The following is a 72,089-nucleotide window of genomic DNA, read 5'->3' on the forward strand; positions in this document are numbered from 1 at the left end:
TATCAATGTTCTTTCTTGCATTATCCTACTCATACTCTGAACAATGCTGATCTTACATTAACAATGCATGTCCTTTTTGATATGATGCAGTGTCCCTACAGTTACTGCCCTTTGTAATCACACCACCTTTGCCAAAAACAGGGAAGCACAACTGGTTCCTCGCTCGATCAGACGACGGCAGAAGACTGATGATCATTCAGACACATGAGTCGGAAAAGTTATTTTACAAAAACCCCACTGTATACAAGCACCATGTAATACGTGAGTATCCGGACAGTGGCTGTTACGTCTATGAGCAGGATACCAGCTTGTTGGGGCCTTTAGGATTTTTTAGTTGGAGGCGGGTAAACAGCCTTGGTTCACACTCTCTGTTTCTCGGACTCAATTATCCGATTAACCAGTAGATCACCGTTTGCAAGGACCTTGATGGTAGAGAGGCTCTGTTTGCTATGGAAAATGGTGTCTACACGGCGAGCCCTAGGAGTTTGGGAGCAAACTCCCCTGATTGTCAATGATACAGCCTGCAGCCAAAAGAAGGTGAGAATGATAAAGGCATCCAGATTAACTTTGATCCTTGGATGTCTCAATTACGATAGGCAGTGATGTGGTTCAAGCCTTCAGGTTGATAGGTAATTGGGCTGTTGCATCGAAAGGGTGGAGTACTAGTGTCTCTGGATCACTGGTCGCTGAAGCGGAACTGCAAATTATGATGGTGTTGGATCATCTCTTCGAATGACTTTGTTGTCTTTGCTGCCGGTTCTGGATGGGTAGTTCTTTCTTTTGTTATGCATATTCCTTGTCATTTGGTCATCCTCATCTATGTCACTCTTACTATGTAATAGTTGCTTCTGTTTAGAATGTCATTCTCGTCTGGATCACGAGAGTCTGAGCGTTGCAGATGGGTGCATTTTGGTGGTGTAGCAAGACTTCTTACGAACTATCATGTCTTGTTGTTTATGTCAGTAGTAGTCACTAGTCAGTATTTGAATGTTGTATATATCGTTGTTTCGAACTATTTATTGTCTCGAACTACTGGTGGGCTAAATGAGGGCATCACCATTCTCCAGTGTTCAGAGTATATCTCCTTTTTTCAAGTTATATAATTTGAGCTCAGTGTCTTTTCGATGAAGTACACTTGTTTGGGCCAGTGAGGTGTCGTTGAATATGGGCCGAGTAGTAACGCAATGCCAAACGGGTCAATTATGACTCTCAGTCCGGGCTCTCAAAAGATCTTGAAAAAAAGGTCGAGCTCTCCAAAAAAGAAAGAATAAGGACTCTTAGGCCGACATGTGGGCGCCACCGGTGTTTTCGTGCGCTTGCGCGCCGAGAGCATATTGGCGCGTGCTCGAAATTCATGCTACCTTTTCATCCCCAGTCTCCCGCCCCTCCCCCACCTCTGGAATCTCGATTCCTACTCCAGTTCCCCCAAATCCCCCTCCTGTACTCCCTGTACTCAAGCGCACTATCATGTCGCCGGTCAACGCGGATCTCCGAGCCAGAGATCCTGAGGTCCGTCCTGCCTTCGGTCGCTGCGTGTTGTCGCTCAATAGTGGCATGGCGGCGCTTGACGACCAGTTTGTCGGCAAAGTGCTGATGGTAACCATCAACGGCGACCGGCCTCCCATCTCGCCGGACGACCTTGTCAAAGCTCTTGGCATTGCGCATGGCATCCAAATAAGTGACTTGCTCGTCGAAGTCTGTCCGCCACCGGCTGATTTCTTCGTCAGGTTCCAGACAACTTTCGATTGAAGTCGTGTGTTCGAATATTCCCGGTGTTTGTTCTGTGATGGCGCGCTGGTGAGCTTTGATCGGTGGCACCCAAGATGGGGCTCGGTGCCCTCTGAGCTTGAGTTTTTAACAAAGCTTACCTTCCACGACATGCCTTGACGTGCTTGGAACAACGAGTCCATGAACGAGCTTATCAACGACCTTGGAGGTGACCTCGTAAGTATGTTTGTTCCTCCAGACAGCTGGGCTCTAACGGTTATGGCATGGATGAAGAAGCCGTCCACCATACCGAAGGTGATTGGTGTTGAGATACTGGTGCAGGAACCGGGGTTGTACTATTCGTCGCCACCAAGGCCGCCGCGGACCACGTTCGGGATGTACCTGTATCGAGTGTTTGTGCATGTCGAAGAAGTGGTCAATCCATCAATCGAAGTCCTGCCGCCGCCGCTGGTGCCAGGGTCCATCGACGACGTCCATTACAGGAGTCAACATCAGACTTTCCCCGTGTTGCTTGGAATGATGGATGGCACAGGGCCTACTCCATCGCGCGGCGGAGGCCACTGCTTCTTTGGGAGAAGAGGCAGGGCTGGCTGCCTGGATGTGCTCTAATTTAAGGTAAGAACTGAATCTTGTCAGATACTAGTTAAATCCGAGCTATGGGTTTGAAGCACTGATATGCCAGTACATTTGATTGTGACATGTTCTAATTTTGTACCTGAACTTTTTTTAGAAAGGGTTGTATGTCAACTTAATGTGCTAGCAGAACTTATTGTGTTGTCTGTCTGTTTTCTTTGCACAATATTCAAGATATTTCCCCGTCATTGATAAAGACGATGAACCGTTATGTACGACTTCGTTGGTTTCAACATAGCCCTTCCTGTAGCGATCCACTGCTTCCATCCTGATTGTGCCGCCTGTGTGAAATTTTTGTATGCAAGTTCAGTGTGCTATGATGTTCTATATGATTGTGTCAACTATATGGCTGAAAGATGTATTTACGAGCATCGACCGATGGGTCTCTCTCTCTATCTCTATCTCTCTCTCTCTCACACACACACACACACACTCACACGCACACACACACGCGCGCACACGCACAAGTTGGACCCGTTGAATTATTTATTTGCTCATGACAGCTTTTAATTAGGTTCCACTGTAATCTAACTTTTTTGTTAAGTTATTAATTGAGCTTAGTGACTTCAAAAAGTTGTACAGAAGCCTTGTTTGGGCCTTTCCGGCGTCGCTGAATGTGGGCTGAGTAACCATGTTAGGTTGTACTGTACTACGCAGGCCTTTTTTTCAACATCAGCAATGCAACTGGCCCGACAGTTGTACACAATATCCGGGTCAACTTGTTATTCTCCGCCCCGCTGGGCTGCAAACTTTCCTAGGAGGTATGCATTAGGCTTAATAAGAAAATGGACTTTAAGAAGTAATAAATGGGATGTAAATATAATAACTGGACAGTTACTATGCACCAAACACGTAATTAGTTTGAAAAATATATTATTTTTGAAATTTGAAATTTTAATTCCATTACTTGTTGCGCGCGCAATATTTCGCTGGATTTTAACGTAATACAACTTTATTTTGAAATTATATTTAACCTGATTAGAAATTTCGGATAAAAATATTTCGGATCCCATCAAAATGTGGGAATTCTTTTTTGAATTCTGTTTTGAGCGGTTGTTTGAAATTATTAATCGTTGTCCTAGCTAGAAGTTGGGCTGTACTTTTAACAAACTATAAATGGGTTGTAGTAAATTCCATTAGAATTAAAAAATGGGCTGTACATTCTTACAAATCGCAAATGGGCTATATGTTCTCTGCCAAATCCGAGTTGTGGGCCTACTAAGTTGACGCGTACCAAGGGCTTTGTCAACTTAGTCAATATAAACGATTCTAGCTGCAGTGATCGTATGATGTTCATCCAACGGCTGTAGTGCTTCTTCAACCTCTGGTCTTCTTGCTCCAGCTGCCCAAAACAGCGTCGGTCGTGTCGCGTGCTCCTGCCTCCCGTGGCCGGTTGTGATGCCGCGGAGGCCTCACCACCCCGTACTACTCCCACCACTAGCCAGGCCATCTCTCTACTCACCCACACCCCCTGTTATTCTGCAGCGACGGCAGCCTCACACCGCAGCCGAACCAGTGAACCCCCGAACTCCTCTCCGCGTGGGCTTCCACTTCTGCGTCTTCCCCGGCTCCGTGTCATCCCCTTCCTAGGCCTCGCCGTCATCCAGACCACCGCCCTGGTGCTCTCGGCGCGGCATGGTCAACGTGGTCAATGACCGACTTCCATCGGAAGAGTACTGTACGTGGAGAGGCGGACAGCTGGGTCCAGGCGGCCGCAAGGAAGTGCCTCCTTATTGCGCGCAAAATAATTATTCCTCCACCTGACAGCAAGGACCCACCGGACGGGCCACCTTATTTCGCGAAAAAAACGTTCCCCCCTAACTGCTGGGACCCACCGGACGGGCCAGCGTATTTCGCCAAAAAACGTGTCCCCCGCTGTCAGCTCGGACCCACCGGAAGTGCCTCCTTATTACACCAAAAAATGAATACTCCCCCTGCTAGCTGGGACCCACCATGGTGGGAGGCTAACTTGTGGGCCTACTAAGTTGACTGGGATGGGGGCCTTTGTCAACTTTAGTCAATATGAACGATTCTAGCTCCAGTGACCGTACGGTGTCCATCCAACGGCCGTAGTGCTTCTTCAACCTCTGGTCTTCTTGCTCCAGCCGCCCAAAGCAGCGCCGGTCGTGCCACATGCTCCTGCCTCCCATGGCCAGCTGTGCTGCCGCGGAGGCCTCACCGCCCCCTACTATTCCCACCGCTGGCCCGACCCTGCAGCGACGGCAGCCTCACACCGCAGCCGAACCAGTGAACCCTCGTACTCCTCTCCGCGCGGGCTTCCACTGCCTCGTCTTCCCCGGCTCCCCATCGTCCTCTTCCTAGGCCTCGCCGTCGTTCACCGCCCTGGTGCTCTCGGCTCGGCGTGGTCAACGTGGTCAAGGAACGACTTCCATCGGACATGGACTATACGTGGAGAGGCTGACAGCTGGGTCCACGGCCACAACAAAGAAGTGCCTCCTTATTACGCGGAAAATAATGATTCCTCCACCTGACAGTTGGGACCCACCGGACGGGCCATTGTATTTCACGAAAAAACGTTTCCCCCTGACTGCTGGGACCCACCAACTACATCTTCGCACGCAAGGAAGTGCGTCCGGGCAAAAAAAATGATTCACCCCCCTGACTGCTGGGACCCACCAGCTACATCTACGCAGGCAAGGAAGTGCCTGACAGTCGGGACCCACCTGGTCGAAGCGTACGTAGCGTTGTCATTCTGGTCGCGAACGTGTACGTACATATATACTGGTGGATGTAGAGGCGCGCACGTGTCGTAGTAGAGGCGCATACGTGTCGTAGTAGAGGCGCGCACGTAGCATGTACACGTACGTACAGCGGCCAGGGTGCAAGAAAGAAAATACGGCCATGTATGTGTACATACGGGCGGGGTCTCGAACGCCTACTCGCGCATACGTACGGCCAGTGCTCGTGTACATGGCTGGGTCGACACGGAGAAACAGCGTCGTTGTCGTGTTCATGGGGAGGCAACGGAATGCGTCGTGTTCATGGGGAGGCAACGGAATGCGTCGTGTTCATGGGGAGGCAACGGAATGCGTCGTGTTCATCGAGAGGCAACGGAACGCATGGGAGCCAACCGGCTGGGTCGGAATGGAATGCGTGGTCGTGTTCATCGGGAGGGCTTGGACGGAACAGGCGATGTAAACGAGGCCTGGCGTACGGCACAACGGAGGAAACGGACCTCCTACGTTCGGAACGGGGTCCTGTTGATCGGGAGGAGTCTGGCATACCGCAAAACAGAGGAAATGGACCTCCTACGGTCAAAACAAGGGTCCTGTTGATCGGGAGGGGTGTGGTGTACCGCAAAACGGAGGAAACGGACCTCCTACGGTCGAAACGGGGGTCCTGTTGATCGGGAGGAGTGTGGCGTATCGCAAAACAGATGAAACAAACTTGTGTTGGAGCGCTACGGTCGAAATGGGGGTCCTGTTCATCGGGAGGGGTGTGGCGTACCGCAAAACGGGACTCCACGGGATATTGTTCATCTCCACTGTCGACCTCCTCCAGCCTCCACGGGCTACCGTCAACCTCCTCCCGCCTCCACGGGCTCCTGTTCATCCAGCCTCCACCGCGTGCTACTCCACCGGCTACTGTTCAACCACCCCTCCACGGGCACCCCTCCACCGTCTACTGTTCATCCAGCCCTCCACACCACGGGGTCCTGTTCAACCACCCCTCCACGGGCACCCCTCCACCGTCTACTGTTCATCCAGCCCTCCACCGGCTACTGTTCATCCAACCCCCCCCCCCGCAACACTCACTGTTCATCCCAGAGGCAGCATCAATCGGCTTCAGTTAGCAGCAGTAGCGAAGGAATCGCTCGATCGGGTTCAGTTAACAGCTATCAATCGATCGCTCGGGTTCAGTAACGCGTAGCCTGCAGTGCAATCGCTCGGGTTCAGTTAGAGCCCAACGCCTCGCTCGGGTTCAGTTAGAGCCAACGCCTCGCACACACGCGCGTACGTGTACGAGAGAAACGCGCATCGCTCGGCCCCCGACCTCCCACCGTAACCAGGAACTCCCCGAAGTTTTCCTCCCCCTCGCTTCTACCATGGTTTTTTCCGTCATGGACGGCCCAAAGAATGTCATGCAGCTGCGTCTTCGGCCCGCCCAGGACGGAAAGAGCATTTCCTGTCATGATTTTTTGTCATAGAAGTAGGAGCCCACCACATCTATGATGATACCGGGTTTTGTCACAATTATCGTCATAGAAGTGTCATATGTATGACAGAAAAAAAATTCGTTCGGCCCAAAATGTCACGGATGTGTCTTTTTTTTGTAGTGTCACAAGGAAGACAATCAATAAATAAATCATGCTCTCACTTCATCGCATAACGGTTCACCATACGTGCATGCTACGGGAATCACAAACTTCAACACAAGTATTTCTCAAATTCACAACTACTCAACTAGAATGACTCTAATATCACCTTCTCCATATCTCAAAACAATTATCAAGTATCAAACTTCTCTTAGTATTCAATGCACTCTATATGAAAGTGTTTATTATACCCCTCTTGGATGCCCATCATATTAGGACTAGTTTCATAACCAAAGCAAACTACCATGCCGTTATAAAGACTCTCAAAATGATATAAGTGAAGCATGAGAGTTCATTAATTTCTATAAAATAAAACCACCACCGTGCTCTAAAAAGATATAAGTGAAGCACTAGAGCAACAACAAACTACTCCGAAAGATATAAGTGAAGATCAATGAGTAGTCGAATAATTATACAACTATGTGAAGACTCTCTAACATTTAAGAATTTCAGATCTTGATACTTTATTCAAACAGCAAGCAAAACAAAATAAAATAAATTGTCGCTCCAAGCAAAACACATATCATGTGGTGAATAAAAATATAGCACCAAGTAAAGTTACCGATGAACGAAGACGAAAGCGGGGATGCCTTCCGGGGCATCCCCAAGCTTAGGCTTTTGGTTGTCCTTGAATATTACCTTTGGGTGCCTTGGTCATCCCCAAGCTTGGGCTCTTGCCACTCCTTATTCCATAGTCCATCGAATCTTTACCCAAAACTTGAAAACTTCACAACACAAAACTTAACAGAAAACTCGTAAGCTCCGTTAGCGAAAGAAAACAAAACACCACTTCAAGGTACTATAATGAATTCATTATTTATTTATGTTAGTGTTAAACCTACTGTATTCCAACTTCTCTATGGTTTATAAACTATTTTACTAGCCATAGATTCATCAAAATAAGCAAACAACACACGATAAACAGAATCTGTCAAAAACAGAACAGTCTGTAGTGATCTGGATCAAACGCAAACTTCTGGAATCTCAAAAATTCTAAAATAAATTTCTGGACGTGAGGAATTTATCTATTAATCATATTCAAAAATAATTAACTAAATATCACTCTCCAAAAAAATGGCAGCAATTCTCGTGAGCGCTAAAGTTTCTGTTTTTTACAGCATGATCGCAAAGACTTTGCCCAAGTCTTCCCAATGGTTCTACTTGCCAAAAACACAAATTAAAACATAATAACTCAATCATAAAAGAGGCAAAATAAATTATTTATTACTAAACATGAGCAAAAAGTAAGGAACAAAAATAAAATTGGGTTGCCTCCCAACAAGCGCTATCGTTTAACGCCCCTAGCTAGGCATGATGATTTCAATGATGCTCACATAAAGGATAAGAATTGAAACATAAAGAGAGCATCATGAAGAATATGACTAGCACATTTAAGTCTAACCCTCTTCCTATGCATAGAGATTTTGTGAGCAAACAAGTTGTGGGAACAATAATCAACTAGCATAGGAAGGCAAAACAAGCATAACTTCAAAACTTTAAGCACATAGAGAGGAAACTTGATATTATTGCAATTCCTACAAGCATGCATTCCTCCCTCATAATAATTTTCAGTAGCATCATGAATGAATTCAACAATATAACCAGCACCTAAAGCATTCTTTTCATGATCTACAAGCATAGAATTTTTATTACTCTCCACACAAGCAAAATTCTTCTCATTCGGAATAGTGGGAGTATCATAAGAGACTCGAATACTATAAATTGTTTCCACATTAAAAGAGTAATGTTCAGAAAAGGGGTAATCATAATCATGACAAGTTTTATAAATATAATCACTACTTTTTATAGCATAAGTATCATCACAATAATCATCATAGGTAGGAGGCATGCTATCATCATTATAAATTTGCATATCGGAACTTGGGAGACTAAATATATCATCTTCATTAAACATAGCATCCCCAAGCTTGGGACAAACATTAATTGCAGCAAATATATTCTCAAAAACATCATCTTCATCAAACATAGCATCCCCAAGCTTCGGCCTTTCCATATCATAAGCATAATCGCTCTCATCATTAATAGTATGGATAGCACCAATAGTATAGCAATTATCATATTCTTCCAAGAAAGTGCCAAAAAGATTTTCAAGATCATAAGAAGTATCATTATCTTCCACAATTATATTTTCATGAGGCACAGGAGCAACATTATTTGGGGGAGATATCTTTTTACCTCTCTTCCTTTTTCTTTTCTTCTTCTTCACCACATCATGTGTGGGTTCAACCCTCTTTTTGGAGCTCCTTATTAATGAGATTGGTTGAATAGGAGGCTCCTCCTCGTTACCTGATTCATCATAAGAAATAATAGGAGGGTATTGGGAAGTCTATTCCCTTTCATTAGTATTCTCTTCATCTTCTATTTGTTTTCTTTTCTTTATGTAGTTGGCAATATAAGGATTTTCAATACAATTCACCGCACAATACATATAAATTTCCTCTAGATCAAAGCCAAGAAGTTTATCACGAGCAAATACTGGAAGATAGTTAGTTATACGTTTCATTTCTTCGTAACCCGTAAGCAAACTAAGTTCATTATGATGTTCAAGAGATATCAAATCATCACAATTTTTGGAAACGATAAGATCATAAAACAATTTGCATCGGATGGTTAAATGACCACGTTCATTGCAAAGCTCACAAGTATGGCAAAGGAAATTTAAATTTTCAGCACAAACACCTAGCCTTTCTTGCAACAATTTAGTTTCTAAGTACTTATGCCTCTTGATAAATCTATCTTCCCTATTTGGTGTGTACTTGCAAACCCAATGCACTCCACAAAAATTGACATGTTTATAGGAGACATTTTCATCATAACTAGTGCAATCATCATTAGTATCATGGATATTCAAAGAATTCGTACTAAAAAACATTGGAATCATGCTCATCATTCACATATTTTATGCCAAGCATTCTATGTAATTCTTCATCTAGCATTTGAGCACAATTTTCCTTTCCATCATGCTCACGAAAGATATTGAAACGATGAAGCGTATGAGGCAAACTCAATTCCATTTTTTTTGTAGTTTTCTTTTCTAGACTAAACTAGTGATAAAACAAGAAACAACAAGATTCGATTGCAAGATCTAAAGATATACCTTCAAGCACTCACCTCCCCAGCAACGGTGCCAGAAAAGAGCTTGATGTCTACTACACAACCTTCTTCTTGTAGACGTTGTTGGGCCTCCAAGTGCAGAGGTTTGTAGGACAGTAGCAAATTTCCCTCAAGTGGATGACCTAAGGTTTATCAATCCGTAGGAGGCGTAGGATGAAGATGGTCTCTCTCAAGCAACCCTGCAACCAAATAACAAAGAGTCTCTTGTGTCCCCAACACACCCAATACAATGGTAAATTGTATAGGTGCACTAGTTTGGCGAAGAGGTGGTGATACAAGTGGTATATGGATGATAGATAATGGTTTTTGTAATCTGAAAATATAAAAACAGCAAGGTAACTAATGATAAAAGTGAGCAAAAACGGTATTGCAATGCGTTGAAACAAGGCCTAGGGTTCATACTTTCACTAGTGCAAGTCCTCTCAACAATAATAACATAATTGGATCACATAACTATCCCTCAACATGCAACAAAGAGTCACTCCAAAGCCACTAACAGCGGAGAACAAACGAAGAGATTATGGTAGGGTACGAAACCACCTCAAAGTTATTCTTTCCAATCAATCCGTTGGGCTATTCCTATAAGTGTCACAAATAGCCCTAGAGTTCGTACTAGAATAACAACTTAAGACACAAATCAACCAAAACCCTAATGTCACCTAGATACTCCAATGTCACCTCAAGTATCTGTGGGTATGATTATACGATATGCATCATACAATCTCAGATTCATCTATTCAACCAACACATAGAACTTCAAAGAGTGCCCCAAAGATTCTACCAGAGAGTCAAGACGAAAACGTGTGCCAACCCCTATGCATAGATTCCCAAGGTCACGGAACCCGCAAGTTGATCACCAAAACATACATCAAGTGGATCAATAGAATACCCCATTGTCACCACGGGTATCCCACGCAAGACATACATCAAGTGTTCTCAAATCCTTAAAGACTCAATCCGATAAGATAACTTCAAAGGGAAAACTCAATCCATTACAAGAGAGTAGAGGGGGAGAAACAACATAGGATCCAAATATAATATCAAAGCTCGCGATACATCAAGATCGTATCACCTCAAGAACACGAGAGAGAGAAAGAGAGAGAGATCAAACACATAGCTACTGGTACATACCCTCAGCCCCGAGGGAGAACTACTCCCTCCTCGTCATGGAGAGCGCCGGGATGATGAAGATGGCCACCGGAGAGGGATTTCCCCCTCCGGCATGGTGCCGGAACGGGTCTAGATTGGTTTTCGGTGGCTACGGAGGCTTCTGGCGGCGGAACTCCCGATCTATTGTTGTCCTCGATAGTTTTAGGGTATATGGATATATATAGGCGGAAGAAGTACGTCGGGGGAGCCACGAGGGGCCCACGAGGGTGGAGGGCATGCCTAGGGGGGTGGGCGCGCCCCTGCCTCGTGCCTTCCTCGTTGCTTCCCTTACGTAGACCCCAAGTCTTCTGGATTGCTTCTGTTCCAAAAATAAGTTCCGTGAAGTTTCAGGTCAATTGGACTCCATTTGATTTTCCTTTTCTGCGATACTCTAAAACAAGAAAAAAAACAGAAACTGGCACTGGGCTCTAGGTTAATAGGTTGGTCACAAAAATCATATAAAATAGCATATAAATGCATATAAAACATCCAAGGTTGATAATATAATAGCATGGAACAATCAAAAATTATAGATACGTTGGAGACGTATCACGGTCGACACGCATGTCAGCCATAGCGACCTCGTTCACGCGTGCGGCCGCATGCTACTCAGCTACATGTTATACTGCGTGTAAAATGGCTGTGGGCGGCGCTTAATTGGAGGAGGAGGGCAGTGATTTCAGTGGAAGGTGTCGCTCCGTCAGTCAGGGCATGTGGGACGGGAAAGGAGGAGGATGGTGTGGGTGGGGTGTGGATTACCTGACCATATTGACGAGGCCGCGCAGAAAGAAGAAGGGTCGGCAGCGAGGAGGCCACACAGCAAGAAGAAGGGTCGCCGGCGAGGAGGTAGTGCTGCAAGAAGAAGGGTCGCCGGCGAGGGGGAGGCGCTGCAAGAAGAAGGGTTGCCGGCGAGGAGGCGGCACTGCAAGAAGAAGGGTCGCCGGCGAGGAGGCTGAGCTGTCCGTAAGCAGCAGTGAAGGTTTGAACTTGGAAAGCAAGGAGGAACAGTGAAAATGTGGCTTTTGGTAGGAGGGAGGGGCGGGGAGATAGATACTTTTGCGGTGGCCAAAATTTTTTGCTCGATGCCACGAGAAACTGGCGCGCAAGTGTGGTTCAAGCGGGGGCGGTGGACTGTAGACGACGAAGCTTCCTGCGTAAGCCAGACAAGACGGTGCGCCAAGATATTTTATATTGCATCCCACACGATTCTTTCTAGTAAACTGTTTGTGGTATACCTGATTTTTTTCATTATATTTTGAAAGACAAAATGGTGTTACGGAGGGAAAGGATGGTGTTTGAATTGCTAGAACATTTACGTACAGTGAATATGCAACTAGTACATGAGTGTCGTGTTTAAATTTGGAATTATTCCGGGTTCGTTTGGTATTTTTATGCATTAATTGAGTTCTTGGGCATTTAATGTGCATAATTCAAATTTGAACTACAAGCGCATGCTCCAATGCACCAAAGTTTGCTGAAAAATCACATGTGTGTATTTGGATGAATTTATAGGTCCCAATGCAAGAAATGGGAATAAAATTCAAACATCTGGGTGTCGTGGCTCGACCGGAATGATTGAGAAACTTGGTTTTTTAATTCCTGTAAATCCAAAACACGGCTGAAAATCATGAAACTTGGCATGGTGTCATGACATGGCACCAACATGCTGCAGTAAATTTTTTGGCCAAATTAGAACAAGCTTTGGTATAAGCTTCTTGCAAACTGGAGCTTCCTTCAAGAAGGCTCCTGTTTCCGAGAGGGAACGTGCCACCTCTGTGTGCGAAACGACATACGTACACTGCCTTCTCCCACCTTAATTTTTTTACACGGGCATATTAGACCAAATAGAAGTATTGTGCTAAATTTTAGAATTATTCCATGTTCATTTGGCCTTTTTATACATTAATTGAGTTTTCGGGCATTTAATGTGCATAATTCAAATTTGAACTATAAGCACATGCTCCAATGCATCAAAATTTGCTGAAAAAATGCATGTGTGTCTTTGGGTGAATTTACAGGTCCCATGCAAGAAATGAGAATAAAATTCAAACATCTGGTGTCGTGGCTCGGTCAGAATGATTGAGAAACTTGATTTTTTTTAATTCCTGTAAATCCAAAACACGGGTGAAAATCATGACACTTGGCATGGTGTTATGATATGGCACCAACATGCTGCAGTAATTTTTTTGGCCGAATTGGAACAAGCTTTGGTGTAAGCTTCTTGCAAACCGGAGCTTCCGTCAAGAAGGCTCCTAGTTCCGAGAGAGAACGTGTCACCTCCATGTGCGAAACGACATACGTACACTGCCTTCTCCCGCCTTAATTTTTTTACACAGGAAGAGTAGACCAAATAGAAATATTGTGCTAAAATTTGGAATTATTCTGTGTTTGTTTGGCCTTTTTTATACATTAATTGAGTTTCTGGGCATTTAATGTGCATAATACAAATTTGAACTACAAGCACAGGCTCCAGTGCACCAAAGTTGTTTGAAAAATCACATGTGTGTCCTTGGGTGAATTTCTAGGTCCCATGCAAGAGATGGGAGTGAAATTCAAACATCTGGGCGTCGTGGCTCGGCCGAAAAGATTGAGAAACTTGATTTTTTTTAATTCTTGTAATTCCAAAATACGCCTGGAAATCATGAAACTTGGCATGGTGTCGTGACATGGCACCAACATGCTACGCTAATTTTTTGGCCGAATTGAGACAAGCTTTGGTATAGGCTTCTTGCAAACCGGAGCTTCCCTCAAGAAGGCTTGTGGTTCCGAGAGGGAACATATCACCTCCTGATACGTCTCCGTCGTATGTACTTTTCCAAACACTTTTGCCCTTGTCTTGGACTCTATCTTGTATGATTTGAATAGAACTAACCCGGACTGACGCTGTTTTCAGCAGAATTACCATGATGTTGTTTTATGTGCAGAAAACAAATATTCTCGGAATCACCTGAAACTCCACGGGAGGTCTTAGAAAAAACAATAAAAAATCCTCGCCAAATATGAAGACCAGGGGGCCCACACCCTTTCCACGAGGGTGGGGGGCGCCCCCCCCTAGGGCGCGCCCCCTACCTCGTGGGCCCCCTGTTGACCCTCCGACGCCAACTCCAACTCTATATATTTTCTTTCGGAGAGAAAAAAAATCAGAGAGAAGAAATCATCGCGTTTTACGATACGGAGCCACCGCCAAGCCCTAAAACCTCTCGGGAGGGCTGATCTGGAGTCCGTTCGGGGCTCCGGAGAGGGGGATTCGTCGCCGTCGTCATCATTAACCATCCTCCATCACCAATTTCATGATGCTCACCGCCGTGCGTGAGTAATTGCATCATAGGCTTGCTGGACGGTGATGGGTTGGATGAGATTTATCATGTAATCGAGTTAGTTTTGTTAGGGTTCGATCCCTAGTATCCATTATGTTCTGAGATTGATGTTGTTATGACTTTGCTATGCTTAATGCTTGTCACTAGGGCCCGAGTGCCATGATTTCAGATCTGAACCTATTATGTTTTCATCAATATATGAGAGTTCTAGATCCTATCTTGCAAGTCTATAGTCACCTACTATGTGTTATGATCCGGCAACCCCGAAGTGACAATAATCGGGACCACTCCCGGTGATGACCATAGTTTGAGGAGTTCATGTATTCACTATGTGCTAATGCTTTGTTCCGGTTCTCTATTAAAAGGAGGCCTTAATATCCCTTAGTTTCCAATAGGACCCCGCTGCCACGGGAGGGTAGGACAAAAGATGTCATGCAAGTTCTTTTCCATAAGCACGTATGACTATATACGGAATACATGCCTACATTACATTGATGAATTGGAGCTAGTTCTGTGTCACCCTATGTTATGACTGTTACATGATGAACCGCATCCGGCATAATTATCCATCACTGATCCGGTGCCTACGAGTTTTCCATATACTGGTTTACGCTTATTTACTTTCCCGCTGCTACTGTTACAATCACTACAAAATACCAAAAACATTACTTTTGATGTCTTTACTTTTGTTGCCGCTACCGCCACTATCATATTACATTGCTACTAAACACTTCGCTGTAGATACTAAGTTTCCAGGTGTGGTTGAATTGACAACTCAGCTGCTAATACTTGAGAATATTCTTTGGCTCCCCTTGTGTCGAATCAATAAATTTGGGTTGAATGCTCTACCCTTGAAAGCTGTTGCGATCCCCTATACTTGTGGGTTATCAAGACTAATTTCTGGCGCCGTTGTCGGGGAGCATAGCTCTATTCTTTGAGTCACTTGGGATTTATATCTGCTGGACACTATGAAGAACTTGAGAGATCCAAAAACCAAGATCTATCCCTCAACTACGAGGGGAGGTAAGGAACTGCCATCTAGCTCTGCACTTGATTCACCTTCTGTTATGAATAAGTTTGCGACACCTACATCTGCTTCTGCTATTCGTTCTGATATGTCGCATGTTATTGATGATGCCACTTCTACTATGCATGATACTTACGATTAAACTGCTTCTATGCCTGATACTACTGTGCCACTTAGTGATTTTCTAGAAGAACAAATTGCTAGGGCTAGAGAAAAAGAAATTATTGAATCTGAATACGATGATGATAGTGATGATGAAAATATGCCTGTTATTCCTGAAGGTTATTTATTTGATCAAGATGCTTCTTTAGCAATTTTAGCTTGCAGAGATAGATATGAGCTTAAGAGGTTATTAATTAAATGGAACAAAGAATCACTTAGAGATAAAATGAAACCCGATCCTGCTTTTGCTACTTCACCTATATGTGTTCCTGATAAAGATTATGAATTCTCTGTTGATCCTGATATAATTACTTTGGTTGAATCTGATCCGTTTTATGGCTATGAATCTGAAACTGTTGTGGCACATCTTACTAAGTTAAATGATATAGCTGCCCTATTCACTAATAATGAGAGATCACGTTACCTCTATTTACTCAAAATATTTCCGTTCTCATTAAAGGGTGGTGCTAAGATATGGTTTAATTCTCTTGATCCTGGTTGTGTGCGTAGTCCCCAGGATATGATTTATTACCTCTCTGCTAAATATTTCCCTGCTCATAAGAAACAAGCTGCTTTGAGGGAAATATACAACTCTGTGCAAATTAAAGAAGAGAGTCTCCCACAAGCTTGGGGTTGGCTTCTCAAGTTACTTAATGCTTTGCCTGGTCATGCTCTTAAGAAACCTGAAATACTTGATATGTTTTATAATGGACTAACCGATGCTTCCAGAGATTACCTGGATAGTTGTGCTGGTTCTCTTTTCAGGGAAAGAACATCGGATGAAGCTGAAATTCTATTGAATAATATGTTGACAAATGAAAATAATTGGGCACCTCGTGAGCCACCTCCTGAGCCAACTCCTGCTCCAATTACTGAGCCTATTCCTAAACCAACTCCGAAGAAGAGAGGTGTTCTATTTCTCAGTCCCGAAGATAAGCAAGAGGCAAAGAAATCTATGAAAGAAAAAGGTATTAAAGCTGAAGACGTTGAGAATTTACCTCCTATTGAAGAAATACATGGTCTTAATCCACCGCCTGTTGAAGAAACTTATGATCTCAATCATTTATTTACTGAAGAACCTCCTGATCCCGATATCCTGACACAGGTAGTAAAGGTAAATTCTCTCTATAGATATGATAAAGCTGAAGTCCCTCCTACTAAAATTGCTAGTCAGTGCTTGGATGAGTTTGATAACTTTATGTATAAGCAAGATGACGTCAATGCTTATTTTGGTAGACAATTAAAATAAAATGCTTATATGATTAGACGCTTGGGTGATTATATGGCTGATATTAAAGGTGAACGTAAACTTATTAGCAAACATGCTTCTATGGTCACCACTCAAGTAGAACAAGTACTTAAAGCTCAAAAAGAAGTGCTTAAAGAAATGAATAGTAAGAAAAATGATTATGCTGTTAGAGTGGCTACTAGAATTGGTAGAATGACTCAGGAACCTTTGTATCCTGAAGGCCACCCTAAGAGAATTGAGCAAGATTCTCAAAGAAATAATATTGATGTTCCTAGTTCTTCTAAAAAGAAGAAGAAGAAAAATGATAGAACTGTGCAAACTTCTAGTGAACCTATTGCTGAACCACCTGATAATCCAAATGATATATCTATGTCTGATGCTGAAACACAATCTGGTAATGAACATGAACCTAGTAAAAATATTAATGATGATGTTCATGATGATGCTCAACCTAGTAATGATAATGATGTAGAAATTGAACCTGTTGTTGATCTTGATAACCCACAATCAAAGAATCAACGTTATGATAAAAGAGACTTTGTTGCTAGGAAACTGTTGGAAATATGCCCTAGAGGCAATAATAAAAGCATTATTATTATATTTCCTTGTTCATGATAATTGTCTTTTATTCATGCTATAATTGTGTTATCCGGAAATCGTAATACATGTGTGAATAATAGACATCAACATGTCCCTAGTAAGCCTCTAGTTGACTAGCTCGTTGATCAACAGATAGTCATGGTTTCCTGACTATGGACATTGGATGTCATTGATAATGAGATCACATCATTAGGAGAATGATGTGATGGACAAGACCCAATCCTAAACATAGCACAAGATCGTGTAGTTCGTTTGCTAGAGTTTTCCAATGTCAAGTATCCTTTCCTTAGACCATGAGATCGTGTAACTCCCGGATACCGTAGGAGTGCTTTGGGTATACCAAACGTCACAACGTAACTGGGTGACCATAAAGGTATACTACGGGTATCTCCGAAAGTGTCTGTTGGGTTGACACGGATCAAGACTGGGATTTGTCACTCCGTATGACGGAGAGGTATCACTGGGCCCACTCGGTAATGCATCATCATTATGAGCTCAAAGTGACCAAGTGTCTGGTCACGGGATCATGCATTACGGTACGAGTAAAGTGACTTGCCGGTAACGAGATTGAACGAGGTATTGGGATACCGACGATCGAATCTCGGGCAAGTAACATACCGATTGACGAAGGGAATTGTATACGGGGTTGCTTGAATCCTCGACATCGTGGTTCATCCGATGAGATCATCGAGGAGCATGTGGGAGCCAACATGAGTATCCAGATCCCGCTATTGGTTATTGACCGGAGAGCAATCTCGGTCATGTCTACATGTCTCCCGAACCCGTAGGGTCTACACACTTAAGGTTCGGTGACGCTAGGGTTGTAGGGATATGTATATGCAGTAACCCGAATGTTGTTCGGAGTCCCGGATGAGATCCCGGACGTCACGAGGAGTTCCGGAATGGTCCGGAGGTAAAGAATTATATATAGGAAGTGCTATTTTGGCCATCGGGACAAGTTTCGGGGTCACCGGTATTGTACCGGGACCACCGGAAGGGTCCCGGGGGTCCACCGGGTGGGGCCACCTATCCCAGAGGGCCCCATGGGCTGAAGTGGGAAGGGATCCAGCCCAAAGTGGGCTGGGGCGCCACTTCCCCTAGGGCCCATGCGCCTAGGGTGGGGGAAACCCTAAAGGGGGGGCGCCCCCTTGCTTGGGGGGCAAGCCCCCCACCCCTTGGCCGCCGCCCCCCTAGGAGATTGCATCTCCTAGGGCCGCCCCCCCCCTAGGCTCCCTACATATAGTGGGGGGGAGGGCCTCTTACTTACGCCATTGGTGCCTCCCTCTCCCTCTCCAACACCTCCTCCTCCTCCATAGAGCTTGGCGAAGCCCTGCCGGAGTACTGCAGCTCCATCACCACCACGCCGTCGTGCCGCTGCTGGAGCCATCTTCCTCAACCTCTCCTTCCCCCTTGCTGGATCAAGAAGGAGGAGACGTTACGCTAACCGTACGTGTGTTGAACGCGGAGGTGCCGTCCGTTCGGCACTAGGATCTCCGGTGATTTGGATCACGTCGAGTACGACTCCCTCATCCCCATTCTTTGAACGCTTCCACTCGCGATCTACAAGGTACGTAGATGCATCCAACCACTCGTTGCTAGATGAACTCATAGATGGATCTTGGTGAAACCGTAGGAAATTTTTTGTTTTCTGCAACGTTCCCCAACAGAAACATGGTAAAGAAAGGGAACCTTGGGTTCAGAAACCCATGCCTTTTCCTTCAACACCATCCAAGAAAAAGGATGATGAGGATTTTGAGCGCTTTGCTGAAATGATTAGGCCTATCTTTTTGCATATGGGATTAACTGATGTGCTCAAAACGAATCCTTATGCTAAATATATGAAAGATATCATTACTAATAAAAGAAAGATACCGGAAGCTGAGATTTCCACCATGCTTGCTAATTATACTTTTAAGGGTGGAATACCAAAGAAACTTGGAGACCCCGGAGTACCTACTATACCTTGCTCCATTAAAAGAAATTATATTAAAACTGCTTTATGTGATCTTGGAGCCGGTGTTAGTGTTATGCCTCTCTCTCTATATCGTAGACTTGACTTGAATAAGTTGACACCTACTGAAATATCTTTGCAAATGGCTGATAAATCAACTGCTATACCTGTCGGTATTTGTGAGGATGTGCTGTTGTGGTTGCAAACGTTACTATTTTAACGGACTTTGTTATTCTTGATATTCCTGAGGATGATAGTATGTCTATTATTCTTGGAAGACCTTTTCTTAATACTGCAGGGGCTGTTATTGATTGCAACAAAGGCAATGTCACTTTTCATGTTAATGGTAATGAGCATACGGTACACTTTCCAAGGAAACAACCTCAAGTTCATAGTATCAACTCTATTGGAAAAATTCCATCGGTTATATTTGGAGGTTTTGAATTTCCTCTTCCTACTGTCAAAAAGAAATATGATATTCTTATTATTGGGGATGTGCATATCCTCGTTGAGGTAACTTAGTGTTATTCGAAATTTCTCCAGTTTCATGATTATCGGAATGAGTTGTTAACAAGACTTGATCAACCTTGTTAGCGGATTCTTTTTTATGAGCATGAGATGGATGAAACTAGAAGCACAAACTTCTGTACCCTCTTTATATTTTCTGTTATTTATATTAAATAAAGTAAGAATAGTATTTTCTGTCTGTTTCCTGACTTATCCGTGCAATATAAAAATATCCTAAAAATAAAAATCCTCAGAATGCCATGCCAATTTAATATGATTTTTTCGGGAATATTTGAGGATTTACTGTGCAAAAATTACCACGAGAGGAGCTGCCACCTGGCCACGAGGGTGGTGCCCCCCCCTATAGGGCGCGCCCCCTGCCTCGTGGGCCCACGGTGGCCCTCCACCACTTATTCCATCACCCATCTTCTTCCTCTATCTCACACAAACCCGAAAAACCAACTCAAGCACGAGTTCCAGCCACTTTTGCCGTGATTTTCGATCTCCTTGCTCAAAGCACCTCTCGCAAAACTGCTTGGGGAGATTGTTCCTTGGTATGTGACTCCTCCATTGGTCCAATTAGTTTTTGTTCTAGTGCTTTATTCTTTGCAAATTTGTGATGCATAGGTGACCATGTTCTTGAGCTTGCATGTCAAATTTATATGGTTCCTAGTAGTTCTAATGCTTGATATAGGCTCTAGGCACTTGTAGGAGTAGTTGCTATCAGTTTAATTGAGTTTGGTTCACTTTTATTTCTAAGTTACTAAAAATTTCAGAATTTTTCAGAGAAAAACAATATGTTTAGGAAGATGTTCCAAGGTGGTTCCTCTAAGAAGCAAGGACCCAGAATTGCTATGCGCGATGCTGACGAGGATCCACCAAGAGACGCTCCAGTACGGCCTTGCGAATGTCCGTCGGAAAATTTTATGGACCATGCGGGAATTAAAGAAGAAACCAAATCATATTTGCGCAATGCCGGTCTTGAGGATTTTGAGGCTAACAAATGCCCCCAGTATCATGATCTCACAAGTTCATTTATGAGGAGGTTTGAGTATTCATCTTCGCGTAATTCTCCTTCAGTCATGTTTGATCTTTATGACAAATCTTATACCATGGACCTAGAGTATTTCACTTCTTCTTGCGAACTTCCATCATGGGGCAGTATTAGGGATCCCCCTAAATCTGAATTTAGAAACTTTCTTGCTAGTATAACTGTGGGGGAATCCAGAGATATAACGCAGGCTACCATAGGGAGCATTCACTTTCCTGCTATACATTATTTTGCTCTCTTCATCGGTAGATGCATTAATGCTAAGGATGAAGCATGTCACATGTGTGTCCCTGATCTCAGCATTCTTAGAAGTGTTGTGTTAGGAGACCAATCTTATCATATGGGAGCCATTGTAGCTCGTAGCTTGCATCATAATAGACATAATGGAGATTTCTTTGGAGGAATTTATGCAACATGCTTAGCTCATTTTCTTGAAATAGACATTCGTGAGGGTGATATGGAGTTGCCTCCTACATATTTAGATTATAACTCTATGGCTTCGCACCAGTTTGTCGAGAGGCCTGAATCACCTCTCTTATATCGCTTAATTTTTGATAAACGACGTGTTTTCCGTATTACTCTCTCTGCTCCTGCCTTCTTTGATTCACAGACAAAAGGAAGATATGTTATTACCAGAGAGGAGGCAGAAGAGTACGAGAGGAGAGCGGAGGCAGCCCGACTCCGCGCTGCAGCTCAGCAGGCGATAACCGCTGCACATCAGTATGATCCCAACTATCCTTCTTCATCACAGTACGACCCCAACAACTATTATTATGGATATCCGTCAGGCCAACCATGGCCATAGACCAACTTAGGCCAAAAGCCTAAGCTTGGGGAGTACGTATTTCTCACCGACATTACATTTATGTTCACACACACTCATTGCTAGATGTCGGTGCTCATACTTTTTCATTGTAATATCCATGCTAGTTTATTTCCTTTTTCCTGCTTTCTTCTTGTGTGTTTGCTTAACCTTAAGAAAAACCAAAAAATTAGTAGTAGTTTATTTTTCTGCTGTAGTAGTAATAATTAAAAAGAAAACCCAAAAATATTTCCCGTTCTTCTTTCGCTTGTTGGGAGCTTTCCCGTGTAAATAGTTTTATTTCTTTTCCTTTCTTGGGGGTCAGTAGGAGAAGACCATAATTAAATTGTTGAAGCGGCTCTTATATGCATTATTGATTGATTTAACCAAGAGCCCATATTGCCTTGTCTTCTCCTGTTTATTGAATGCTTGCAGATTCCAGCTTAGTCCAATGCACGTGCACTCTTATTATTATTCACACCGTTCGGTCGTGCAAGTGAAAGGCAATTATGATGATATATGATGGACTGACTGAGATGAGAAAAGCTGGTATGAACTCGACCTCTTTTTTTTGTAAATATGATGAGCCCGTCGTTCTTGATTCAGTTTATTATGAATAAACATGTTTGCAATGACAATTAGAGATCATAGTTGCTTGTGCCAGGCTCGATTAGCTATGAGTTATAATGATTTACCTTGTATGTCAACATGCTATTGAGATGATTATGAGGTGGTATGATGGGATGGTATCCTCCTTTTAATGATTTAAGTAACTTGACTTGGCACATGTTCACGCATGTAGTTGAAACAAAATCAACATAGCCTTCATGATATTTATGTTCATGGTGGATTATATCCTACTCATGCTTGCATCCAATGTTTATTAATTTTAATGCATGTACATGGCTGTTGTCGCTCTCTAGTTGGTCGCTTCCCAGTCTTTTGCTAGCCTTCACCTGTACTAAGCGGGGATACTGCTTGTGCATCCAATCCCTTAAAACCCAAAGTTATTCTAGATGAGTCCACCATACCTTCCTATATGTGGTATCTACCTGTCGTTCCAAGTAAATTTGTATGTGCCAAACTCTAAACCTTCAAATAAACATTCTATTTTGTATGTTCAAATAGCTCATGTATCAACAAAGGCTGTCCTTATCTTTCGTGTTAGGCGGGTTATTCTCAAGAGGAGTGGACTCCGCTCCTCACTCACGAGAAAATGGCTGGTCACCGGGATGCCCAGTCCCATGCTTTATGCAAACTAAATCAAAATTAATTGCAAACAAAACTCCCCCTGGGACCTAATGTATGTTGGAGGCACTCGTTGTTTCGAGCAAGCCATGGATTGATGCTTGTTGGTGGAGGGGGAGTATAAACTTTACCATTCTGTTTGGGAACCGCCTATAATGTGTTTAGCATGGAAGATATCGCCATCTCTTAGTTGTTACGTTGACAATGAAAGTATACCGCTCAAAATACAATTTATCTCTATTTTAAAACCGAGCTCTGGCACCTCTACGAATCCCTGCTTCCCTCTGCGAAGGGCCTATCCATTTACTTTTATGCTGAGTCATCACCCTCTTATTAAAAAGCACTAGCTGGAGAGCACGGCCGTCATTTGCATTCATCACTATTAATTTATGTTGGGTATGACTATGATTGGATCTATTTTACCATGAATTACAATGTCTAGTCAGTCCTTGATCTTTAAAGGTGCTCTGCATTTATGTTTTCCGGTCTCAGAAAGGGCTAGCGAGATACCATCTTGTTATATCATATTATGATTGTTTTGAGAAAGTGTTGTCATCCGAGATTTATTATTATGACTTGCTAGTTGATTATGTTATTGATATGAGTAATGATGAGACCTGAGAATTATTGCAAATGTGGTTAGTTATGATTTATGCTGAAAACTTGAATGCTGGCCTGACATAGTTACAACAACAAGAGCAAACAGAGTTTGTAAAAGTTTTTCTTTCTTTCTTTCAGTTTGTCAACTGAATTGCTTGAGGACAAGCAAGGGTTTAAGCTTGGGGGAGTTGATACGTCTCCGTCGTATCTACTTTTCCAAACACTTTTTCCCTTGTTTTGGACTCTATCTTGTATGATTTGAATAGAACTAACCCGGACTGACGCTGTTTTCAGCGGAATTACCATGATGTTGTTTTATGTGCAGAAAACAAATATTCTCGGAATGACCTGAAACTCCATGGGAGGTCTTAGAAAAAACAATAAAAAATCCTCGCCAAATATGAAGACCAGGGGGCTCACACCCTTTCCACGAGGGTGGGCCCCCCCTAGGGCGCGCCCCCTACCTCGTGGGCCCCCTGTTGACCCTCCGACGCCAACTCCAACTCTATATATTTGCTTTCGGAGAGAAAAAAATCAGAGAGAAGAAATCATCGCGTTTTACGATATGGAGCTGCCGCCAAGCCCTAAAACCTCTCGGGAGGGCTGATCTGGAGTCCGTTTGGGGCTCCGGAGAGGGGGATTCGTCGCCGTCCTCATCATCAACCATCCTCCATCACCAATTTCATGATGCTCACCGCCGTGCGTGAGTAATTGCATCGTAGGCTTGCTGGATGGTGATGGGTTGGATGAGATTTATCATGTAATCGAGTTAGTTTTGTTAGGGTTTGATCCCTAGTATCCATTATGTTCTGAGATTGATGTTGCTATGACTTTGCTATGCTTAATGCTTGTCACTAGGGCCCGAGTGCCATGATTTCAGATCTGAACCTATTATGTTTTCATGAATATATGTGTGTTCTTGATCCTATCTTGCAAGTCTATAGTCACCTACTATGTATTATGATCCGGCAACCCCGAAGTAACAATAATCGGGACCACTCCCGGTGATGACCATAGTTTGAGGAGTTCATGTATTCACTATGTGCTAATGCTCTGTTCCGGTTCTCTATTAAAAGGAGGCCTTAATATCCCTTAGTTTCCAATAGGACCCCGCTGCCACGGGAGGGTAGGACAAAAGATGTCATGCAAGTTCTTTTCCATAAGCACGTATGACTATATACGGAATACATGCCTACATTACATTGACGAACTGGAGCTAGTTCTGTGTCACCCTATGTTATGACTATTGGAAATATGCCCTAGAGGCAATAATAAATTGGTTATTATTATATTTCCTTGTTCATGATAATCGTTTATTATCCATGCTATAATTGTATTGATAGGAAACTCAGATACATGTGTGGATACATAGACAACACCATGTCCCTGCCTCTAGTTGACTAGCTCGTTGATCAATAGATGGTTACGGTTTCCTAACCATGGACATTGGATGTCGTTTTTAACGGGATCACATCATTAGGAGAATGATGTGATGGACAAGACCCAATCCTAAGCCTAGCATAAAGATCGTGTAGTTCGTATGCTGTAGCTTTTCTAATGTCAAGTATCATTTCCTTAGACCATGAGATTGTGCAACTCCCGGATACCGTAGGAATGCTTTGGGTGTATCAAACGTCACAACGTAACTGGGTGACTATAAAGGTGCATTACAGGTATCTCCGAAAGTGTCTGTTGGGTTGGCACGAATCGAGACTGGGATTTGTCACTCCGTGTAAGCGGAGAGGTATCTCTGGGCCCACTCGGTAGGACATCATCATAATGTGCACAATGTGATCAAGGAGTTGATCACGGTATGATGTGTTACGGAACGAGTAAAGAGACTTGCCGGTAACGAGATTGAACAAGGTATAGGGATACCGACGATCGAATCTCGGGCAAGTATAATACCGCTAGACAAAGGGAATTGTATACGGGATTGATTAAAAGTCCTTGACATCGTGGTTCATCCAATGAGATCATCGTGGAACATGTGGGAGCCAACATGGGTATCCAGATCCCGCTGTTGGTTATTGACTGGAGAACGTCTCGGTCATGTCTGCATGTCTCCCGAACCCGTAGGGTCTACACACTTAAGGTTCGATGACGCTAGGGTTATAAAGGAAGCTTGTATGTGGTTACCGAATGTTGTTCGGAGTCCCGGATGAGATCCCGGACGTCACGAGGAGTTCCGGAATGGTCCGGAGGTAAAGATTTATATATAGGAAGTCCTGTTTCGGCCATCGGGACAAGTTTCGGGGTCATCGGTATTGTACCGGGACCACCGGAAGGGTCCCGGGGGCCCACCGGGTGGGGCCACCTACCCCGGGGGCCACATGGGCTGTAGGGGGTGCGCCTTGGCCTACATGGGCCAAGGGAACCAAGAGGCCCATGCGCCTGGGGAAACCCTAAAGGAAGAGTCCCAGCAGGGGAAGGCACCTCCTAGGTGCCTTGGGGGGGAGGACTCCTCCCCTGGCCGCCGCCCCCTTGGAGATTGGATCTCCTAGGGGCTGGCGCACCCCTCCCTTGGGATCCCTATATATAGTGGGGTAGGAGGGCCTCTCAAACACACCTTTTGCCTTTGGTGCAGCCCCTCCCTCTCTCCTAAGTCCTTCTCCTCTCCCGTGGTGCTTGGCGAAGCCCTGCAGGATTGCCACGCTCCTCCACCACCACCATGCCGTTGAGCTGCTGTTGGATGGAGTCTTCCTCAACCTCTCCCTCTCTCCTTGCTGGATCAAGGTATGGGAGACGTCACCGGGCTGTACGTGTGTTGAACGCGGAGGTGCCGTGCGTTCGGCACTTGGTCATCGGTGATTTGAATCACGACGAGTACGACTCCATCAACCCCGTTCACTTGAACGCTTCCGCTTAGCGATCTACAAGGGTATGTAGATGCACTCTCCTTCCCCTCGTTGCTGGTCTCTCCATAGATTGATCTTGGTGACATGTAGGAAAATTTTAAATTTCTGCTACGTTCCCTAACAGTGGTATCAGAGCTAGGTCTATGCGTAGTTACTATGCATGAGTAGAACACAAAGTAGTTGTGGGCGTTGATTTTGTTCAATATGCTTGCCGTTACTAGTCTTATCTTGATTCGGTGGCATCGTGGGATGAAGCGGCCCGGACCAACCTTACACGTACTCTTACGTGAGACCGGTTCCACCGACAAACATGCACTAGTTGCATAAGGTGGCTGGCGGGTGTCTGTCTCTCCCACTTTAGTCGGATCGGATTCGATGAAAAGGGTCCTTATGAAGGGTAAATAGCAATTGGCATATCACGTTGTGGTCTTTGCGTAGGTAAGAAACGTTCTTGCTAGAAACCCATAGCAGCCACGTAAAACATGCAAACAACAATTAGAGGACGTCTAACTTGTTTTTGCAGGGTATGCTATGTGATGTGATATGGCCAAAGGATGTGATGAATGATATATGTGATGTATGAGATTGATCATGTTCTTGTAATAGGAATCACGACTTGCATGTCGATGAGTATGACAACCGGCAGGAGCCATAGGAGTTGTCTTTATTTATTTATGACCTGCGTGTCAACTTAAACGTCATGTAATTACTTTACTTTATTGCTAACCGTTAGCTGTAGTAGTAGAAGTAATAGATGACGTGACAACTTCAAGAAGACACGATGATGGAGATCATGGTGTCATGCCGGTGACAAGATGATCATGGAGCCCCAAGATGGAGATCAAAGGAGCTATATGATATTGGCCATATCATGTCACTATTTGATTGCATGTGATGTTTATCATGTTTATACATCTTATTTGCTTAGAACGACGGTAGTAAATAAGATGATCCCTCATTAAAATTTCAAGAAGTGTTCTCCCCTAACTGTGCACCGTTGCTACAGTTCGTCGTTTCGAAGCACGCCGTGATGATAGGGTGTGATAGATCCTTACGTTCACATACAACGGGTGTAAGACAGTCTTACACATGCAAAACACTTAGGGTTAACTTGACGAGCCTAGCATGTACAGACATGGCCTCGGAACACAGAAGACCGAAAGGTCGAGCATGAGTCGTATAGAAGATACGATCAACATGAAGATGTTCAGCGATGTTGACTAGTCCGTCTCACGTGATGATCGGACACGACCTAGTTGACTCGGATCATGTAATCACTTAGATGACTAGAGGGATGTCTATCTGAGTGGGAGTTCATAAGATGAACTTAATTATCCTGAACATAGTCAAAAGGATTTTGCAAATTATGTCGTAGCTCACGCTATAGTTCTACTGTTTAGATATGTTCCTAGAGAAAAATTAGTTGAAAGTTGATAGTAGCAATTATGCGGACTAGGTCCGTAAACTGAGGATTGTCCTCATTGCTTCATAGAAGGCTTATGTCCTTAATGCACCGCTCAGTGTGCTGAACCTCGAACGTCGTCTGTGGATGTTGCGAACATCTGACATACACGTTTTGATAACTACATGATAGTTCAGTTAAACGGTTTAGAGTTGAGGCACCGAAGACATTTTTGAAACGTCGCAAAACATATGAGATGTTTTGAGGGCTGAAATTGGGATTTCAGGCTCGTGCCCACGTCAAGAGGTATAAGACCTCCGATGATTTTCTTAGCCTACAAACTAAGGAGAAAATCTCAATTGTTGTGCTTGTGCTCAGATTGTTTGAGTACAACAATCGCTTGAATCGATTGGGAGTTGATCTTCCAGATGAAATAGTGATGGTTCTCCGAAGTCATTACCACCAAGCTGCTAGAGCTTCGTGATGAACTATGATATATCAGGGACATATATGATGATCCTTGAGATATTCGCAATGTTTGACACCGCGAAAGTAGAAATCAAGAAGGAGCATCAATTGTTGATGGTTGGTGAAACCACTAGTTTCAAGAAGGGCAAGGGCACGAAGGGATACTTCATGAAACGGCAATTCAGCTGCTGCTCTAGTGAAGAAACCCAAGGTTGAACCCAAACCCGAGACTAAGTGCTTCTGTAATAAAGGGAATAGCCACTAGAGCAGAATTACCCTAGATACTTGGTAGATGAGAAGGCTGGCAAGGTCGATAGAAGTATATTGGATATACATTGTGTTGATGTGTACTTTACTAGTACTCCTAGTAGCACCAGGGTATTAGATACCGGTTCGGTTGCTAAGTGTTAGTAACTCGAAATAAAAGCTACGGAATAAACGGAGACTAGCTAAAGGTGAGCTGACGATATGTGTTGGAAGTGTTCTCAATGTTGATATGATCAAGCATCGCACGCTCCCTCTACCATCAAGATTGGTGTTTGCGTTGAGCATAGACATGATTGGATTATGTCTATCGCAATACGGTTATTCATTTAAGGAGAATAATGGTTACTCTGTTTATTTGAATAATACCTTCAATGGTCTTACACCTAAAATGAATGGTTTATTGAATCTCGATCGTAGTGATACACATGTTCATGCCAAAAGATAGTAATGATAGTACCACCTACTTGTGGCACTGCCACGTAAGTCATATCGGTATAAAACGCATGAGGAAGCTCCATGTTGATGGATCTTTGGGCTCACTCATTTTTGAAAAGTTTGAGACATGCGAACCATGTCTATTGGTGTATATGCATGAAGAAACTCCATGCAAATGGACCGTTTGAACTCACTTGATTTTGAATCACTTGAGACATGCAAATCATGCCACATGGGCAAGATGACTGAAAGCCCAGTTTCAGTAAAATGGAACTGGAAAGCAACTTGTTGGAAGTAATACATTTTGATGTGTGCAGTCCAATGAATGCTGAGGCATGTAGTGGATATCGTTATGTTCTTACTTCACAGATGATTTGAGTAGATGTTGAGTATATTTACTTGATGAATCACGAGTCTGAATTATTGAAAGGTTCAAGTAATTTCAGGGTGAAGTTGAAAGATCGTCGTGACAAGAGGATAAAATATCTATGATATGATCATAGAGATGAATATCTGAATTACGAGTTTGGCACAAAATTAAGACATTGTGGAAATCGTTTCACAACTAATACAGCCTGGAACACCATAGTGTGATGGTGTGTCCGAACATCATAACTGCACCCTATTGGATATGATGCATACCATGATGTCTCTTATCGAATTACCACAATAGTTTATGGGTTAAGCATTAGAAACAACCACATTAACTTTAAATAGGGCACCACGTAATTCCGATGAGATGACACCGTATGAACTATGGTTTAGAGGAACCTAAGCTGTCATTTCTTAAAAGTTTGGGGCTGCGACGCTTATGTGGAAAAGTTTCAGGCCGATAAGCTCAAACCCAAAGCGGATAAATGCATCTTCATAGGACAACCCAAAAACAGTTGGGTATACCTCCTGTCTCAGATCCGAAAGCAATAAAGGATTGTTTCTAGAATCGGGTCCTTTCTCGAGGAAAAGTTTCTCTCGAAAGAATTGAGTGGGAGGATGGTGGAGACTTGATGAGGTTATTGAACCGTTACTTCAACTAGTGTATAGCAGGGCACAAAGAGTTATTCCTGTGGCACCTACACCAATTGAAGTGGAAGCTTATGATATTGATCATGAGACTTCAGATCAAGTCACTACCAAACATCGTAGGATGACAAGGATGCGTACTACTTCAGATTGGTACGTAACCCTGTCTTGGAAGTCATGTTGCTAGACAACAATGAACCTACGAGCTATGGAGAAGCGATGGTGGGCCCGGATTCCGATAAATGGCTCGAGGCCATAAAATCCGAGATAGGATCCATGTATGAAAACAAAGTGTAGACTTTGGCAGAATGATTCGATGGTCGTAAGGCTGTTGAGTACAGATGGATTTTAAAAGGAAGACGGACAATGATGGTAAATGTCACCATTAAGAAAGCTCGACTTGTCGTTAAGATGTTTTCCGACAAGTTCAAGGAGTTGACTACGATGAGACTTTCTCACTCGTAGCGATGCTAAGAGTCTGTTGGAATTATATTAGCGATTACTGCATTATTTATGAAATCTTGCAGATAGGATGTCAAAACATTGTTTCCTCGACGATTTTTCTTTAGGAAAGGTTGTATGTGATACAACCGAAAGGTTTTGTCAATCCTGAAAAGATGCTAATAAGTATGCAAAGCTCCAGCAATCCTTCTGAGGACTGGAGTGAGCATCTTGGAGTTGGAATGTATGCTTTGATGATGATCAAAGATTTTGGGTGTATACGAAGTTTATGAGAAACTTGTATTTCCAAAGAAGTGAGTGGGAGCACTATAGAATTTCTGATGAGTATATGTTGTTGACATATTGTTGATCAGAATGACGTAGAATTTCTGGAAAGCATATAGGGTTATTTGGAAAGTGTTTTTCAATGGAAAGCCTGGATTAAGCTACTTGAGCATTGAGCATCAAGATCTATAAGGATAGATCAAAACGCTTAATAGTACTTTCAAATGAGCACATGCCTTGACGTGATCTTGACGGTGTTCAAGATGGATCAGTCAAAGAAGGAGTTCTTGCCTGAGTTGTAAGGTATGAAGTTAAGACTTAAAGCTCGACCACGGCAGAATAGAGAGAAAGGACGAAGGTCGTCCCCTATGCTTTAGACGTAGGCTCTACAGTATGCTATGCTATGTACTGCACCTGAAATGTGCCTTGCCATGAGTCAGTCAAGGGGTACAAGAGTGATCCAAGTATGGATCACAGGACAGCGGTCAAAGTTATCCTTAGTAACTAGTGGACTAAGGAATTTTCTCGATTATGGAGGTGGTAAAAGAGTTCGTCGTAAAGAGTTACGTCGATACAAGCTTAACACCTATCCGGATAGCTCTGAGTAGAGATACCGGATACATATAATGGAGCAACAATTTAGAATAGCTCCAAGTAGAACAGTTATTTGGAATAAGCTCCAAATAGAGCGTGGTAGCTACATCTAGTAGATGACATAGAGATTTGTAAAGCACACACGGATCTGAAAGGTTCGGACCCGTTGACTAAAACCTCTCTCACAAAGCAACATGATCAAACCTAAAACTCATTGAGTGTTAATCACATAGTGATGTGAACTAGACTACTGACTCTAATAAACTCTTGGGTGTTAGTCACATGGCGATGTGACCTGTGAGTGTTAATCACATGGCGATGTGAACTAGATTATTGACTCTAGTGCAAGTGGGAGACTGTTGGAAATATGCCCTAGAGGCAATAATAAATTGGTTATTATTATATTTCCTTGTTCATGATAATCGTTTATTATCCATGCTATAATTGTATTGATAGGAAACTCAGATACATGTGTGGATACATAGACAACACCATGTCCCTAGTAAGCCTCTAGTTGACTAGCTCGTTGATCAATAGATGGTTACGGTTTCCTAACCATGGACATTGGATGTCGTTGATAACGGGATCACATCATTAGGAGAATGATGTGATGGACAAGACCCAATCCTAAGCCTAGCATAAAGATCGTGTAGTTCGTATGCTGTAGCTTTTCTAATGTCAAGTATCATTTCCTTAGACCATGAGATTGTGCAACTCCCGGATACCGTAGGAATGCTTTGGGTGTATCAAACGTCACAACGTAACTGGGTGACTATAAAGGTGCATTACAGGTATCTCCGAAAGTGTCTGTTGGGTTGGCACGAATCGAGACTGGGATTTGTCACTCCGTGTAAGCGGAGAGGTATCTCTGGGCCCACTCGGTAGGACATCATCATAATGTGCACAATGTGATCAAGGAGTTGATCACGGGATGATGTGTTACGGAACGAGTAAAGAGACTTGCCGGTAACGAGATTGAACAAGGTATAGGGATACCGACGATCGAATCTCGGGCAAGTATAATACCGCTAGACAAAGGGAATTGTATACGGGATTGATTAAAAGTCCTTGACATCGTGGTTCATCCAATGAGATCATCGTGGAACATGTGGGAGCCAACATGGGTATCCAGATCCCGCTGTTGGTTATTGACCGGAGAACGTCTCGGTCATGTCTGCATGTCTCCCGAACCCGTAGGGTCTACACACTTAAGGTTCGATGACGCTAGGGTTATAAAGGAAGCTTGTATGTGGTTACCGAATGTTGTTCGGAGTCCCGGATGAGATCCCGGACGTCACGAGGAGTTCCGGAATGGTCCAGAGGTAAAGATTTATATATAGGAAGTCCTGTTTCGGCCATCGGGACAAGTTTCGGGGTCATCGGTATTGTACCGGGACCACCGGAAGGGTCCCGGGGGCCCACCGGGTGGGGCCACCTACCCCGGGGGCCACATGGGCTGTAGGGGGTGCGCCTTGGCCTACATGGGCCAAGGGCACCAGCCCCAAGAGGCCCATGTGCCTGGGGAAACCCTAAAGAAAGAGTCCCAGCAGGGGAAGGCACCTCCTAGGTGCCTTGGGGGGGGAGGACTCCTCCCCTGGCCGCCGCCCCCTTGGAGATTGGATCTCCTAGGGGCTGGCGCACCCCCCCCCCTTGGGATCCCTATATATAGTGGGGTAGGAGGGCCTCTCAAACACACCTTTTGCCTTTGGTGCAGCCCCTCCCTCTCTCCTAAGTCCTTCTCCTCTCCCGTGGTGCTTGGCGAAGCCCTGCAGGATTGCCATGCTCCTCCACCACCACCATGCCGTTGAGCTGCTGTTGGATGGAGTCTTCCTCAACCTATCCCTCTCTCCTTGCTGTATCAAGGCATGGGAGACGTCACCGGGCTGTACGTGTGTTGAACGCGGAGGTGCCGTGCGTTCGGCACTTGGTCATCGGTGATTTGAATCACGACGAGTACGACTCCATCAACCCCGTTCACTTGAACGCTTCCGCTTAGCGATCTACAAGGGTATGTAGATGCACTCTCCTTCCCCTCGTTGCTGGTCTCTCCATAGATTGATCTTGGTGACACGTAGGAAAATTTTGAATTTCTGCTACATTCCCTAACAATGACTGTTACATGATGAACCGCATCCGGCATAATTATCCATCACTGATCCGGTGCCTACGAGTTTTCCATATACTGGTTCTCGCTTATTTACTTTTCCGTTGCTACTGTTACAAACATTACAAAATACCAAAAATATTACTTTTGTTGTCTTTACTTTTGTTACTGCTACCACCACTATCATATTACTTTGCTACTAAATACTTTGCTGCAGATACTAAGTTTCCAGGTGTGGTTGAATTGACAACTCAGCTGCTAATACTTGAGAATGTTCTTTGGCTCCCCTTGTGTCGAATCAATAAATTTGGGTTGAATACTCTACCCTCGAAAGCTGTTGCGATCCCCTATACTTGTGGGTTATCACCTCCATGTGCGAAACGATATACGTACACTGCCTTCTCCCGCCTTAATTTTTTTACACAGCCAGATTAGACCAAATAGAAGTACCGTGCTAAATTTTAGAATTATTCTGGGCGAAACGTCTTTTTTATACATTAATTGAGTTTCTGGGCATTTAATATGCATAATTCAAATTTGAACTACAAGCACAGGCTCTAGTGCACCAAAATTGTTTGAAAAATCACATGTGTGTCCTTGGGTGGATTTCTAGGTCACATGCAAGACATGGAAGTGAAATTCAAACATCTGGGCGTCATGGCTCGGCCGGAAAGATTGAGAAACTTGGTTCTTTAATTTCAGTAATTCCAAAACACGCCTGAAAATCATGAAACTTGGCATGGTCTCATGACATGGCACCAACATGATGTGCTAATTTTTCTGTCCAATTTGCGAAGGCGCACACATTAACAATCAACAAAGTCATTTTGTAACAAGTGCTTTCACGTTACAAATCGGAAACACAAGTATTATTAAAATCATGGGCGTTCGACTTACCAATTACGTGCGGCCACACGTCCCTTTTTTATTGGCTAGGAGGTGTCGTGCGGGGTAGCTATTTGAGTACGGGAGGCGTGCGAACAGACCCTTGCGCGTGCTCATCGGGAGGAGAACCCTTTTGACCGCTACCCGCCGTGCACCTCCCTCCCAATATCTCCATTAATGTCGCCCGAGCACTTGTTCTACAGCGTGGCTATATGTCTCACTGGACTGAGATTTAAGAGAGAAAAATAAAAATCTGAAAAGAAAGTTTTGCACTGATCTTGATGTAAGATCCGACGGACCTATATAGCATCGACTGCGACTTATAGCAAGCATGATGAATATAAGGATGATGCCATTGGATAATAATTGTCTTACATATTTATAAACATAATTAAAAAAAGCCACATGCAGCAACGCCCGATATACACAAGGGCGAAAGAAGAAGGAAGACAACTAGTCTCCGTGGCGGGCGGCGACGAGCTCTTTCTTGTCCTCAAGATGCTGGTTGAGAGCATCCATGGATTTCTCCACCAGCCTTCCGCGTTCGATGCGTAGCATGGCATTCTCGTCCATAAGTTTCTCGACGATGACGCCGGTCCTCTTCAACAAGGCAGTGGTCTGCTCCTTTTGCTCCACACTTTCGATGATCTTCGCCCTCAGCAGGTCGCGCTCGTCCCGGAGCTTCGCATTGCTCTCATTTAGTTGTCGGATGACGTCTGTAGACTATTCAAACGAGGCTTGCAGGTCATCCTGCAACCTCGCCCACCTAGAGATCTGATCCATCTGCCTAAGGACGAGAGCACGCATGCGCCTGTAAGAGTCCTCGCCTGCCCGCGAGGCATTTTCTCAGGCCGCCGCGGTGCAGGAGGACATCTCTGCCGCATTCGCGGCGCGGCGGGACATCTCTTCTGCTTCCGCGGTGCGGCAGGACCTGTCTTCTACTTCAACGGTGCGGCGGGTCCTTCGTGGTGCTTCGGCAGCGCGGCGGGACCTCTCTACTGCTACAGCCGTGCGGCGGGACATGTTGGCTGCTTTCGCGGCGAGGCGGGACATCTCTCGTGCTCTCGCTTCTAGGCTCACCTCTCCGTGGTGGCAATCTCTCGACCTAGAGCTCACGCTGGCCATGGCGGACGCAAGGGAACGATGATGAATGACTTGTTTGTTTTTGACTTTTTGTGGGTGAGGAGTTGAGGAGAAATGTGCAGTCATCTTGGAGTAGTAGTATTTATAACCGTGTAGTAATACGCTCCTAAGTGAGAAACCGTTTAGATTTTGATCGGTGTGAACAGGTTTGCAATTTGGAATGTGACGGGACGCGCCTTTCTGTTCTTCTAAAAACAATTGTGACGGGACGCATGCTCACGGTTATAAGTGCGGCACTATTCCCGGAAGGCGTAACGTGGGCACGTACGCCTTCTCAGCCGTGTACGTGGCGTTTGCACCATAGGGTGCACCGCAATAGGCAATGTCAGCACCATCGCGCACGGTTCTTTAATTAGAATGTGCGTGCCTGTCTAGCACACACACATTGATCTATCTAACTGTTTCAGTTTGTTGTGACTAATTGTAAACAGTTCATCCATGTGAAGTGTATGCCATCAATCGCAGACACTTTGATATGGCTGACCCATTTCTGTTCTGTTGTCTAATTGCAAACAGTTAATCCTTCTAAAGCGTATGCCCTCAATCACACACACATTGATCTGGCTGACCGTTTCTTTTATGTTGCCTAATCACAAACAGTTCATCCGAGTTAACTGTATGCTGTGTATCGCACACGCCTTCATCTGGCTGCCCGTTTCTTTTGTTCCTCCTCATCGCAAACATTTAATTGAACTAAACTGTATGCCCTTCATCAAAAACGCAACTAAAACCTGAACCGTGTTTGATGCATCCATCATCGCAAACGTTATATACATTTCTGACGGTTTTCATACAACACTGTTTGAGATTATTGTATCGCACACAGTTTCTCGAAGGGTCTCTGATCGTAGTGTCGCGTTAGCAGCATCCTGCAATAGTGAGGGTACTAATGATCAAGACATTTAGAGAGTATACCTCGGTACCTTTTATAAGCGTCAACCAAATGCTCACCTGGACGTTACCCAAAGCTACCAATTTTTCCTCTTACTTTATAAAGTTTACCTTAAGGATAAAAGCAGGCTAAGAACACATATGACAACTCCTTCCAGTCATTTAAGGTACTTGCAGGCTGATCTTGTAGCCACTTTGCACCCTAATCATCGAGAGTGCAAGGAAATAGTTTCAATTTGATTTTTTTTCATGAGCCAGATGATGTAACTGAAATGTATTGCATAAGTTTTCAAATTCCTTCACGTGTACATAAGGACTTTTAGTTCTATCACATCGGAATCTCTTCTTTTTCAACATAGCAAGGAACCGAGGATTTATCTTCAATGTTTTACCAGTTAGGTCGGGGCCAACGAATATTAAATTCTCTCCTCGAGCTGGACCCGCAACCAGTTCCACACCTACCTGGTAAATTTGTTCTTGTACGACCATTGTTGCCTGCAACCTACAAAGAGCACAAGATAATTCAAAACAAATCCCAAAAGCACTCAGCTCCCTGGCAATGGTGCCAGAAAAGCTTGATGGCCTGCAAGTTTACATGGTTTAATTGTAGCTTTTTTAAAGTATGAGTATCGATCCCACATGGAGCACATGAATTAAGCGTTGCCTCTTGTAGTGAATTATGGATTTGTGCCTGTAAGTAATTGTGGACTCCAGACAAAGTGAGGGCGAAAATAAATGATTGTTTTGGTAAAGAGCGAACTGAAAGTAAATAACATAAAAAGTAACAAAAACAGTAGCATGAGTAACAAGTGGAACTAACAGAGGAGTAAGGCGTTCTCAGGAAGTCTAGAGTTCACATTGGTATGTTTCTAACGCAACATATGCATCCGCATAATATAGTCTGGATACTTCAGCCACTCTTGACGATTATGCTGGGCGGGGCCGGGTACAGAACATGTTCTACTCTAGGTAGACTTCATGCCACGCACGCCACTACCATAGTCTCCCTCTGCAGGTTACAAGTATGGTAATTATGGGTTACCCTTGGGTGCGGCCTCTATAAGGATTCTCCGTAATTCTTTGCAAAAGCGAGGGGTGAAGGCTATTACTGTCATCTCGAAATACCTTCACATCCTAACCTTTACACTGACAGTGATACACTTTGTGGCTTTCAGTGATAATACTAAATGGGTCCCCTTCACAATATTCATGAAGTTTATTAAACTAAGCATTCAACATAGGACCTCATATCCAATATAATGCTTCAAATCCCATACATACCAAGGTTCATCCATGTCCCCGAGAACTAAGGGGTCTACTCATACATGGAGACAACAAGCATCATGAAAGTGGCAATGGTAAACATGGATGAGTCACACACGTAACACACAAGACGGTCCACTAGGGTTTCTCATGTTACAATGAGATGGAGATGGATGATGATGATGATGACAGTGGTGATGATGTTGATGATAGTGGTGATGATGTTGGCGTCCCTTGCGCATGATTGTGAAGATGGTGATCTCCTCCTTGCCAATCCCTCCTGTGGAGGCTAGGGTTTTGCCTTCTGGATGTGTTTATAGTGCGTATGTTCCTCTCCTCCCTAATATGACTTCATGGGGTGGAAGTAGTGGACGAGGTGACCAATAATTGTCATCACATGCCCTTATTCATACTTATAAGGGCCAATAATTCATATGTACCATCAATTTGTTAAAGGTCTTTATAATAGTTTTGAAAAACTAGCCAAAAGAATAGGTGTGACAGGCAGAACTTAAGAACTAAAATACTATTGTAGCAACTCTAGTAGAGTCGCCATATTGGCAGGCTCAGTAATGCACTCCATATGCATATGGAGGTTGTTGAAGTGATGCAGAAACTACTCGTCAATATTGATTGTCCATATCGTGAGACCTACTTGTCACCGTGACCTCCTTTTCCTCTAACCTCTCTGACGTATCCATTGTGAGGTGGGGGCTATGTGAAGTTTCCTTCACGCCACACACAACCACTAGATGAAGTGAGCTCAAAATTTGATTCCAAGATGCCAAATATGGAGGCTAGGAGGTCACATATGGAGGGCACTCCGTAAATTATGATGATTCTAATAGGTGTGACGACTCTGCTAGAATGCATTTTTTGACAGAATCACCATATTGACAGTTACTATGACAATTAATTGAGCGAGTATAACGACTATGCTAAGCCACATCAACCTGTGGACATAGATTCCATGTTAAGCTGCGCCAACCTCTTGGCACCAAATTCCGCTTTGTTTCAGGTGTTGTAAGTGTTATAGGACAATACATATGGCAATCAATTAGTACACAAGAGCAACGTCGGCATGAAAGAGTTGAGGGCTCATTCGTTCTACATGATTCTTAAATCATGGGAATAGGAAGAATAAACGATTGGGATGTCATGTCCACTCCAACCCTTACAAGTTTTTGTAAGGTCTCACCTAATGCTAAGAATCCTTAGGAATTAGACAATATGGACACGGTACTTAGAACTTTAGCACATTCATTCCTATGAAACAAATGCTCGACATAGGAAAAAATCCAATGAAAAAATCCCATAGGAATCCTTCAAAATTCCTCCAAAATGAATAAGCCTTTTTTTCTTATTATTATCAAAAGTTGACATAATCACACGAACCAAAACATCAACGCAACAAACCACTAAAATAAGTGGGCGAAAAGATAGTCCATGCTAGTCCATCAAGGAAACTCCATTTCGGATCATCAAAAAGATCTCAACAAATATCCGCGGACATGTCCGCATGTGTCTGTGGACAACAATGGGGGTGGAGGTCATCCAACCGTAGGCACCAAATATTTGTCTCCAATTTTTTTCTATTTCCAGAGTACTCAACATAATCAAAGATAAATAACACAATTCTTAAGCAATTGAAAGGTAAATATTCTAGTACAAAATAATTCAATAAAAAATTACAATTCAAACATAAAGTTCTAAAAATTAGTTTAAGTTTCAGTTCAACTTAGTCAGGCACATGTTCTAATTGTCCATATGAAACGCCCAAAGATGCTCAACTAGATCATTCTGAAGTTGCTCATGAGTTTCTCGATTGTGAAGCTTATGATGTATTCTGGATTATGCTCTGGAAGCTGCATAGGATCACCCTTTCAAAATCATGACCATGACGAACTCCATCATCCTCACCCTCCACAATAAGTTGTGCATAATCACATAAGTTGTCATCACCCCCACAATATCTTTTGTTTCAATAGTTTAGCAGGTCCGTGAACAAGTGCAAAACAGGCTTGGAACATTCCAAATGTCCTCTTGACATCCTTTCTAGCAGTTTCTTGTCTTTGGGCGAAGTAACAATTTTTTATCCCTTGGTTGAGAGATGGTCTTCATGAAAGTCGCCCAAGGATGATAGATACTATCATAAAGATAGCACCCTATGTTGTAGTCATGAACATTGATAGTATATTTGCACTCAAAAGCTTCACCCACACACAACCTCGCAAACAATGAAGACCGCTACCGCTTTAAGAATGATGGTGGCCTTTTTGTAATGGCCTTGGTATTGCTTTTGTTGAACATATGTGCAGTTCTTTCATGTTTCAATGCATGCAACCCAGGGATTCGAGCATACATGGGGACCCTCTTGATTCTCCAATTGCTACGAGCCTTGTTGTGTCTGCAGGAGTTGGTTCTCTAAAGTACTCCTATCCAAACACCTTCACCACTAAATTAGCAAAATTCACCATCGCTTCTAGGCATGCGCTTTCAGACATCCAAAGGTACTCGTCTCACGAATCTGTGGTCGTGCCATAGGCAAGCATCCTCATTGCAGCCGTACTCTTCTGGTCACAAGAGAAGAACCCAATGGTTCCAACAGCATCCTTCTTTAGGATGAAGTAATCGTCATAAACCCGGGAACCATGGTAAATGTGGTCAAACTGCATCCGAAATCATGGGCGAAAATAGTGCTCGAATAATACATCGGAGGCAAAGTAGTCATCAACTAACATGGGATACCCCCTGTGCCCTATTCTAATTGAACACTGGATGTTCCTTTAGTGATCTCTTGTAGCTGATTAACATGCTCCTCTGCATGTAACATGCATGCAAAAACCGTCTTCATCATCTGACTTATCATCCTCATATTCCTTCTCCTCATTTGACAAAGACGAATCCATGAACTCGTTGGAGAAGTACTCCTCTTCTCATTCATCATGTTTGCTTCAAGGTAAACAAAGAGAAACTCAAAAAATTGGCAATGACATTTGACCGAACACTTGCTGCCTTGCTGGGCATGGTGTCCGTCATGGACAATGTCAGCGGAGGGCACACGATAGCTGGGCTGCAGACGGATCTAGAGTGGAACGGCTGTGTTGTCCAAGACGAGAAGGCACCTGGGTGGAGCGATGGAGGTCCGACAAGGTCTGGTTGGCGGTCGGGGTGGTACAACGACATCGTCGATGCAAAGGATGCCGATACACTGTGGCGGTGCCATGAATTCATTCATGTGTAGTCAATTCAAACTTGTGTAGGCATATGTATGTATTTATGATTTTCTAATCTTAATATATACTCAGGGGCGGATCCAGCCCAGCCCAGCGCCCCGGGCCTCCTTTGTGCACTGTAGCAATTGCTACAGTGTTTTGCTGAATTCTACAAAGGAAATGGGCCTCACGCCCCAGGCCTGGGCCCCCCCGGCCTGGGGCCTATATCCGCCACTGTATATACTTATTGTATGATGTTATTGCCAAAAAAACTGTGTAGTCATTTGACTACACAGCTCATGCATGGCTTCGCCACTACCGATACAGATCACAAGGGAGGGGCTGGTCGGGGAAGAAGGGCTTCGGGTAGGACTTTAGATGGGCCGGTGGTGTCGGGGTCCGACATGGCAGACGTGTGGTTGTTCGCAGACTTTCCTTCATTTGGTGTCGGTCTGCGAGATTTCAATCATCCGGTCCGTTCCGAACAATTTTGACGACCGACCGCAGTTGAATTGAAAAAAAAATGTTTGAATTACCTGGTGTGAACATTTGCGAGCGTCGAGCGAACCGGTCATCCTCGTTAGAGTTGCCCTCGGACAGAGTAACGTCTGTTGCAGTTTTGTGGACGATTCCAGCACCGATGCTCTGTGCTTGTTTAAAACAGCTCGGCTGTGTCATGTCATGATGTGACATGTGGAGGCCGAAACCATTAGTTATCCTCGCGTGATTAATTAAAAGAAATCACAAATTGAAACCCGCACGAAAGAGATGCCATTGCCATCCATCCATCCATCCATGCAGAGGCGAAAGCATCACGCCGCCACTTCATATTTTGACTCACGGGCTGGCGCCCCGCATCGCTATCCGGCCCAGCGGCGCCCGTGACGTGTTCGTCCCTATCCACACCCCGCGCCGCACCGCAGCTCCCTCTGACGAGAGCACCGCCGCACGTACGCGCAGGCGCCGGGTCTGCACGATGGGATCATACGAGTCTACGAGCACGCATGCCCCCGGCGGGAGGGCGACACGCCACGGGTGACGCGAGCTGACAGCCGAGTTAGTATAATCACCGCATTTTTACACGGAGACCCAGCCCGGGCTCCGGGCCCTTCACGTGGGCGGGCTACCGGCACTATTTATTCCCCTCCGTTTACTTTCTCTCCGGTTTGGTTCTTGCAAGTACGGTTCATGGTCACCTTTCGCCGTGGCCACCGGCCAGCTGTTTCGTCGAAGACGAAAAGGAGGAAGCACCGGCCCGACTAAAGAATGCTCCCGTTTTTTAGGGAACCGCCTCTGCTGGAGGGCTTGCAAGTGGCGGCCAAAAGCGTGCTAGGTAAAATTTCGATGGCCACTTTTGGCTTGAGATGAGGTGTTTGCTCGGAAGAATATGTGCGAGGGGGGCAATGGATCGACGGAAAAGGGGTGGATCGCCCGAGCGCGCCACGTTGCTGCCGACCTGGACCATGGAAGAGCGGAACGAGCCCAGCAACCACCGGCCGCTTCCGGAGTTGAGTTTCAACCAAAAGAGTCTAATCAGTACGCCGCGTGAGCCTCGCTTGCTGAGGAAGCATCGCCGGCTTGCAATCAGTGCCTTTTTTCTTTTTCAGAGTATAATCGGAGTAGCTAGCTTCTTCCATGTCTACATCCGGACCCTCTATTTCCTTCTTAAATGTTGGAGTATCCGTCCGATCAGTGTCCGGGCAAAAAAAGCGTGATCCTCCACTTTCTCACTAAACTTCGGACTGACCGGCACTCCTCGAACTGTGATCAAATATGAGGGCAACATGAGGAGTTGCGGACATGCCCGCACACGCCAAGGCACCCGCTCCATGTCGTAGCCATCTCACACCGTCCCACCTGCAGCCATCCAATCCTCCTTCTTCTCTCATCTCTATATCGTGTGGAGCAGGCAACAACACGGGCCAAGGAAGCGGTGCCTCACGGCATCGCCGCAGTGGGCAGAGAAGGGGTCCGACGACGGCGTGGACGATGACGGTGGAGACGGTTGATGACCTCGCACGCCCATGTTGTGTTGCCCGACCTTGTCTTCCGCTCGCCGCGCGTGTTTGTCGCGCGCCTGCTGGCGAGTCATGCACGTGTTGCCTGGAGCTCACGCACGCGTCGCTCTGGGAGGCGTTGTGCGTGCCATCGCTACATGCGTCCATGCTGAGTGCGCGTGTGGTGCTGCTGCTTGCGTGCTTTGGCCGGACGACGGTGTCGCACATAAACTGTTTCATGAAATAATCAAAGCAGGGAGGACGATTTTGAGGAGTCTGGTTGTGCACGCGTGCAAATGAGGGATCAAAGCGGATGTTTAAGGGTCCATATTTGTCCATCATGCCTGCAGATGCTCTTACCTCCGGCCCTCTTTGTGTAGATGTACTTTAGTTTTTTCAGGCCGTCGTAGCACCGTGAAAAAAAACTATAGAAAGATCATTTTTCTTTCCTCCACTCTTGTGGAAGAGGCGGCGGCGGTAAGTTTCCTTGGTACTTCCTCGGCCAACCCGTGGATTCTCCAGCAGTCGGGATGAAGAGGAGAATCATGGTGACTTGGCTTAGGCTAGTAGTTTATATTAGGGGTTTTCTCTTCGCAGGGACGATGTTCAAGCAAATGACAACGTCTATTCTTTGAGTTGGTCATTTGGGATTCAATCCTCCTAGAGTTTGTCCGCCAGGATGGTATCAACGGAGCTTCCTCGTAGATTTCTACCGTCATCTTCGGACGGCGATGTTAGTGGAGCTTTAGACTGGTTTAAGGATTAAATGGCGACGACTGCAGATTCACGACACACGCATGAAGACTTTTTGGCTCCATCGACAAGGTCAAACTGGGTTCGGCAGAGGAGAGGCGATAGCGGTGTGTCGGTGGCTCATTCTGATACTGATAGTGGTGGTCTGATGGTTCAGAAATCTCGATGTAATTTTCATTACATATTTAAAAGCTTTGCATATCTTATGAACTTTGGGTCCGCACCTTTTTGCTGAAGAAAAAACAAACTAGTTTTTGGTGTTAGTCAGGAGATCCCTTGGACCAGTGGTGTACGACGACGTGCAGGAGGTGGTTCGTTGGTGATCTTTTACGATGCCATCCGTGCCTAGTTTTTCATCAGAGTTGGAGTTGTGCTGTCTAGTTGCAGGTGACTGAGATTTTGGCATGAATTTTCTTATCGCTTCACACGACCTCTACAACGCAGGTTGCGTCGACAGTCACATTCGGCGAGGCCGGAGTCGTTTGCTCAAGGTTTCGGGATGGTGATGGCAGGGATGTATCGCCGTTGCACATTCAAAAATGTTCGATAAAATCCTGAAAAAAATTGGTGCATTAATACAACATGAATGTATGCTGTCACAAAAATTTAGATCAATATTCGAAACATTGCTCGAGATACAAAAATAACAAATTTGACACTGAATAGTACATAACACAAGTTGGGCTTCAGTTTTGGCCCATTAGCACAATGACATCAAATTTGTCATTTTTTGTATCCTGACCATTGTTTTGAAATTTGATTTGAATTTTTGTGACAACATACATTTATGTTGTATTGATACACTAATTTGTTTTCGAATTTTTTTGAACATTTTTGAATGTGCAACGGAGTCTGGTGCACCGGTAGCACCAATTGTCTTGGTGCACTAGATACGTTCCCCGGCGATGACGCCTCTAGGGAAGAAGTGATGACGATAACGCTTGCATGCTGTCTCGATTAGGCCTCTTTGAAGTGGCGTGTGCGGGGTATCTTATGTGTGCCGCTCAGCGGTTGTGCGAGTTTTCTCTTGGTTTTCCATAATTAACGGGTAGTTGGTTTTCACTTTTTTTTCTAATTAACCAAGCAACTATTTTCATGAACATGGGAGTTTGTCATTTTGAGGTAAAAAAAAAAACAGATGGTGGTCAACTTCACCTCAGGTTTAAACCGGCGGACCCTGCTTTGACTAACGTGGCTGACCTGACCTGACCAGGGTTAACCCAGCCTGAAGCAAGCGGCCAGTAGCACCATGATTGAGATAGTCTGCCACGTGCCGCGCGTACTGTACGAGTCTACGGGGCACGGAGCTGTACTCCTACTCTACTTGAGCAGCTCCATTCTCGCCGCCTCCTCTGCTCTGCTACTCCCAGCAGCTCCACCTTTCCTTCCCACCCCCGCTCAAGCCGACCTGCCTGCAATCACGGAGGACAGGAGAAAAACACAAAGAGACAACACCGCGCCGCTCCAGCTCCAGCCCCCGAGGCAGCTCACCGGCGGCCATCGTCCGCCCCCTCCCCCTCCCCCGCCCATTCCCGCGCCGCCCCGCCCGCTCGCCGCCGCCTGCTGATGCTACCCGGCTCCGCCGTGGCGACACCGGCTCGCAGCTAGATCTGGCCCGCAGGAGGCTCCCGGGCGGCATGGGGCGGCTCGCGGGCCTGCGCTGGCTCCTCGTCCTCGCGTGGGCGGCGGCGGGGGCGCTGGCCGCGGAGGAGGATGGCAAGGCGGCCGTCGTGGGGCCGGGGCCGCGCCGGCACGCGTACGCGGCGATGATGTACATGGGCACGCCCCGCGACTACGAGTTCTACGTGGCCACGCGCGTCATGATGCGCTCGCTGCGCGGCTTCGGCGCCGACGCCGACCGCGTGGTGATCGCCTCGCTCGACGTCCCGCCGAGCTGGGTCCAGGCGCTGTAAGCCCTCCCCCACTCCCCCCCTTGTCGTATTTCTGCCTTGGATCGTTGGGCGGTGCCAAAAATTTCACCCCCCCTGTTGACTATCGAGTAGATATTCGATGCCTAGTTTGGTTGCTTGTGAGTGTTTCTTTTTCTTCAACCTCCGGTTGCTTCGCTGGTTGACTTCGCGCTTGGTTCGTTGCTAGTTGCGTATTTATAGCTACATCTATGCTCTGTCAGTAGCAACTTGGGTAGTTCCATGCCGTATTTTGATTCGACCCCCTTCGTCTGCTGTTTTGCGTCTGAACTTTGGTTGGTCAGTGGAACGCCTTCGTTGCTGCCCAACGCCGATTGATGATTATCTGATTATTTCGCAGCAAAGATTAGTGATTATTGTTTGATTTGATGTTACAGTGTATGGATATATTCATCTGTTTCCTTCTTCTTCTTTGGTTCAAACTTGATTTTCTTCCTGTACAACTCTCTGAACATATCGGGTATCCGGTCTGAAAGGTGGCGCTCTGCCGTTGCTGAAATATGTAAAGTTCTTGCAATTTCATCTTGCATTTCTGTGAACAGTTTTGGCGCGCGGATCCTTTTCGCATTGTCCTGTTGGTTACTGTTTCTTCCCGTACTTCGGGATGCACAGACGATACATATGTTACATGCTTGCTTCTTGGAAATGGTCTTCTCTAATGGTTACTGTCGTTGAGTCGGTTGCTCTCGTATGCTTCTTGGAAATGGTCGTCTCTAATGGCACAAAGTCATTGGAGTTTGTTAAGAATACCACCTCATCTGCGTTTTGAAATATTTGTTGATAAATTGCGAGACCCGAGCTGCGAATTTCCACCCACCAATTTGCACACATTTTACCTACCTTATTGTTAACCAGTATTTCTTCACTGTAGAACATTTCGTGTTCGACCACTGATTTGTGTTTCTGTTGGATATTTGCTGAAAGCCGCAAGATTTGACCAGTCAACTTATAGAGTACTTATAGAGTACTTGTTAGGTGATTAACTGACTGTGACCGCATATAGCTGTAAAAGGTAATTTCAGATGGGCATATATGTCGTGCTGTTTAAGTGACCACATCTGGATGTCAGACTAGGTTGATTTATCTCTGTTATGGCTTGTTAGTTGGACCTACGAGATTATGGTTTCAGAACATCCTAGCTTTGTTTTGTGGTTTTGCAAGTTTTCTCTGTATCTTGGTGGCCAAAACTTTCTCCCCTGTTCCAGAGAATGTCAGCCTGTGAATTATTTTCGAATTTGGGCATTTTCACAAGTGGGCTTTAATATATGGACTAATGCATTCAAAACTTCAAGCTGTATTATGAGAAGTTGAGAGTTGTTTCGGGTTTAGAAGCTTACTACATCTGATCCAAAATGTAGGTCCTTATAGCATTTTACCAGTCAAACATTTAAGAATTAGTGCATTCAAGACATCAAACAGTACTAGATTTATCATGAAATATACCTTTATAATATATAGTTTTCATGATGTGAGACAACGTATTCGCATGGAAATCTACGGTTGAAGTACCTACCACCTTGAAGACTATGTCGATGTCCTAAAGACTTACATTTTGGATCACTAGAGATAGTTACTATCGAGCTGTGTATTCAACAGTATTTTTTATATGAGAACTATAACCGATCATGAACGGAAAATAGTGGCAGTATAGAGGAAACTAAGGCGATCAGGTTGCAATAAAAATGGAGCCGGGCGGGGTCACTCTCTAGTTGTGTGACAACAGTTATTATGGCAGTGCGTGAAGCATTATGCTTTTTATTTTATCTTTTAATGTAACATTCTTGTGATGCCTCATGCTACTGCTAGAATTCACATGTATTCTGAAGCAAATCATGCAGCATACATTAATTACTGTTAAATATGCTTAATCTGGAATGTACCTTTTTTTGGCATGCAGAGTCTTGATTCTGTTATTTATTTATGAATCTCCAACTGTTCCTGTAGGAAAGATGATGGTGTGAAGGTGGTCTCTGTGGATAATTTGAAGAACCCATACGAAAAACAAGATAACTTCAACTCACGATTCAAGTTGACCTTAAATAAGCTGTATGCTTGGAGCTTAGTTTCCTATGACCGAGTTGTTATGCTAGACTCTGACAACATGTTTCTCCAGAACACTGATGAATTATTTCAGTGTGGCCACTTCTGTGCAGTCTTCATCAACCCTTGCATCTTCCATACAGGCCTCTTTGTACTGAAGGTAGGATTACTTAATCAGCACACATCTCCTTTCTTCTGTAAACATTATTATCCTTTTGCAGATCTAAGACTAAAGTTGTGTTATTGCTTTGTTATTTGCAATGGTTATGAATGGAACTTTTGAGATCATTTTTGGATGCTTTGTTTGTTGTTCAGTATTTCGTTTTACGAGTGATCTAGCTGTCATTTGATGCTTCGTACTAGTTTATTTACTGTGTTGGGTTAAAAATAGATCTTTGTGGTTTTGTTGTCAACTTGTTTAGTACAGATTGTTTGTTTATCTAAATGTATTTTTTGACATAAATGTATTTATCTAAGATGCGTGATGCATAAGTTTTAGAAATACTCCATCCGTTCCAAAATAGATGACCCAACTTTGTACTAAAGTTAGTACAAAGTTGAGTCATCTATTTTGGAATGGAGGGAGTATGTATTGTGCGGACTAACTTATGTAGAAAATTTGAACCCATCTTTGTGCTGTAGAAGGACTGGTCATGGTTCTAAAACATTGAAACCCCTTTGTTATGCGCCAAAATAATTATTGTTGACATTCTCACAGTTTTTAATCAACCATTTTTCTTTCCGTTTTTTTACGAAAAGCACGACTATTCTTATGATCTCTTTCTTTTGTTTCTAGCCTTCTATGGATGTTTTTAAGAACATGCTACATGAGCTAGCTGTTGGGCGTGAAAACCCAGATGGTGCAGATCAGGGCTTCCTTGCTAGCTATTTCCCAGACTTGCTTGATCAGCCAATGTTCCATCCACCAGTTAATGGCACCAAGCTTGATGGAAATTATCGCCTTCCTCTAGGCTATCAGATGGATGCATCTTATTATTGTGAGTATGACTACCGGCCGGTATATCATTATTCCATATGCATTTTCTTGGCTAAGACTAATGAACTACACTTCTTTCAGATTTGAAGCTCCGCTGGAGTATCCCGTGTGGACCTAATAGTGTGGTTACATTTCCAAGTGCTCCATGGATGAAGCCATGGTACTGGTGGTCTTGGCCAGTTTTACCTCTGGGACTTTCTTGGCATGAACAACGTCGTGAAAACCTAGGGTGGGTGGTTTCTCTTGAAACTTTGTCATCCATATCTCTATTACATTCTCAAACTCTGATACTAACCTTGCATGCCAGATAAGAAAAGGCTGTTTTGTCAAATGATAAGTAGCACTCATTGTGTACTGATGTGATTGATCACATGTCTTTCTGGAATCGCCATCTGTCTCTTCTTTAGAATAAGAGCTGTATTAGAATAAAACTGCACAACACAGCGTGCTATGATGCTTTTTTATCGTTTAGGATAGATTCCATAAAGTAGGGGTGGTTAAGAACTTGTGATGCCCTAAAAAATTCGCATGGGTGAAGGAGCATCATTAATTGCTATGTAGAATAATTCAGAAACGCATCATCAGTTACATTTTCTGACAATGTTTGAACTTGGTGCAAAACAGGTATTCATCAGAGATACCGATGGCATTATTCCAGGCTCTACTGTACATTGGAGTCATCGCGGTGAACCGGCTAGCACGGCCCAGTTTGTCGAAGCTCTGCTACAACAGAAGAATGGAGAAAAGCACCATGTTCTTACTCACCACGCTCAGAGTAGTGGCAGCATGGTCCATACTTGCAGCCTACACCATTCCCTTCTTCCTCGTCCCACGGACCGTCCATCCGCTGCTAGGCTGGCCACTATACCTGCTCGGCTCTTTCTCCCTCTCTTTGATCGTCATCAACTTCTTCCTCCTCCACCCCCTTGCCGTCCTCACGACATGGTTCGGGATCATCGGCACGCTCTTTGTGATGGCATGCCCATGGTACATGAACGGCGTCGTCAGGGCGTTGGCGGTGTTCGCGTACGCGTTCTTCTGCGCGCCGGTGGTCTGGGCGTCCTTGGTCAAGATAATGAGCTCCTTGCAGGTCCTGATCGAGAGGGACGCCTTCAGGCTGGGGGAGCCTAACCAGACGGCCGAGTTCACCAAGCTTTACTGAGGTGGGGGCAGGACAGATACGTATATGGTGACTTGTAGTGTCGTTCGATTTGATCAGCTAATCCCAGTTCATGTTGGCAATTCTGATGGCCATTTCAGCTGTACAAGTATAACCGCCGAACTTGGGAACTACAGTTGTTGAACCTCTGTAACACGAACTGGAACCATTGGAACCCATGATGATTGTCCTCTTGGACGTGTAGATGATATATATATGGTGCCGAGGAAAAGGGGAAATTGATGCTTGTCCGCATGTGTTGGTCCTGGTTCTGCTGGGGAACATACTCCTACTAGAGTAAATGCTTTTTTGGTTTCTTGATTTGCTGTTGTCGAGGAAAAATGGCCAACACATTCCTAGCTTTCCTCTAATTGATCTGATCTCTTCAGCTCTACTATTACGAGAAATGCCCAAATCTTTTGTCACTATTGCTGTACATGATTTTGCCTCTCCATATGTCCTGGACGCCTGAATGTTTTTTTTCGTTTCTATTATTACCTCCTCCCGAATTACTTGTCTTAGATTTGTCCCCAATTACTTGTCAGTCTTGTCTTAGATTTGTCCCAAACTACTTGTCAGTAATTTGGGACGGAGGGAGTACATTTTAGATGCGTCTCCAATAGCATGCAGGTTGTTATTGTGATTTTGCAATACTTTCGAACTAATAATGTGCAGAGCAAATGATCAAAGTCAGAATTGTTGCCTCGTGGTCGATAAGAACGTGTTCTGTGTGCTGTGTGATCACTTACAATATTGCACATGCTGCGGGCAATCTGACTTCTTTTTGGCGGGTCGCGTGAGGACCTATCTTGAGAAGATTGATCAGATCAATTTTTCTTGTCGAGACAACTAGCCACGCCTGACGCATGATATATTGATTAACAATCTAATTTGGCTGTCATTAAAGAGATAAGAGTGCAGATCATGCTCACTAATATTATACTGCTTCCTTCATCCCACGGTATAAGATCGCACTACAGAATACGTAGAAAACATAATTTGAAAAAGTCTCGCGTAGATCAGGCCGGCGGTTGTCCTTCTGCTGGCATCTGCACAAGGCGGTGCCTTGTCGTCTCAGCCTCTTGCAGAGAGCTACAAAACGGAGCAAACGGAAGCGGTTGTTGCCCACTGGGCACTACCACCTCCGAGAATGAACGGGCGGGGGCGGCTGCTGCTCTGCCTCTTCCTCTCGGCCGCGCTGACGCCGCCGCGGCAGCTCGCCGTCGCCGGAGCGGCCTCCGGTTCCAGTTCCAAGGTGGTGACCAGCCTCCCGGGGTTCCAGGGCCGCCTCCCCTTCCACCTCGAGACCGGGTACCCATTTCTCGCCTTCTTCTTCAGCTTAATGTTGGTTTCTCCACGCACCAAGGCGGATCACCTTGATCGACTCCATTAATTGGCTTCTCGACTTAAGGTACGTGGAGGTGGACGAGGAGAACGGCACGGAGCTGTTCTACTACTTCGTGGAGTCCGAGGCCGGCGCGGAGAAGGCCCCTTTCCTCCTCTGGCTCACCGGCGGCGACCGCTGCACCGTACTCAGTGGCCTCGCCTTGGAGATCGGTACACCTTGCTTACATTCTCAAGCGTGGGCTCGCCAATGCCATTGCTCTTTGACATCATATTATTCCATACATGTTAATGGCGGCAACTGCAGGTCCATTCCAGTTCGTCGCAGAGCCCTACAACGGCACCATACCGCGCCTGCAAATCAACCCCTACTCATGGACCAAGGTCGGTGTCGGTCCAGTTTCTGCACGCTACTTGCTTACTTATGCGAGGCCGGTTCATCCCTGTCCTGTCTTGACAGTGTCCATCTTCATGCAGGTGGCAAATATCCTTTTCGTCGATACACCGGTTGGGGCAGGATTTTCCTTCTCAAGAAGGCCCCAAGGCTACGATGTGGGGGAAGTATCTACCTCGTTGCAGCTCCATGAACTCCTCATCAAGGTATACTAAGTAGTTAGTAGAGTAGCTGCTCTGATCCACTAATTAGTCTAGTTCGATTTAGTTCTTTTTTTGTGGAGGGCTTGGGTACTAATTAGTTTAATCCACGTGACAATGTGTAGTTTTTCATTGACCGTCCTGAGTTCCTCGCAAATCCTCTCTACATCGGGGGAGACTCTCGTGCTGGACAACTTGTGCCATTTATCGCTCAAAAGATCTCAGAAGGTACGTAGGTATTTAGATTCTCAAATGTATAATTGACTAAATTTCAACCTCGATTTTCAATTAAGCTCACCTAGTTCAACACTTCAACTATATGTCCATGATTTGTATTCTGCAGGCATCGAAGCTGGAAGGAGCCCCATCCTTAATCTCAAGGTAACCATCATAATTTTGGCCAAAGAGTTTGCATATGCATCGACATATCGCATATCATAATTACGTTAATTTCCTCGCTCCCAGGGCTATCTGGTAGGCAACCCGGGTACCGGCGAAAACATTGATATTAGCTCTAGAGTGCCGTATGCTCATGGACTTGGTATAATATCAGATCAGTTATATGAGGTAATTATAAACGCATCCACATCCGTTTATTCCAATATATCTGCACCCACCAAAATTTTCTGCACTGCAAATGATATGCATGTTACTCTGTCTCTCATTTTTTCTTCTGTAGACAATATTGGAGCATTGCCAAGGAGAAGACTACATGAATCCTAGAAATACACTGTGCGCTCAATCTCTAGGCACTTTCGACAATGTAAGGACGAGATATCCTACAAATACTTTCAAGCTGCAATTCAAATTACTTGACTGAAGGTTATGTACTGTATGCAATTCAAATTGCAGCTCCTCTCCGAAGTTATGGCCGCCCAAATTTTGTTGGACAACTGCGTTTATGCATCTCCTAGACCAGGCACTGAGACGGGGAAGTCAGCTGGTGCTGCTCGGAAGATCCTAAGCGAGGAAGCAGTAATCGTACCGGGGAAACGAGTAAAACACCCGCCACCTCGTGTGCCACTGGGCTGCATTGTAAGTCAGCATAGTAGAGCCACATACCTCTAACCATTGAAGTATATGTTTCCATTGCTTGAGTTGACTTGATCCTGCATACGCCATGCATGGGTGCAGAGCTACACGGCTTACCTGTCGTATTTCTGGGCAAACGACCCGCTCACCCGAGACGCCCTGGGGATCAAGGACGGCACCGTGGACGAGTGGGTGAGGTGCCACGACGGCGACCTGCCGTACGCCGTGGACATCGGGAGCAGCATCAAGTACCACCGGAATGTCACCGTCAACGGTTACCGTGCGCTGGTGTACAGGTAATAGGTTGCTACTGAAACTGGGATATTTGATCAGCTGAAAGCCGGAACCGGACTGAGTTTTTTGATTGGTGTCGGCAGCGGCGACCACGACGCGATTGTGCCGCACCTGGGGACGCAGGCGTGGGTGAGGTCGCTCGGCTTCCCCGTCGTCGACGACTGGAGGGCATGGCATCTCGACGGCCAGTCTGCCGGGTTCGTCATCGTTCCATTTCGATTGCCTTGCCTGCTCTGTTTTCCTCACTCGCTAACAGCGATGCCTCTGCTTGATTTATTCTTCACGGGTCTGCAGATTCACCGTAGCTTACTCCAACAACATGACATTCGCGACCGTAAAGGTAGGGACATTTTCTGACCGCGTATGTGCCGCGCGTGGTTATTGGTGGATTACCAGTTTTGATTTGTTGTTGCGGGTTGGTTTTGCAGGGAGCCGGGCACACGGCGCCCCAGTACGAGCCCGAGAGGTGCTACGCCATGTTCAACCGTTGGATACTGGACCAGCCGCTCTAGTCCACCTGTATGTAACATCATCTAGCAGGTCTAGGATGTATATGTTCGTGTACACAGACTACCTTATTTGGTGAAGTTTGTTTGGATATATGTGGATCAGGTTTCCTGTATGGGCTTTATTAATTTATAAAGCTGGGCGGTTGCCTTTTTTCTACAAAAAATAGCTATTGAGGTTTAGAAGTTGGCTGGATGTTGATTTGCAAAGTCAAATGCAATACCTTGAGAGGCATGTTACATGGAATTCCCGCGGGAGAGGGCTCAGGTGTTCACGGGTGGAAATTTCCTAAATCAAGAATGTTATCATTATGAAAACTATGTATGTGCAGCTATTTTGAGTTGGTTTGCACATACTAGATGACCCGCCGCGCCCTTCACACACACAAAAAAAAAAAACTCGCGGACGAGAGAAGTGAAGCGAACTCTTGGAATGACCGTCATGAGAACCTGTAACGAGGATGTATACCTCCCAACACCCATGACTAGTGGCGGTATCAGGCTTAGCAGCTCGGGCTGCGGCAAGGGGTGTGAGCCTCGTTTGCTACGTTAGAGCAACTCCGACCGAACGATTCATTTTGTCCGTTTAAGTCATCCGGACAAAAAAATTAACCCAACGAGACGACCCAAACGAACAAAACGTTCGCCTGCTGTTCGCTTGTTGTCCGTCCCGACCTAAATTGAATCCAAATTTAAGTCACAAATGGTTCTGCGACGAACAAAAGCAGACGCTCACGTCGCTCGCTCTCGTCCGCTCCAGCCCTCTCGTGTCCGGCCTGGACCCACCTATCAGCGACCCCGCACTGCCTTCACAACCGCCCCCACGAGGCCACCGGCGCAGGCCGCCGCGGCGCTCACCGGAGGCGCCATCGGCGCAGGTCGCTGCGGCGCTCACCGGCGAGGCCACCGACGCAAGCAACTGAGCCGAGCAGAGCAGCGGGGAGATCTCGCGGAACGGCAAGCGGGCGACAGGGGATCTCCGGCACTCCTCCTCCTTTCTGCGTCCTCGGCGACGCTCTTGGGACCTAGCCGGCCTAGAGCACCACGGGATGCCGGGCCGCGGCCGCGTGCGGGCCGCCGGAGCAGTCCGGCGGCGACGGCGGCGCGGAGCCATGGCGCGGGAGGGAGGAGGGGCAGCCGTGGCGTTCGCAGCGGCGGAAGGAGCACCTCCACGACCTCGCCCACCTCGCCGGAGAAGTCGAGCGGGAGCAGTCCTTCCGGCGGCAGACGTCGCGAGAGGGCCCTGGCCATTTTCTGTCAGCCCTCGTCAACGGAGCACGGCAGCCCTCGACAGCGGAGCACGGCAGCAAGCAGCGAGCAGCTCGGGCCAGAGCGCAGCGGAGCACAACAGCAAGCAGTGGCCGGCTCGGGCCGGCGCGCAGCGGAGCACAACAGCAAGCGGCGGGCGGCTCGGCATGCAGCAAGCAGCAGCGGGCGTCTACTAGAGCAGCAGCAAAACAACAGCAAACACAGCAGCGAGCAGGGCAGCACGGAGTGTTGCGCGTTGGGTGCATTCAGTATCCGGGCTTGTCCGCTGCACATCCGTTAGGCGGATAGATGACTCAAATAGACAAAAAACGAACGAAATTCATGTCCGTTTGGGTCACTACGTTGGAGTTGCTCTTAGAGCATCTACATTTGTGGCCTCAACAGCCCCCTCCCCCCCTCGGACGACTTTTTTAGCGCCGATGCCGAAACCCCCCCCCCCCTCCCCCGTCACGCGCCCAAAACGCCGAAATCTGCCGGCTCGACCTGTTTTTGGCCCGGCAATTCCAGATCGAACCCAGCGCACTGAGGGGGGAGGGGGCTGGGGGCTCCGGCAGAAGGGGAAAACGCGTCTGGGAATAAATCTGACTTGCTGTGTCATCTTGCACAACATGATCATTGAGAGCGAGCAGGAAGAGCCAGTGTTTCACACTGAACCATATTACAGGCAGGGTCCTCTTTCCCAAGTTGATCACCACCCAGGGCCGACCCTGTGTTTCGGGAGGCCCTAGGCGAACTCGACGACATGGGCCCTCTAAGTCCTAAGACCATATATATATGTATGTGTTTGCGTGATACATATATACATATATATATATATACACATATATATATATATATATATATATAACTTCATTTGCATAATACTAAAAGTAAACTTTCAACCACACATCTTTAGTTTGAAATTTGACTACAATAGTTGTTGGACAATGCAAAATAAAACAAACACGACATGATTACCTCAAATAGGAAATAAATTTATTTGCTCCTCTGTATACTTTCACAATCTTCATTTACCTTAACATCTGAATTTTCATGCTAGGGACTAGTTCCTTGCCTATGTTCTTCACTGACATCAACAATACTTGAAGATGTAAAATACTTTGTCAAAGAACCCTTTAGTGGTTGAATTTTCAGATGTATTTTTTTTCTTTTTCCAGCACCCGACAAATGCTTCTTAGGCAACATGGCATGCTAATGTCCTAATATTACGAAGCAAAGAGTAGACAACGAATTAGAAATTTATAGATCGGATGATCAGAACCCTAGACATGTACACAGAATGACAAAAAATTAGGAAGGTTAAATACATACTATGAAAGATTGAATTAGAAAATTATACATCAAAAATTATATACTTCATGGGATGAATCATTGATGAATAGTTTAATATACATACTAAAGAAACTACTAAAATTGGGGATGGACGAATGGATCAGGAATATCCGAACATGGATATTGGGTACGGATCTGTGTTCGCATACATATGTATTGCCGTATTGCTGGAAGGCCGAGTTATCGGATTGCTGCGTGCTGCGGCGGCAACGAGCGGCTGAGGCATCGAGCAAGGAACGACAGAGCGACGGGCTGATGAGACGACGAAGAAGAACCGACCAGCGACGAATGGGAAAAGTCAGATTTTTTTTATTTTTGAGAAGAAAGGAAAAGCTAGACATTCCGATTGATTTGTCTCACAAGTACGCGTGCATCGAGCGGCTGACTTGCGTGCGTGACGCTTCGCTACGCATTACCAGGTGATCCGATGGGCCGAGCCCATCTTGTTTTCTTCCTCTCATAATTTTTTCCTTGTCTATTTTTTTGCTGAGATATACTATATGGGTACTACATCATGGGCCCCCCTCCGGCCTGGGCCCTGGGCCGTCGCCCCTCTGCCCATGCCCCAGGGCCGGCCTTGTCACCACCTATCGGCAACCTGGACTACCTTCCTCAATATGCGTTAGGAGATCTGAGACCCACTGGTGCATCAACAACTGCAGCAGGATCTGATGGAGCACCTATTTTTAGCCCCTGGGAGCCCAACGAGTGAAGATGCTCTTAAATGTAGCAACCATGTTGCTACAGTGCCCCGAAGGCTGCCTGGGTCCTATCCCAATTCTACTGCCGCTACTGCCCATGACAACACAAAATCTTCGTGACCCATTTGAAAGCATGAGGCAGATTGAAAAGCGCTCGGTCTATTTTTCGAAAATGTTGATAAATTCACATTTGTACATAAACATCATAGATTTTTCCAGAGCCTAATGCAAATAGCAAGGCTTAGGGTTGTCCACAATACGACAAACACACCAACTTAATACAAATACAGTAATATTTAGTCCTTGAAACTAAATTAACATACCAATTCAATATAGACATCGAATTGATGGACACGAATGACTTTTTTCCTGCTTGTCAATGATCGATGATCCCTTGTTCGTTGTGAATCGACGCGGAACCCTTCCCTCAAGACTGGTTGGACACTGACCCCATTGTTCAGATAGCGACGGTGACGTAGTCCGTCTTTCATGGTCAAGATCCTCCAGTACATTTCATAGCTCACGTAGACGTCTGCATAAGTCAGGTGTAATGAAGTAGTAAACGCTTTCCGCTCCTAGTAGTCATGGTATCCTGTAGTCATGGTATCCTGGCAGGAATTCTGCCTTCTTGCCATTATAGGAGCTGTCTATGATAGCCGCTGTAAGGTCCGCCATGGAGTCCCTTCTACCGTCGCCTTTAAAGTAGAACTCCTTTTGGATGTCGATGTGGTGCTCCTACGGAATTACAATAAGAGACTGTAGAAGGAATTTCCTGTCTCCGTTGGTGTCCATGCTAGCGAAAGTTGCCCCTTTACGTTCGAGAAAATCATCCAGCCCTGACACCACGCCTTCGCCCTACAAAAATTATAGAAGAGTACGTGTTCTGGCATTGATAGTTGCAGGACGGCGGATGATTGTCGCTCGTGAAGATGCTTACAGGCAGGGCCGACCCTGTGTTTCGGGAGGCCCTAGACGAACTCGACGACATGAGCCTTCTAAGTCCTAAGACCATATATATATATATATAACTTCATTTGCATAATACTAAAAGTAAACTTTCAACCACAGAGCGGCTGAGGCACCGAGCGAGGAACGACAGAGTGACGGACTGATGAGACGACGAAGAAGAACCGACCAGCGACGAATGGGAAAAGTCAGATTTTTTTTTGAGAAGAAAGGAAAAGCTAGACATTCCGATTGATTTGTTTCACACGTACGCGTGCATCAAGCGGCTGTGACTTGCGTGCGCGACGCTTCGCTACGCATTACCAGGTGATCCGATGGGCCGAGCCCATCTTGTTTTCTTCCTCTCATAATTTTTCCCTTGTCTATTTTTTTGCTGAGATATACTATATGGATACTACATCATGGGCCCCCCTCCGGCCTGGGCCCTGGGCCGTCGCCCCTCTGCCCATGCCCCAGGGCCGGCCCTGCTTACAGGTGTACTCAGTGTACACCCTACGAACTTGTACTTTTCTTACTGCAACCATTGCTCGTACAAGGCGATGGTGTCCTTCACCGTGTGATTCTCGTTGTGTACAACACATGCAACTCAATGGTATCATGAGCAGTGATCTTGTGGTGTTGCGCGGTCTATCCGTGGTCGTCCATGTCAACAAGGAGGGCTGTGGCGATGGTACTCTCTCTATCCGTGGTGTTCATTAGTAGAATGTTGCAGGCAATGGGGGTTGGGGATGTGCGTAGGGGTGAGTTCAAATGAGTGAGAAGCCTCGGAGAGTTTGAGTTTAATGCAAGCGGGTTCAGTTACATATCCGTCGATTGGAATTAGAACCGCGGTGAAGAAGGTGTTCTTTTCCCACGTTTGTTTACGAATCACCGTCAGAAAAAAATGAAAGATGGGAGACGCCTTCGAGCAGCTGGAGGAGGCATACAAGAGTTGGCTTCTAACGTGAGTGGGGGTGAGAGCAGTTATACCATGGTTTTCTAGCATAGTATGCCCGGACCTTCCTCCATCAGTCTGAGTATGATGTAAGCGGGTTTAGTTATGTTTTCATCGGTTGGAATGGGAACTGCCACAAAGAGGTTTTTCGTTTCATGCGTTTGTTTGTCAAACACCGCCAGGAAAAAAATGGAAGATGGGAGACAACTTCAAGAGGTTGGAAGAGCTAGACGAAGCGGGTGGCTTCGAAAATGGTTGGGGTGCGAGGGGCTAGGCCATCTTTCTCTAGCTCCGTCTACCTGGATCTCCTTTTGTCTACTCAGCTGGTCAACACTCATTGGGCTACCACGCCACCTGGCGTCGTCTCGAGCGCTTGGGTGCATCTGTGGGGCTATGAGTGTTTTAGAGACGGGGAATAATCCCAAATGCCGAACACAGAAGTCAAAAAGTTAGGTAAATTATATCAAGCACATTTTATGATAATATCTAAACATGATCGGAGTCTCTTGTTGAGCGTCGATCTAGATAATGTTGTTTGTATTACGTAGAGGCAGACATGTTATAGAGAGCAATATTAGAATGTGTATTGCTCGGAAATTATTTAGCTGCATGAGTTGCAAGGAAATGTGGAGTTAAATATTTTGCAAATGAAGTCATGTGATAATCTTGGTTATTTTTCACAAAATCTTTACCAAACTCTTCATTCCAGAAACAATTTAATAGAATTGGTATGAGATGACTTTGTTATTTGCAAGGTTCAGGGGGAGTGTCCTCTTGAACGATAAACTGTTGAGATCTCAGGATCATTCATATTGCATTCTTTTCCTTTATGAATCTTTTCTATATGGTTTCTCATAGAAGGGTTATAATGAGACAATAGTAATACAAGCATCGGGATAAGACAATTTTCTATTTATTTGCAAGGTTCAGGGGGAGTGTCCTCCTGAACGATAAACTGTTGAGATCTCAGGATCATTCATATTGCATTCTTTTCCTTTATGAATCTTTTCTATATGGTTTCTCATAGAAGGGTTATAATGAGACAATAGTAATACAAGCATCGGGATAAGACAATTTTCTATTTATTTTCCCATTGGATTTTTGTGAGGAGTTTTTCATGGCATATTATGTATGTTTTCTCATATTTTTTCACAGGGTTTTTGGAGTTTTTCAAGAATGACGAAGGTACATGAACAAGCGTAGATTAGGGGGAGTATTGAGATTTAATTAGCACACACTAATTAAGAGATAGTCGACACTTATAACCGACATGCGGTTTCCCTGTGAGGCGGGCACGCACCCCCCTATTCTCTAGGGAACCGACGCATCACTTCGTTGCTTCCCTACGAAACGTCGCGCCTATGCTATGCATCCTCTCATGGGTATATATTTGTACTCCATCATTATCAATGAAAAAGCTTCTTACTGATCATTCGAACTGTTTCACCACAATAATTATGTTCGTTTCGTAGCTTCAAACTATCTAGTAGGCAACCCGACGACAAGTGAAAGCCTTGATGAAAGCTCTAAAGTGTCATATGCTCATGAATTCGGCATTATACCATGTCAATTATATGAGGCAATTAAACACATGTAGATCCATTATGCCCATATATCTGCATGGACCAGAAATTTCAGCACTTGGAGTGGTATGCGTGTTATTCTCTCTTTCTGGCCTTCAACTAGTTTGGGTGGCAATTTAATAATAGATTATTATGTTTGTAGTCATGTAATCTTATTATCTTCTGGTGATGCCTTTTTCTTTCTTTCTGCATGTTAAACCAATGCATTACATTTATTTGGATACTTTAATTATTATGGATGTATGCCTCACAAATGATGCAACAGTCGAGCAAACTGTGTGTCTTTTGTGGTCAAGATGAAAGTATTGATCATATGTTTTTACATTGCTCGATTGCTAGGCTTATCTAGAGTTTGTTAAAATGTGCCTTTGATCTTAATTCAATTATGTTAATTTGCGTGACTGCTTTGGAAGGTAGCTTAGAGGCTTCTCGAAGGATAACAGAAAATTGATTTTGGTTGGCATTGTTGCGATATTTTGGACTATTTTGAGATCGATGTATAAATGATATAATTTTTGAAAGAAAAATAATCAATGATCCTATGATATTGATTAAACGATGTGCTCGTGGATTATGGGATGGTCCATTCTGCGGATAAAGGAGGCATGCCAAAAGGTGTTGATTCCGGGGGCAAAGCTCATCGAGCGAGTAGCTAGTGAGGCTACCGTGCTTTGATGGTTGGAGGCCGGGAGTCATGCAGATGTGTGTCTGATGTTGTTGTATTTTCCTTGAAGACCTCTACTGGTGTGGTGAGCTGCCTTATCATGTTCCAGTTTGTTTTGCTGACCTCCTTTCTAGTCCATAACTATAATGAACTTGGTCTATTGCTGTGCCTTCTTTTCATCGTGGCTTGAAGTCTGGGGTTCCAGCCTTTGTTGGCTCGAACCCTATGCTAATCATGCATGGTCGTTCTAATGTGGATATTCGCATCCTAACAACGTACTCCCTTCGTCCGAAAATATTTATTCGAGAAATGAATGTATCTGAATGTAATTTAGTTATAGATACATTCATTTGTACTCATTTATACGACAAGTATTTTCGGACGGAGGCAGTAAATAGCTAGTCAGTCCTTTTCCAAAATAAATAAATAGCTAGTCAGTCTTTTGAGTCGCTAGTAGTTGTAGATCTACATTCTGCATTTCTGCTGTACAAACCAGATGATTTCTTTGGCAGAAATACTTCGGCTCACCTGGCTGATAAAAACGCTCACGTCGACCGCCTCCACAACCATTCGATTCGCTTTTGAACAAGCCACCACATTAATTTATACCATAGGCTAGCTTTGCAAAACATGGCCTTTGTTGCAAGGAAAAAGTCCAAAACAAACATTGAATTTGTAGTCGAAAACTAAATCAAACCTTGAAATCAGCACACCAAACTCTCTGATCCCGGTCTATTTTTAACCTTGACAGAATTTAACCGGTATTAGCTGAGTTGGGCCAGCCCATTAGCGCAGTCTCTTGCGCTTTGTTTTTTTATTTTTGTTTATTCTTTGGTTTTTTCCTTCGTTATACTTTATTTTTTTGCTGGTTTTATCTGGTTTTTATTTCTTCGTTATATTTTTGGTTTCTTTTGTTTCTTTCTTGATTTTCTTCATATTGTTTTCTTTTTTGCTTTTGTTTCGTTGCTTTACTGGTAACCGGTTTTATTTTTTACACATGCCTAATTATTCTCAGTACCCAATGTAAATTTTTAGCGCAAATATTTTTTGATACACTTTCAACATATTTCAGATACATTATTTACATTTTTAAAAATACATGTTTTCAAAAAAAATGTGTGCACGATATAAAACTACATGAATAGTTTTTACATACTTACACATTTTTTAAATTGTATACACTTTTTTCAAACACATGTCACGTATATTCTTTTAAGCGTATGAGAGATTTTTTTACATCAGCAAACCTTTTTCCATTGTATACACTTCTTTCTGAAAATATCACAAGCATATTTTTTGAAACTCATGAACATTCTTGAAATGTTACATTTTTTGAATGGGTGAAACATTAGTTTGAATCACACAAATATTATTTACATTGTACATTCATTTTTTTAAATGCCACATACATTTTTCTAAACACGTGATATTTTTTAGATGTCAAAAACATTTTTTACACATTTGTTTAGGCTCAAATTTTGTTCCCATTTTAAAAAAAAAAATCTAAAAAGTGCTCAGACTTTCAAAAAAATCTGGTTTCAAAAAAAGTTATGTTTCAAAAAGTGTTCGCTTTTTCAAAATTGATTGTTTTCCAAAAAATAGTTTTTTAAGTATTCAGCATATCTAAAAAGTGCTCATACTTTATAAAATGTTTAGACATTTCCAAAATTGTTTACGTTTTCAATATTTGTTTGCCTCAAAAAAATGGTTTTGAAGTTTGACGCTTCGGTGTCTTCCAAAACACAAATAATTTAAAAAATTCCAAAAACATTATTTCAAAAATCTGACACAATTATTGAAACTCCGAAACATTTTTCATAGCATGTGAAAAACTGTTGGAATTCTGAACATTTTTTAACAAATGTGATTTTTTTGTAATCATGGATAGTTTTTTTAAAAATGTGAATAGAATTTCAAAATTTCAAACATTTTTTCCAAACATAAAAGGAAATTGTATTTGTGCAAAAAAAAAGAAAACATGAACATGTTTTAACTTCTGAATAATTTCAAAAATGCGCGAACATTGTTTAAACTTCAGGAATTCTGGTTGTGGTATAGTGGGCCGGCCCAAATTCTCGTCCATGAGAGTAGCAGGTTATCCCGGTTTGGATTGTTGTATTCCCGCGTGCCAAACAGATCTAGGTCTAAAATAGACCGGGATTACAAGTTCAGAGTGCCAATTTCAGGGATTCAAAGTTTAGGGTTTAATTTAGCTTTCGTCTACAACTTCAAGGTTTATTTTGGACCTTTTCATTGTTGCAATCCCCTTCAGCGCAACAAGAGGTGTGGTTGGCCGGAGCGCTGTCGCAAGGGCGGCTACGGCTCGCGCGCGGGCTAGGCTAGAGGTACCCAAGCCGAGGCAGGTGGAGGAGGCGGCCCCAAGCTGTGGCAGGTGGACGAGGTTGCTTGGCGGAGGCGGCTCATGGGATCTGGCCACGACGGGTGGAGGCGAGGTGGCAGAGCAGACGCTGAGGGGTCAGAGGCGCTACGCACCAGAGGCAACACGACCGAGGTAATGCATGGCGTCGTCGTTGCCGTAGAACACGATCCCGACGACGGGGTCTCCAGGAAGCAGCGGATCGAGCCGGCGGCGCTCATGATCTGCAGGGAAGGCGCGGAGGTTAGGGAAGGATCTTGTTGCAATTCCAAAGGCTTTGTTGCAATGGCAATATTGACGGCCGTGGGCCGGATATGCACTACGAGTCTACGACAAGGGTCCTATTGCAACTACCACAAGGACTTTGTTGCAATTGAGGAAAATCGTACGGTAACCATCATAGACGGACGGCTCACGACCCGGCCGATCTTTGAAGAAGATCAGTGGACTGACGCGTAGCACGCTCCTTTGTTTATATGAAATCAAAATATATAAATTAGACCTTTTTTGGAGTAATGATATCCAGCGAATGTTCCTTGAAAGAACGGCATTTTTGAATGTTTTTCGTGGCAATTTATGTTCCTAAAGAAATTGTCATGAAAGTTCGCAAATGTCATGTTTCCTAGGGAAGGGTCTTTTTTTAAGGGAAAAAAATATGAACCAGACCGTAAGGATAGCATTATTTCTTTTAACCAGAAACCGTAGAACAATAGTTCTATGGTAATTTCATTAAAAACAATATATACAAGGTTACAAAATACAAAAGAGAGAAACTAACAGACTAACCAATCCCAGTTCTAGGAAAATCCATGACAAAAGGATGAACTCAAATGTGCTTCAGTCCACTGACTAAAAGCTTCTCTGTGCTTAACTCTCACTCTGAGAATGACCAATTGTAAATCCCTGGCAAGAGCTGTTTTCCAAGACTGAACGGAAGGAGCTTTTGCTTCAAAAATCTTTGCATTTCTCTGAATCCATATGTGCCAGCATTGCCATGATGGTGATATCTGTTGCAAAACCAGCAGGGAATACCTGAATCATGTTCATAAGTTCATCAATACGGATCGCATTATTGATGGACCGCCACGGCAGGTGGTGTATATGGGCCATGCCTTGTCGCTTATCCACCACCACAGGTGACGGGTCTCGATGCCATGGACGGGCGGCCTGTCATCAACCTATACCAGCCTCTTACAGATAACAACCAAAATATCGCAAAAGGAAGTAGAATGGACGGGCTGCTGCTGCTCTGCTTCTTCCTCTGGACCGTGGTTACCACGGGACAGTTCGCCGTCGCCGGCGCAGCCTCCAGCTCCAAGGTGGTGACCAGCCTCCCCGGGTTGCCGGGTCGCCTCCCCTTCCACCTCGAGACCGGGTACCCATGCCTCGCTTTCTTCTTCAGCTTATTTTTCCACGCACCAAGGCCAAGGCGCTAGGGTAGGAGGTACGATCTCCTTGATCGACTCCATCGGGTAAGTTATATAACCTGCAAATGCTCCTCAATCACAAGGTACGTGGAGGTGGACGAGGAGAACGGCGCCGAGCTGTTCTACTACTTCGTCGAGTCCGAGGCCGGCGCGGAGGACGCCCCTTTCCTCCTCTGGCTCACCGGCGGCGACCGCTGCTCGGTGCTCAGCGGCCTCACCTTAGAGATTGGTACATCTTTTCTCTCATTCTCAAGCATATTGCTCTCCGCCACTATATCATATTATTCCATACATATGCACGACAACTGCAGGTCCATTCCAGTTCGTCCCGGAGCCTTACAATGGCACCGTACCGCGTCTGAGAATCAATCCGTACTCATGGACCAAGGTCGGTCTTGTTCTGCACATCACAGCTTGCTAGGTAGTGGCCATCGAACATACATATGCAGGTTCATTTCTTAGTTGACGGTGTCCATCTGCAGGTGGCAAATATCCTTTTCGTTGATACACCGGTTGGGGCTGGATTTTCCTTTTCAAGACGACCCGAAGGCTACGATGTCGGGGAAGTATCCACCTCGTTGCAGCTCCATGAACTCCTTCTCAAGGTATCGTAGCGACCTCGACCACTAATTAGTCTACATCGACTGAGTACTGGTTAGTTCTTTTTTCTTTGAGAGATTGAGTACTAATTAGTTCAATCCACGTGACACCGTTTAGTGGTTCACTGGCCATCCCAAGTTCCTCACAAATCCTCTCTACCTCGGAGGAGACTCCCTTGCTGGACATCTTGTACCATTTATCGCTCAAAAGATCTCGGAAGGTATGTATGGACGCTGTCTATATATTCACGCTGTATATTTTTTTCCCGAATATGATCCGGAACTATTATAACAAAATTTCAAGCACAAAGCAGCCCCAAACATAAAAAGAAAATACATGGAGATCCCTGGACCAACGAAGGACCATTACCATCGCCAGAACGAGGTGGTGACGTGTTGTTCTTACCGCTCTTCTACTGGAGCCCGCTTGACCTTATCAATTACAACCGAGAAGTCTTTATACACCTATCCTACAGACTAGCGCCTCAGAGCCACAATCGACATTGTGGAATCCTTGAATAAATCTGAAGTACGTGACACTAAAACTCGCCGGCGTGCATGCATGCCAAGAAACCATAGGGTCGCATCCTCGAGGAGATGGTAGGAATCTAGGTCTGAGCTCTATTGATTCTGTCTCACCAGACGAAGTCCAGACAGTATGGAGCCTTAAAGACCATGTCAATGACGAAACGCCACTATCCGTCGAGCGCCGACTCTGCGAGGACCACACCATTCTCCACACACATCCTGATGGTATGTAGCACCATCAGAAAAGGGGTGATGCGGGGAGAATTTATTCCATGTCGACGATGATGTGGGTCTCCCCTCGTGAAGGTTGTTACTATTTTCAAAGGGTAAACCAGGGCTATTGTTCAGTAGGACATGTGAAGTAGAGAATGCCAAGGACATGCAAACCTAATGCCTCCAATGTGCCCTGAACGCAATGCGAGTGAGAACCTCTAGTAAGTAGGCCCAGTTGACATAATCAGAAGCCTTGGATATGTCTAGCTCAATAAAAGGCCCGTAGTATTTGAGGCATGCACCTCACGAATGAAAGTCTGGACATGAAGGAAGTTCTCGTGGACACATCTCTTTTGAAAAAAAAGTGCTATGGGCCTTGAATATCATGATAGGGAGCAGGGAGCCAAATGATTGTCCATCAAATTCAAGATTATTTTTAACAAGCTATGGATGAGACTGATTGGCCTGTAGTCATGCACCCCCATGACATCAGACTTTTTTGAGACTAGTAAGATATTTGTCGAGTTGACAAGCAGGCTCTTATAGTTCCCGTGAAGATTGACCATGTGGAGGATAGCCTCCACCACATCAAGTTTGATGATGTCCCAACATGATTTGAAGAATGTTCCAGTGAAACCCTCTCAGCCCAGGGCTTTAACCAGAGGATGCTACAACACAATTTCTTTGATTACCTATTCGAAAAAAGGCTCATCTAACTCGGTTAGGTCATGACGCGGGATTATTAGTTTCTATCAATGCGCTGGTTTGCCTATTGTTCATTCGTGGGACTATGCATCTAGTGATAAAATCGTGATCTATCTCCATGTCACGTTCCTGGTTCACGCGGTAGACATTTTTGCTTTCTGACGTAGCATCCCGAGCGGCCCAACATGTTCAGACAAATCTCTTTGTGTGACATAATATCCAAGGAAAAGTGAATCTTGCCAAAGAGATGGCAGTTAATTGCGCACTTGCAACTTGCAACCCATAAAAATATGGCTTACTATTTTAGATTCTTAAATGTATAATCGATTCGATTTACCTAGTTTGACTCTATATCCATGCTTTATACTCTGTAGGTATCGAAGCTGGAAGGAGCCCCATCCTTAATCTCAAGGTAACCACAATAATTTTCCCCAAAAAATCCATGGAGTATATACCTACCGCTAGGAGTTTGGGTATAATAGAACACTTTTGGTTATAAGGGTTCCAATGTACCACTATCATGTTTGTTTGTGTGGGCGGAAAATATAATCTCACAAGCCAGAGGTTAGGACTACCACGTCATGAGTCGGAGACCCCAAGTGGCAGGGGCTTGTAATTTTTTTCCAATAATAATAAATATTACAATATTAAGCTCAATGTACACAAGAACATAATGTAAAGTGCTGGATGAGACATGAGGACGAAAAGAACTGAATTGTTAACAAAATGAAAAACAAAGGCATGACCCTCAAATGTCATGGCGAAGTGATCACCAACAACAAACAACAACAAACATCGAGACGAACCACCACCGTTGGAAACATCAACGTGTTGGGGTTGGAGAAGATGGTGACAAAAACCAGGAGAGGGGATTAGCAGCGTGATGTACGCCTATACGGTAGTGGTGAAAGAGCGATTGAGGTTGAGAAGACGGTGAAACCCTGATGCCGTGCTTAAACTTCAAACAGATGCAAGTGAATTTGTTACCACGTCTGGGCGACTTCTATGGATGTCATACAGAAAAAATTGTCTACCATGTCATCAAACTATTATCCAAAACCCCTATATGAGTAGGGTGATGCAAAAATAAAAAGAGTTAAGTGTGTGAACAATCTATTTAGGTGGAAGAAAGTGATCCAAAGAGGGCGGGGCCGATGAGTTTTTCCAGGAGCAGACAAACAGTGAGACAGATCAAACATGATTGTTTTATCAACTAGACGATACCCTGCGCATTGCTGTGAAATTAGATATATAGTTTCTAAATATAGTATAGCATACAAATTCAGTCCTTACAATTTAAAGTGTGGGAGATTCTTGAGTAAGCAAAAAAAAGTCTTAAGATGAAAAGTTTTGCATGTCACAATTAAATGAAATATGATTTAGTACCCACTTAAAACACACTAATGCATGTTGCATGGTAGAGGATTCTCATGCGTAGATCGAACGGATGCTAGTGGATCAAGTTAGTAAATCTAGTAGCTACAACAATTTTGATGATGTGGAAGCATGCATATTAAGATGATTAGAAGTAGTGGGAATCACTCTCTTATGTATATACTAGATGATACCCCGCGCATTGCCACAGGATTAGATATTTGATTTCTAAATATTGCACACAATATAAACTCACCCTTAAGATTTAAACTAAACAGTAATAAAATAAAAAAGTTGAACATATCATAAATTATATGTTCTGGCATTTAAAATCCATGATGCATGTTGCATGGTAGAGAGACTCTCATGTTTAGACGGATGTTAGTTGATCAGGCCAACAAATCCAATGGCTACAACAATTTGGATAATGTGGAAGCTCGCATGCGCAGAAAATAGCAATTAATGACTTATAGTAGGGCTTTATCTATAAATGATACTCCCTCTGTCCGGGTTTATTAGGCCCCTTTTTAGGTCATGATTTGACCATGGATTTTAACTAATAAAATGTAAATTCTATTTCACAAAAATTATACCGTTAAAAATCTCTTTCAAATAGAAATCTAACATCATACTTTTTATAACATACACTTTGTGTTTTTTTAGTCAAATAGGAAGTCAAAGTTAAATCCAAAATACACAAGGGTGCCTAATAAACCCGGATGGAGGTAGTATATAGATTTCATTTAATGAAAGAACCTATGATCAATAATCTTTAAGTCTCAAATGGAGCCGACATGTCTTCCTTCTCATTCTGTGCGATGACCATATCTTTCACGTGGCTCCACCGGTATTCCCTCTTTTTGCAGTTTATTAGGGCATGTACAATGGAGGCAGCACCATGTAGCTGCCCCATCTGCCATGTAGGTTGCAACCACCGTATAATTTTTCTATCCCCAAAGCAGCCATAGCTTGGCCGGACCACATCTCCATCATTTTCCTTAGTATCTCTCTTACTTTTTCTTTTACACATGCATCACTTCTCTCACAGCCAGCTCTTCTCTTTCGCTTTATTTCACTTTTTTGGATGAAGCACCGGCCTCCTCTGCAAGATCCCGTTCTTCTCTTCAAGCACTAGCTTTTCCCCCTCTCTCTTCCACATCATCAGCTTTTTCTATGGAGCAGCCGTCCAACTTGGAGCGTTGGCCATGCCCTTAGGTGCCACATAGGTGAAAAGCTAACGTAGGAAAGAGAACACTTTGATGACCCCACAAAGAAATGATGTCAACACCTATGCATGAAGAGTTTAGTTGCTAAGCTTTTTCATGCACTTAGCACCTCATCTAAGTAGTTGTGCATTGGTAGAGGCCTAATCAAGGAGAACATAATAAATGTTTGAACACGTATTAGTCCAGCATGCATTGTCGGCCCTAATTCAAGCATTGGCTGATTCCGTACTTAAAACCAAAATAAGAATCGAAATTAATATGACTACAATTAATGTTTTGCTTATTCTAAAAGTAAAGGTTATTACAAATTGAAAATTCTAGTCTTTTGAGATATGCCTACAAAACCAAAAGGGAGCGAGTGTTGTGGACGCTAAATGTTATATTTCCAAATTTAATGATAGTACTTCATGTTATAAGTGTGCACATAAAAGAACTCCATTGTTACCTTCCTCCGTTTCCTTTTTTACTTCACAAATAAAATTTGTCTTAAGTCAAACTCGTAAATTTTGACCAGATGATATTGATTTGGTATTGATATACAATATAAAGTTTTTTCTGTGATGCATCTAATGATATTGATTTCATATTGTGAATGTTGATATTTTTTTTGACAATCTTGGTCAAACTTGATGAAGTTTGACTTAAGACAAAACTTATATACAAAGTAGAAAGAAACAAAGGGAGTACATGAATATATCGGGTCCTTCTGTGATTATGCTCTAAATGAGCACATCGGTGTTGTAGACCAACTACAATTGTAGCTAAAGTTAATAGTCTTTTGTTGCACACAACACATTTGTCTATACTTTAATACTCCCTTCATTTTTTCCTTGGCCTATTAGTTTTATCTAAAGTCAACCTTTTAAAAGTTTAACCAATTTAAATATAAATATATATATATATATATATTACTATTAACAATATCAAATTAGTATCATGAAATTCATCATGAAATATCTTTTATATTATATTTATTTGGTGTCATTTATGTTGATATTTTTTAAATAATTTGATTAAATTTTATAAATCTGACTTACGATAAAACTAATATACAAAAAAAGAGTTTGTTGCATATGCATGTCATATTTATGCAAGTTTCTTCACTCTTCCAGGGCTATTTGGTAGGCAACCCGATGACGGGTGAAATCATTGATGAAAGCTCGAAAGTGTCATATGCTCATGGAGTTGGTATAATACCAGATCAATTATATGAGGTAATTAAACCCATCTAGATCCGTGTCCATATGTCTGCATGCACACACAAAGTTCTGCACTCCGAGTGATATGCATGCTACTCTCTGTCTGTCTGTCTGTCTGTTTTTCTTCATCCTGGAAGACGATATTGGAGCATTGCCAAGGAGAAGACTACAGGAAACCTACAAATACACCGTGTGCCCAAGCTCTGGGCACTTTCAACAATGTAAGAACAAGATATCCTACAAAATACATTCAAGCTGCGCACCAAGTCCCAGTTATTACTTGACTGAAGGTTATGTGGTGTTTCCCAATTCAAATTGCAGCTACGCTCCGAAGTTATGACGGCACAAATTTTGTTAGACGATTGCTATCTTGTATCCCCTGGACCAGGCACCCAGACGGACAAGTCAGCTAGTGCTATTCGGAAGATCCTAAGCGAGGAAACAGTGATCGTGACGGGGAGGCGAGTGAAGCATCCGCCACCTCGTGTACCAATTGGCTGTTATGTAAGTCGGCATATCATGCATACAGAGCTCTAGCATTGCATGGGCTCCCGTTCCTCCGTTAACCTAGTTGTATGCACGCCACGGATTCAGAGCTACACGTCTTACCTGTCGTATTTCTGGGCAAACCACGCGCTCACCCGAGACGCCCTGGGGATCAAGGACGGCACCGTGGACGAGTGGGTGAGGTGCCACGACGGCGACCTGCCGTACGCCGTGGACATCGGGAGCAGCATCAAGTACCACCGGAATGTCACCGTCAATGGCTACCGTGCGCTGGTGTACAGGTAGTAAGTTGCTATACTGAAACAGGGATATTTGATCAGCTGAAAGCCGGAACCTGACTGAGTTTTTGATTGGTGTCTACACTCTACAGCGGCGACCACGATGCGATTGTGCCGCACCTGGGGACGCAGGCGTGGGTGAGGTCGCTCGGCTTTCCCGTCGTCGACGACTGGAGGGCGTGGCATCTCGACGGCCAGTCTGCCGGGTTCGTCCTCGTTTCCTTCTCGTTGCGTTGCATGCTCTGTCGTTTTTCTTTGAGTAAATTCCGGTTTTTACCCCCTATTTTTACATTTTTGACAATAATTACCCCGTTTAGCGAGATTTCATCCGTTTTACCCAATTTAGCAAAAGTGTTGCCACAGTTTACCCAGTTTAATATTTTATAAGCATTCTGACATGCTGGTCCAATTGTGTTACCATGTTTGATATTTTTGGAGTTGATAGTATTCTCCTATTATTTATAAATCAGATCATTCTCCTATTATTTGCAACAGATCATGGAAATACACTACTATCAAAATTTATTAATATAGACTACAGATTGCTCCGGGTTCACATGTTGAAAACAAGTTGAATGATGCTTCCCATTTATAGATAGCACCAGGACCTTATAGTACAGTTGAATAACATCACATGTATAGATAGCTTCACTAGTTCACAACTGCAGAAGTTTCAGAATACACCAAACAGTAGCAGTGGCACATACACCTTGTCAGTCTTCACCTTTCTTAGCTCCTACACCTTGCAAAGCTCTCCATCTAGGATGCTAACATCATCTTGTCCTCCATCACTTCCA

At 44.3% G+C, this 72,089-nt stretch overlaps 3 protein-coding genes and 1 pseudogene across 3 annotated transcripts in view; 3 read left to right on the forward strand and 1 right to left on the reverse strand.

The window, feature by feature from the left end:
* Positions 1-44,848: 44,848 nt before the first annotated feature.
* Positions 44,849-49,887, forward strand: LOC125539407 (putative glucuronosyltransferase PGSIP8). Its single transcript, XM_048702850.2, has 5 exons — positions 44,849-45,425; positions 47,389-47,644; positions 48,281-48,482; positions 48,563-48,710; positions 49,106-49,887. Exons 1-5 carry the CDS (start codon positions 45,154-45,156, stop codon positions 49,641-49,643), a joined length of 1,416 nt encoding a protein of 471 aa, XP_048558807.2. The 5' UTR covers positions 44,849-45,153; the 3' UTR covers positions 49,644-49,887.
* An 803-nt stretch (positions 49,888-50,690) lies between these two features.
* Positions 50,691-53,517, forward strand: LOC125539406 (serine carboxypeptidase-like 18). Its single transcript, XM_048702849.2, has 13 exons — positions 50,691-50,951; positions 51,052-51,197; positions 51,292-51,368; positions 51,462-51,584; positions 51,704-51,806; positions 51,922-51,959; positions 52,044-52,145; positions 52,258-52,341; positions 52,431-52,613; positions 52,713-52,906; positions 52,988-53,101; positions 53,199-53,244; positions 53,333-53,517. Exons 1-13 carry the CDS (start codon positions 50,791-50,793, stop codon positions 53,414-53,416), a joined length of 1,455 nt encoding a protein of 484 aa, XP_048558806.1. The 5' UTR covers positions 50,691-50,790; the 3' UTR covers positions 53,417-53,517.
* A 396-nt stretch (positions 53,518-53,913) lies between these two features.
* Positions 53,914-54,827, reverse strand: LOC147986403 (uncharacterized; annotated as a pseudogene).
* Positions 54,828-64,359: 9,532 nt separating this feature from the next.
* The window catches only part of LOC125539405 (serine carboxypeptidase-like 18), a 9,289-nt gene continuing 1,559 nt past the window's right edge, over positions 64,360-72,089 (forward strand). Inside the window, exons 1-11 of the mRNA XM_048702847.2 lie at positions 64,360-64,611; positions 64,747-64,892; positions 64,975-65,051; positions 65,146-65,268; positions 65,381-65,483; positions 67,083-67,120; positions 70,421-70,522; positions 70,645-70,728; positions 70,829-71,011; positions 71,102-71,295; positions 71,385-71,498. Of these exons, the coding sequence (XP_048558804.2) occupies positions 64,391-64,611; positions 64,747-64,892; positions 64,975-65,051; positions 65,146-65,268; positions 65,381-65,483; positions 67,083-67,120; positions 70,421-70,522; positions 70,645-70,728; positions 70,829-71,011; positions 71,102-71,295; positions 71,385-71,498 (1,385 nt within the window). The 5' untranslated portion in view covers positions 64,360-64,390. The remainder of the gene's footprint in view (positions 64,612-64,746; positions 64,893-64,974; positions 65,052-65,145; positions 65,269-65,380; positions 65,484-67,082; positions 67,121-70,420; positions 70,523-70,644; positions 70,729-70,828; positions 71,012-71,101; positions 71,296-71,384; positions 71,499-72,089) is intronic.

This window comes from Triticum urartu, chromosome 2A (assembly GCF_056163025.1).
Source record: "Triticum urartu cultivar PI428250 chromosome 2A, HENAU_Tu73, whole genome shotgun sequence".
Taxonomy (NCBI): domain Eukaryota; kingdom Viridiplantae; phylum Streptophyta; class Magnoliopsida; order Poales; family Poaceae; genus Triticum; species Triticum urartu.

Bases quoted from the DNA above. Each gene is read 5' to 3' on its own strand.
- LOC125539407 (XM_048702850.2), top strand. From the start codon at position 45,154: ATGGGGCGGCTCGCGGGCCTGCGCTGGCTCCTCGTCCTCGCGTGGGCG. The intron at 45,426-47,388 runs GTAAGCCCTCCC...CTGTTCCTGTAG, and splicing joins CCGAGCTGGGTCCAGGCGCT to GAAAGATGATGGTGTGAAGG. The intron at 47,645-48,280 runs GTAGGATTACTT...TTTTGTTTCTAG, and splicing joins CAGGCCTCTTTGTACTGAAG to CCTTCTATGGATGTTTTTAA.
- LOC125539406 (XM_048702849.2), top strand. From the start codon at position 50,791: ATGAACGGGCGGGGGCGGCTGCTGCTCTGCCTCTTCCTCTCGGCCGCG. The intron at 51,369-51,461 runs GTCGGTGTCGGT...ATCTTCATGCAG, and splicing joins ACCCCTACTCATGGACCAAG to GTGGCAAATATCCTTTTCGT. The intron at 51,807-51,921 runs GTACGTAGGTAT...TGTATTCTGCAG, and splicing joins CGCTCAAAAGATCTCAGAAG to GCATCGAAGCTGGAAGGAGC.